The sequence below is a fragment of the Myotis daubentonii genome, chromosome X (genome assembly GCF_963259705.1).
Source record: "Myotis daubentonii chromosome X, mMyoDau2.1, whole genome shotgun sequence".
Lineage (NCBI taxonomy): Eukaryota > Metazoa > Chordata > Mammalia > Chiroptera > Vespertilionidae > Myotis > Myotis daubentonii.
The window spans coordinates 14766319-14829204 of record NC_081861.1 but is presented as its reverse complement, the minus strand read 5'-3'; the positions used below and the strand labels follow the sequence as shown (position 1 = coordinate 14829204).

The 62886-nt window shown below is 48.3% G+C and overlaps 2 protein-coding genes and 2 pseudogenes across 6 annotated transcripts; 2 read left to right on the top strand and 2 right to left on the bottom strand.

Moving 5' to 3' along the window:
• Positions 1–14321: 14321 nt before the first annotated feature.
• On the top strand, positions 14322–59128 carry LOC132223283 (melanoma-associated antigen 10-like). Of its 5 annotated transcripts, none has more exons than XM_059678499.1 (3): positions 14322–14841; positions 56594–56700; positions 57862–59128. In XM_059678499.1, exon 3 carries the CDS (start codon positions 57936–57938, stop codon positions 58674–58676), a length of 741 nt encoding a protein of 246 aa, XP_059534482.1. In that variant the 5' UTR covers positions 14322–14841; positions 56594–56700; positions 57862–57935; the 3' UTR covers positions 58677–59128. The 5 variants fall into 5 exon arrangements, with proteins under 5 accessions (XP_059534482.1, XP_059534486.1, XP_059534483.1 ...); XM_059678500.1 differs by lacking the exon at positions 14322–14841 and adding an exon at positions 14848–14999; XM_059678501.1 differs by lacking the exon at positions 14322–14841 and adding an exon at positions 17514–17632.
• LOC132223285 (protein EOLA1-like) lies at positions 18598–19835 on the top strand (annotated as a pseudogene).
• LOC132223401 (heat shock transcription factor, X-linked member 3-like) lies at positions 20936–26910 on the bottom strand (annotated as a pseudogene).
• On the bottom strand, positions 41417–42229 carry LOC132223399 (melanoma-associated antigen 9-like). Its single transcript, XM_059678622.1, has one exon. The coding sequence runs from the start codon at positions 42227–42229 to the stop codon at positions 41480–41482; it is 750 nt and encodes a 249-aa protein (XP_059534605.1). The 3' UTR covers positions 41417–41479.
• Positions 59129–62886: the final 3758 nt, after the last annotated feature.

Here is a 62886-nt window from a genome sequence, read left to right as displayed (position 1 = left end):
TTGGACACATAATCCAATTTAAGGAACACACATAGCCATGGTTGCTATAGACACCCTAAATTTGAGGATCTGAGTAATTCCCACTACTGAAATTTCAAAGATGACATTTTTCAAAGTACTTCAATACCCCCAAATGACCAGAAGGTGAAACACCTTCCTAAACATCAGGTGCATTTACACAGTACTTTCAATTTATTGAACAGTTTTTAAGGGAGTAACTTAATTTCACTAAAAACTAAAATATATGGCTGAGAGCATCATAAAATCAGGCCTCTGATGTCTCAAGATTAGCACTGCTCTGTAGCTTAGAGCCTACATGAGATTTAAGAGGAGCATAAAAAATACACAGTCCCAATCTTGCTATATGAACAAGAACAAATATTAAATACATTTCTGGAAAATTAAATAAATAATGATTAGTTCCACTTCCAGTTCAAGTCAATGAACCAGATATATGCATTTACTGTCTCTTTATAAATTAGGTTCATCAAAAAGATGACACTAAAACAGAGTTAAATGTGCAGGAGGATGTTTATTAGGAAGTGCCTTTGGGAGAAATATCCATAGAAAGCTTGAGAAGGGAGCAAGACTGGACAAACTGGTCACACGAGCTATGATACAGGATTTGGTGAACCACACAGGACAGTCTAGAGATACAATAGCCCTTCAGAGTTGTCTTAAGTTACTCTCAATATCTTGAGATGGCAAGGTATTTATATATCACCTTAATAAGTCATTAAATGTGACTATACTAGGAGGGGTTTAATCTTGGGAAAATTGACTGTCTGCAGCCGAGGCAAGCCCTAAAGAGGCAGACAGCCCTAAAGGGGAGTCCTCTCAGCAAGAAGGCCTTCATTAACAGAGGTTGAAGGTGGCAAGTCTCTGTGTTCACCACTTTTCCTCCCTTTAAAATAATCATGCAAAAAACAAATATAATATGACAGCAAGAAAGAATGGGAGAAGATGCTCAAATGCATTAGTTATTTGGAAAATGCAAATCAAAACCACAGTGAAGTAGAACTTCACACCCACTAAGATGACTAATATCAAACAACATTAAAAATAATAAGTGTTGGTGAGAATGTGGAGACATTGGAGCCCTCGTGCATTGCTGGTTGAAATGTAAAATGATCAAGCTGCTGTGGAAAACAGTTATACAGTTCATCAAAAAGTTAAACATAGAGTAATCATGTGACTCAGCAGTTCTGCTCTTATATATCCAAAATAACTAAAAACAGGTGTCCAAAATATATATGTACATGCATGTATATAGCAGTGATACGAAATATTTGGATTAGAACCTGGATTCTTTGTCCTCCAGAGTCAAAGAATGAATTCACAGACAGAGAGCAGTATAGCAAATGTGGAAATTTATTGAAGAACAAGTACAGATTCCCACGTGGGGAAAGGGAAAGTGTCCCACAGAATGGACTCCCACGTGGGGAAGGGGAAAGGGTCCCCCAGACTTCCTGTTTCCACAGTTTATAAAGGCTGCAGTTCCTGTGTCCTGATATCCCCTCTAATTGGTCACTATTCCTTTTTGAATTGGTTACTATAGTGATTCCTAAGGCCCTCTCAGCAAGAAGGCCTTCATTAACAGGGGGTGTAGGTGGCAAGTCTCTTTATTTTGTAACTATAGACCTTTTTTGACTACTTCCAGTTCCCTTGTCTTATGGAAATGTAACTGCACCTGGCTTCCTTGTGTTATGGAATTGTACCTTGTCCCAGTCTGTAGCCCTGTTGTGTGTTGTTGTTTTTTTCATGGACCCCAATTCTAAAAATTCCCTAAGCCTGCCTATATCCCCCTAAAATTCCTGTTTCAGCACCAGTATTCTCAATAGCCAAAAGTGGAACTAGCCAAAATGTCCAACTTTAAATGAATTAATAAACAAAGTGTGACATTCATATGTGGAATCTAATGAGCAAAATAAATGATGAACAAAATATCCAGAAACATATAAGCATGGAACAGATTGATGAATTTCAGAAGGAAGGTGGGCGTGGAGGGATGAAGGAGAGATTAACCGGGGAACTTATATGCATACTAGAGGCCCGGTGCATGAAATTCATGCGGGGGGGGGGGGAGAGTCCCCTCAGCCCAGCCTGCACCCTATCCAATCCAGGACCCCTCGGAGGATGTCCGACTGCCAGTTTAGGCCTGATCCTCAGGACATCCCTCTCACAATCCAGGACCGCTGGCTCCTAACTGCTCACCTGCCTGCCAGCCTGGTCGCCCTGAACTGCCCCCCCACCAACCTGGTTGCCCCCAAATGCCCCCCCCAGCATGGCTGCCCCTTACTGCCTGCCCTGCTGGCCTGGTCACCCCTAACTGCCCTCCTGCCAGTCTGGTCACCCCTCACTGCCCCCCTCTGCCAGCCTGGCACCCCTCACTGTTCCCCCCTGCTGGCCTGGTCACCCCACACACCCTGATGTTCAGTCGTTTCGTCGCTCCTCACTAACCCCCCTGCCAGCCTGGTCGCCCCAGGCAGCCTAGAGCTCGGTCATTTGGTTGCCCCACACAGCCTGCTGCTCAGTCATTTGGTCATCCGTCACTAACCCCCTGCTGGCCTGGTTGCCCCACTCAACCTGTTCAGTCATCTGTTTGGTCGTCCGTTTGATTGTGATGGCCCCTAGCTCGCTCTCTCTCTCTCTCTCTCTCTCTCTCTCTCTCTCTCTCTCCATATATATATATATATATATATATATATATATATATATATATATAGACTAGGGGCCTGGTGCATGAAATTCATGCGCTGGGCGGGGTGTCCTTCAGCCCAGCCTGCCCCCTCTCACATGCTGGGAGCCCTCAGGGGATGTCCTAGTGACGGCTTAGGGATAGGGCCTAAGCCGCAGTCTGGCCTCCCTTTGTGGGAGGTGACCGGGCTGATCAGGCGAAGGCACCAGCCCCATCACCCCACTGCTGTATCCACTGCCAGTCACCGCAGCCACCAAGGTTTTTTCATCAACACGGACTCCAGTCCCTTTACCATGAAAAAATGACAACTTTCTTTAGGCATTTTCAAGATGTGTCTTTCATATAATAATGATTTCTTTATTATTTTTTTATCCTCACCTGAGGATATGTTTCCATTGATTAGAGAATGTGGAAGAGAAAGGGAAAGACAGAGAGAAACATCAAAGTGAGAGGAACACTTTGATTGGTTGCTTCCTGCATGAGCCCTGACCTGGGCCCTGGCCAAGGAGGAGCCTGCAACCTAGGTACATGCCCTTGGTCAGAATTGAACTCAGACCCTGGCATCAGCAGGCCAAGGCATTATCCACTGACCAACACCAGCTAGGGCAGGATATGACATTTCTTAGCCCTCCAGCAGTGGACCTTCGTTTTTTTCGCCAGGAGTGTGGTGAAAAACCCTAGATCACCTTTTTGTATTCTTATTACCCAAGCTACTAAGAATATTACCAGTGGTATACAGGGAAATTAGCCAATGAGTGGTCAGAAAAGGTGTTCCCTCTGTAGTTCACACCAATCGCCAGCTTGCCCCCCCCCGCCCCGGGCCCAGACCTGATGCCTCTGGCCCAGGCTTCAGGCTTGGGCAGGGGACCTCCAGACCCCTCTGATTGCCGGCTCCGCCCCCTGCCAGGCCTGATGCCTCAGACAGAGGTGTTGACTTCCATCACCCTCCAATTGCTGGATCGGCCCCTTGCCCAGGCCTGACGCCTCCGCCAGAGGTGTCAGGCCTGGGCAGGGGACTCCCATCTCCCCCCATCACCGACTTCTGGGCAGCTTCTGGGGCTTCTGGGGCCGGGGGCGGCAGGCAGATGGCTTCTGTGGTGGCACACGGGGGCCTGGATGGCGGCTGGCAGCTGCACTGTCCCACCCTGCCTGCACTATGCAAATTAGCCACCATCTTTGTTTGTGGTTAATTTGCATATTGTGCTGATTAGCCAATGGGAGGCTTAGCGAAGGCATGGTCAATTACTATGTTTGTCTATTATTAGATAGGATATGCATAGCTCATGGACACAGACAATAGTGTGGTGAAGGCTTGGAAGGGGCAGGTGGGGGGTGGAGAAGGCCAATGGGGAAGTAAACAACAAAGGGGACATCTGAATACTTTCAAAAATAAAGATAAATTTTTAAAAAGTGGTTTATAGTTTTAATAATAATATTAAAGATAATATTTTTTAAAAAGAAAGAAGCCAGACACAAAAAGTCATATATTGTATGATTCCATTTATATAAAATATTAAGACTAGGTAAATCTCTAGAGACAGAATATAAATTAGTGGTTGCCAGGGGTTTAGGGAGAGGGGCTAGGGAGCAACTGCTTAAAGATTATGGGGTTTTGTAACCAAACAATGGATCTGAGCTGCCTGTCATTACTTGAGCCAATTTAACAGAGACAGGGTTGAATCATATATGAGCATTTATTCCAATAATGCCAGCAGTATGGGAGAGCAGCAGGTAATCCACGAAAATCTGCTCTGCAGCCCCCCATAAGCCAGCTGCTTATATTGAGTAGAAGGACAAAGATTGCATGAGGAAGTAGACAAAAGGGATAAGAATAGGTATGCAAAATGGGCAGCTTACAGGTAATGTAAGCTAGGGTTTTGCAAAGGCCTTGAGGGTATGCAAAGGGCTGGGGGCTTTCAAAGGGCTGGCACCTCTGGTTTCTGCAACAAGGTTGTTAATCTTTCCATGATAATAGGCAGCTCTGGGATGGGGAGGATGGGCAGCATTTCCAGGTGAGTTCCCAGGTCCCAAGTGCAACTCCCAGCAAGGTTAGAATGTGCTTTCCTTAATCAGAACAAAACAATCACATTTAACAGAGTATGATTAATATTTCTTATATTTATAGATGGTCTCCAATATTCTATTTCTTCCCCAAACAGTTTCATTTGGGGGTGATGAATATGCTCTGCAACTAGACAAAGGTGATGGTTGCACAATATTGTAAGTTCACTAAATGCCAATGAATTGTTCCCTTTAAAATGATTACTTTTATGTTATGTAAATTTTATCCCAATAAAAAAAGGTTTTTTTAAATGGGAGGGGATCTGCAATGACTTGAAAATTCCACCAAACTTCTGGAAGCTGCTACATCAAGATTAATGAAGCTGATGGACACAAACAATAGTGTGGTGAAGGCCTGGGAGGGGAGGGTGTGCGGTAAATGGGGAAAAAATGGGGGGACATCTGTAATACTTCCTTTTTTTACTATAGCCTTATTGATTTCAGAGAGGAAGGGAGAGGGAGAGAGAGATAGAAACATCAATGATGAGAAAGAATCATTGATTGGCTGCCTCCTGCATGCCCGCTACTGGGGATGGAGACCACAGCCCTGGCATGTGCCCTTGACTGGAATCGAACCCCGGACCCTTCAGTCCGCAGGCTGACACTCTATCCACTGAGCCAAACCAGCTAGGGCTAATACATTCAACAATAAAATAAATTAAAAAGAAAATAATAAAAATAAATTTTAAAAATGTTAAAAGACTGATGAAGCTGACAGTCTAGAATAGCTCCAAAGGGGATTTCAACTAAGGAAGGAACAAAATTAGCTTAGACAGTCTCCCAACTCAGAGACAGCAGGTCTGACAGAGGGCAGGAGTAAGAAGTGTTTAAAGCATAGAGATTAACTGAAGATTTCTATATGAACAGTACTCTTCCCCAGAAAGCTCAAAGCCAGTATTTAATGCAAGAACAACAACAAAAAAATAATAAGAGTTCTTCTGTAAAGAAATTAAATAAATTGTCTAGGGAGACTAGCAAAGCTGAAGTGGATATTGAAACCACACAAAAAATCTCCCAATTATGACATTTGGAGAGCCCCCCAAAAAGCTATCATCACACTTCCTCTTCATCTTAAAACAAAGTCTGCTAATCAATGTCTTGCCCATGTACACAGAGCAACAAGTCAGCCTCAGTCTTAAGTGCAATCAGACAACAAAGAAAGGCCAAACATTTGAGGATGGTATACAGGATGACAGAGAAATATCAAGAAAAACAGCCAGCAAAGTTGGCTCTGAAGGAAAAAGATGATTAAGGTACAGAATAACTAAAAGAGGACAAGCAAAAATATATTTTATTAATATCCTCACAAAGATTTGAGAAGATTTTGAATGTATAAAACAAAAACAAATTATTATGAAAAATGACAATAGAACATGAAAGATCACTTGGAAATTAAAACTACAGTTGCAAAATTAAAAATCCAATAAAATAGTTTAAAAATCAAATTGAGAGAAACGTAAAAAATGTAGAACTGAAATACAAAAAAGGATAACACCAAGTGCTGGCAAGAATGTGTATTGGTTCAAACTTTCACACATTGCATGTAGGCCTTGTTCATTGATACAACCACTTTAGAAAACCTTGTGGCAGTATTTACTAACGCTAAAGTTCAACACATGCCTATCCTATGAACCAGCAATTCTATTCCAATGCATATACCAAACAGATATGAGCACTTATAGTCACCAAAAGACATGTACCAGAATATTCATAGTAACATTATTCATAGTAATCTCAAACTGGAAGCCATCCAAATGCCCTCAACAGTATCCAAAAATTTGGTCAGCAGACTGATATAGTCAACAAATACAATGCAATGCAGCGATAAGAAAGAATTATTGGAGGAGAACCAAGATGGCAGCATAGGTAAACACCTGTACTTGATGCCTCCCACAACCACATCAAAATTACAACTAAAATACATATCAACTATCATCCAGAACCACTGGAAAGCTGGCTGAGTGGAAGCACTACAACTAGAGAGGTAAAGAAAACAGCGCATTGAGACTGGTAGGAGGTGCGGAGGCATGGAATGGGCTGGCACCCGGGTGTGCCACTTTTTTAATCGGGAGGGAGATACTAGCTCCCTCTTGTTCTGAGCTCCAGGGCCGGGTGAGTCATGGGGGGACCCAGACACGTACAGGGAGAAACTGGACTGTCTGGCATCGGGGCAGGAACTGGGGGGGCAGCTTTCTTCCAGAAGGAGGTGCTTCCAACGGTCATTGTTCCTTTGCTGGGACCTACCCGGTGCAGGGCTGACTGGCAGCCATTGCTGTTTGCTCTGCCCTGGAGATTCTCTTAGACCCCGCCCCACCCAATTTACAACCCTACCCAAGCTGTGCACAGCAGCTTTTCCATACAGAACATGAAAGATCACTTGGAAATTAAAAATAAAGTTGCAAAATTAAAAATCCAATAAAAGAATTTAAAAATCAAATTGAGAGAAACATAAAAAATGTAGTACTGAAATACAAAAAAGGATAACACCAAGTGCTGGCAAGAATGTGGATTGGTTCAAACTTGGCCTGTCCTTTCTCAGTCTAAAACCTGTCAAACAAGGTACAGCTGGGTCTGGGAGCCCCAAAGCTATTAAAATAAGGCCCAAGGCCACACCAGCACCGGCCTGCCTTGCTTCACAGCTAGTCCTCATCTGGTATCAGATTGGGGGCACTCCACAAAAGTGCCTGCTCCAGCCATGAACCTTCTCAGTTCCCTGAACATATCTAGTTCCTTCAGGGGGACCTTCTGCTATTTCCCACCTAAGGAGACCCTTTTTACCTTTACGACCCTGTTCAAAGGCCCTCTTCTCTGAAGCTTTCTTCAGCCTCTCCCAGCAGTTCCTTCCTCTTCATGTTCATCAAACCTCCTTCTGCCTGGTTTCACACTCTGCAGTTCACAGGTCGACATGGAAGGTGCACCCTCCCAGTCCTGAGTACTGTAGAGGGGAGTGTGCACTTGTGTACCTGTACCATCAAGGAGACTCACAGAGCAGGTATCTTATGATTTTAATCTGCTTTGTTGTCTATTGATCTCTGCCCTCTCCCTTTGGGTGCACTCCAACAAGTGCCCTGGAAAAATACCCACTTCCTGGTTCAGCAGTGGCCTGATGCACAAGACGCCGACCACAAGATGGAACAGGTTCTGCCCATACAGAGGCAGCTCCGGCCCTATGTGTACTACTTAGCATACACCCACTCCTGGGGCACCAATCCCAGGTGTTGGTTCACCCATTCCATCAATATTGGGTGCAAGGACTCAGACACAATGACGGTCTGACCCCTGGGCCCACTGCGGGCCTCTGACTGTGACCCTGGCTCTCAGGTACTTGGGGGGCTGGTAGAGACTGTCAGGTCAACTTTGAAGCATGAATTGACAGCCTGCCCAACCTTGCCTTCTCCCTGCTACCTTAGTGGGTGTTAGTGCCCAATCAGCCTTTGGACTCCTCCCTCTCAGCATCAGTTTCCTGAAAGACCCAACCTAAAATGATGGGTTCTAGAATGGTCCCAAAAGATGGTGGTAAGAAGGAGGTCTTGGTGCATAATTACTCCTTACCCACCCAGTTGGAAATGAGGAACCCATCCTGGGGGCAGGTGGTGTGCAGACAGCCCTGACACAAGGCGACAGCCCAGTCACTGGACCTGCAGGTGGGAGAGGAATGTCTTGGCAGGTGAGAAGATACAGGCAATGTATGTGAATGGATGGAGGTGACTTCTGTGCTTTCATGACCCACAGGGGATGACCAGCTTAGGGAGACTAAAAAAGTGAAAACTAAGGGAGAAGCCCAGAGTCTCCTCCATAGCTTATAGAGTAGTCCCCATCTCAGGCAGTGGACAAAGGTCAAAGCCAGGATTTGACTGGAGTGGCTGAACTTCAAGGATGTTCAAAGACCATTGAATATTCAACTAAGGCAGGTCTGTCATCTCAACATCAGAAACCCACTTGGGAAAACCTGTATCCCTGACACAAGGAACAGGGGCATCTGGGCAAAGGCCTGAGAAGATCTGGACTCCTCAGATTTCTCTGGAAGGTCTGAGTCTGTGGCAGCAGAGCCTACTCATTCCCACCCCATGCCTGGGGGAGAAAAAAAGGCACACGGCGTTCCCCACAGGGGCCCTCCATCCATGCAGGTAGGGTCACTAACTGTCCCAATTTGCTGAGGGACTGGCAGTGCTACAACCCAGTAAGTCCCAGGAAAACCAGGGAGAGGTGGCAGCCTACTGGCAGGCAGGACCCAACCCCACAACACAGGCACAGCATGCAGGGCCTGGAAAGGGAAGAAAGGGACTACACCTCCCCTCCCCAGAAACTGCAAGAGAGATCCCGGGGAGACACTGAAGGAAAGGAGCCAGGTGCTCATGACAAGGAATACCACTCACAAGGAGTTCAACATAGACAGGTGGTGGTGGACAATACAACATGGCCTCCCTGGGGGCACAATGGATGGCCAACTGACCAAGGTAGAGTCTAAAATGGAAACTCAAAAGAGTAAATATGGACAACAGGGGGCTGAGGCAGCTACTCCAATAGACATGCATGATGCCTTGTCAAGGTTCTGCCCCTGAGCCAGTTTTCAGACCTGGAACCATCGACCAGGGAGGTGCCTGGGCCCCCAGGGAAAAGGACATTGCAGAACCATGGCTGGAAGACACTGGAATAATCCCCCAGCCCTTCCCAAAGGGACCACCAGCTATGTGCTGGGTGACTGAACATTGGAAAGTGGGGAACCCAGACAGTTGGAAGATAGGGGAAATTCAGTGCCCAATCTGACACTGAGTTGGGAGACTCAGTAAACTCTGTGTCTGTGTATGCTTAAGGAAGACATCCTGTGCTGAAGTTTCTGAGCAGAGGATGTCACTGGGTCCAAGGTATACTGGGCCATTCCTGAGGATTTCAGTGGTTTTGTGTAGGGAGAGTCCTGCATCCAATATACTCCAGAATGAGTTGTTGAGCCTAGTGAGATTTCTTCTGAGGAATCTTTCAGAAATAAGACAAAGTGGTATTATAGCATGAACTCAGCTGGGTAAAGAGAAAATGCATAGCAAAAGAACTGGGAGAATATGGCCAAATTGTGAATGTTCTTGCCTCCTGGTAATGCCTCACGAGCATCCTTTGTCCTGACTCTTCATGTACTTTCTGTCCTTTCCATAGTGGCCACAGTGAGCAGGCAGATACTCAAGAGTCAGTGGAATAAGTCTTCTGCACATGGCCCATTAGTCCACCCATTAGTGCCCTGTAACCATGGTCCTAGGATGGCAACACGTGCTCCAGGTCCCCCATACCCAAATCTCCTAAACACAGGAGCTGGACTGCACAGCATGATGTAAGCCCACCCAGGAGATAGGGAAGGCCTGGAGCATGGGTCATGGCTTATTTGCTCAGAGACTGAGGAGAGTAAAGAACACATAGAGGAAGAGACCAGGAATGATGGAAACATGAAAATAAGTGGCTCCCAGCCCCCACCCCCAATTACAGTTAATATAACCATTTGTAATGTGAATGTGGATGAAGGGCCACCAGAAGTTCACAGAAACTGCCAAGGTGCCAACTCTGCTGTGCCATGGTCTGTGAGCAGGCCCCACACCTAACCAGGGAGTCCAAGTCACCTGTCCATGTCTGCAGGATCCCTGTAGTACAGTTTCTTTCCACAGCCTTGGAGTACTAGGAAGACAAAACCAGAATTAAGTACTGCTCTCAGGTTGGACCAATCGATCTGGACTGTGTTGAGAGGGGCACAGGCAAACAGAGCTGTCTAGGGGGCAGAGAAGAAGGGAGGCAAGGAGTGTGCATATTGGAAACAGGCCTGAGGCTCAGGAGTCCAAATGGGAGAGTTGGGGAAGAAGTAACAAGGCTTGCTGTCTTCCCACACAGCCAAGGCTGCCCCGCATCTTCTGCATCAGTCCCGGGCACGGAACTGAGGCCAAGGGGTGACCAAGCAAATTAGAGACAAGGAGCCCTTTGTCACAGGCAGACTGCTGGACCCAACGGCATCTCCTCTCAGAGGACCTCTCATCCCAGGTGGCAGGCAGCCTCCAGCGGGAGGGGCAGGGGTACAGTACCTGACCTGTGGAGTCACTTACAATTTGGGAAGTCTAGGTGAACAGTGAGTCCAGAGCAGGCCTGCAGGAAGAAGGAAATCATCCCTCAGAAGCACAAGGAGAGATCTGAAACAGAAACCACCAACGTGGGATTAACTTCCTAATTTCACAATACGTGCCCACAACTTGACACAAAAAAGACAAGCAGCTCAGGAGAAGGATGGGCCACAGGTAGTTCTTGGAGGAGGAAACAAGAGATGCTGAGAAGTAGAGGAGGGAAACCAGGAATTTGGGACAAGCAGCTCTGAGCAGGGTGGTGCCAACAAACCTGTGGCAGAAGCAAACTGGAACCTCACAGGGCCGCAGAGCCAAAGAATGATGCACACTGGGGTGGAGAGGGGCAGAAAACTGCAAAGGCAAATGCTCAGAAGGCCATGGGGAACAGTGTTCTCTCTGGTGTCAGCAGGGGGACAAGAAAGGGAGGCTGACTTTTGGCAAGTGCCCTGGGCTCTAAAGAGGTGGCTGTGTTCATGAGCAGAGCCCCCTCAAAGAGCAGTGACAGAAATGGCACGGACTTCCTAAAAGAAAGACTGGGTGAGTTATGGGATGGAAATGAAGGCTGGGGAAGAAGTGGAGCTTGAGGAGGAGCCTCCCTTCTGCCCTGGAAGGCAGTGACTATTGTCATAGTGTCTGTGGGGGGGGGGGGTGCAGAGGTACGGCAGGTGGCTGGGAGGGAGCAGGAGGAGTCCCAAGAAGGACCCAATATCCCTTGGGAGCTGCCAGGTCTCCAGGGCACCTGTGCAAGGCCAAGCAGTGGAAGGCAGGAGGGGGCCTGGTCTGGCAGGTGAGGGGAACCTACCTTCCTTCACTGGGCTCTTACCTGCCAGGACTTTGTTCCTGAGAGGGGATGGGTAGCAGTTGGTGAGAGAATGTCACCTGGCAGTCAGAAATCAGACCGTTTTAGGTTTCTGTGCCCACGTTTTATTTGTACTAAAAATCAGGATTGAGTTGCAACTGGGTCCCTAAAACAGTGGCAGCCAAGACCATCCCACCCTCACCTGCAACGTGGCCAGGCCACGCTTCTTGAGTCCACGTACTCGGCATGGAATTGACCTTGCAGCCACCACCCTTGGAGCTCCCCATCATTAGACCACCCTCCTCACCTTTACTGTTCTGCTCCCCAAAGGAGAGATCATACACCATGTTCTCAGCAAACAAGAGTGACAGAAAAATGAGTCCTTCTGTAGTGCCATCATTGTTTCCCACCAGTAGCCATAGAGTGTCTCTAGCTCACTGGGCAAGTTCCATTTCTTCAAACAAGAGGATTCAGGAGGAACAGCACAAGCTGGCCAATAGGGAGACCCTCCTTCATGTCTTGAAACTCCTACACGAAGTTCTGAGATCCTCAGTGTCAGCAGCTAGAAATGATTTTGGGGGTGAGGAGCGGAGGAGGGGAAGCCAGCATGGATGGAGTTGGACCTGGTGATCATTAAAGCCCCCTGCAGCCCTGAGGCCTAAGTCCTATGAAGGTACCCTCTGTCCCTCACCTCATGGCCAGCATTCCTGTTACCGCCAGCTTCTGCAAGAAGAGAGTAGGTGCAGCTCACTGGAAAAGAAAAGCCTCTGTTGAGTCAACATTTCTATGCAACTACTGTGGCCTGGGCACTCAGTTTACAGAAACCAGGAAGACACAAGCCTTGCCTTCAAAGAACTCGGAGCCCCTGAGGGGATCTCAGTGACAAGAGTTACAGCCCTGGGAGGTAAGAGCCCAGTGAAGGAGGGTATGTGGGAAGGTACAAGGTGCTACCAGAACGGGGACACAAGAGTACCGGATGCTTGTTTGTGGGGTAAAGAAGGGATGTTAAAGTTGCACCTGGAAGGACAGGAGTTTGCCAGGACAGGATGAGGCAGGCACTCCAGGCCTCAGAAAGTACAGGCGCCAGAGGCAGAGTCCTGGTAGAAGGCGTTCAGATGCCCAGGGTGCAGGGACTCTGCAGCACTGTGACCCAGAGGGTGATGAGGGAGGGCTGGGACCACTGAAATGCTCTCCTAGACCCCCAGGAGTTTGCCCTTAAACAAGAGAGGACTCCACAGGGTTTCCTGTCTTGGGTTGATGAGAACACATGTGTAGTTTGATGGCAACTTGTAGGACCCACTGGAGGAGAAAAGACAGGGTTGTCCAGGCCAGTGGGGGAGACTTAGGTAATAGCACTGGCCCCAGACCATGAAGCCTGAACTCAGGGAGTAGCAGCGGGGACAGGAAAGAGTAGCACTTGTTCTGATCAGGCATTTCAGAGGCAGGGACACGGGCCTTGGTCATCAAATAAAAGTGAGGAAGAGCATGGGTCAGTGGGCAGGAGGAGTCAAGTGTGGTGGCACCAAGAGGTTGAGCCCATAACTGAGAGCTAGAAGAGTAGAAACAGCTGATAGGGAAGGTGGATTTGTTTGAGACATGTCATCTCTGAGGGTCAGCAGGAAACACAGTGGGGACTTTTCTTCTCACCTGCAACAAAAAATGCCAATGTGAAGACCTTAGCTCAAGGCACTACCAGGGGCTAGGGTGGGGTGTGTAGGGGTATGGAGGATCTTGCAGAAAGCAGAGCTGGCCTGGGCATTCAGACCTCAGGTGCAGGACTCAGTCTAGTTGTCCTGTCTGGGGCCTCCATATCCCCTGGGGTCCATTCTCAGGGTCCCCTTAGGTCATTCAGGCCCCGGGCTGCCACATTGCCACATGCTTACTGGTGCAGGGCAGACTGAGGGCAGGTGTCATGGTAATCAAAAGGGCACTGCCTGGCCTTGGCCATTGAGTGGGAAGCCACCTGCCACGTGGTTCCCAGTGCCCAAAGGTACATCCTTCCAGCTCTGCCCCACTCTCCTGGTGACTCCCCCCTCCTCACAAGCTAATCCTCTTCAGCTCCCTCCTAGTTTAGTTCTGCTCCATCCCCAGCTATTTGCAGCTGAGATATATCTCCACAGCAACCCACCCCCTCTGCCCTCCTCCAAACCCAGATCCACCTCCACCCTGCAGCTCCACCCTCTGCTTTCTCACAGTTCTGCCCCCAGCTACTCCCAAAGCTTTCCCACATTTCACCACCCCCCAGTTCTGCCTCAGCCACAGCTCCTTCCCATCTACTCCCAGAGCTATTTCCCACCAGTCTGCCTTCAGACACTGTCCCCCAGCTCCTCCACTACCCGCCTCCGCCTTCACCCCCTCTGAGCTCAGCCTCCCCAGCTTCCCTGCATCCCCTCCCGCAGATCCTCCTCCACCAGCTTTTCCACAGCTCTGCCAACCCCATCCCACAGCTCCTCCCAGCTTTCTCACAGTTCAGACCCCAGCTCTGCCATCTCCTCCCCCTTCTGCAGATCCTCTACCAGCTTTTCCACAGCTCCCCCACTGCAATCCCACAGCTCCTCCCAGCTTTCTATAGGTTCAGCCCTCAGCTCCGCCTCCTCCACCCCCTCATGCAGATTCTCCTCCACCAGCTTTTCCACTGCTCTGCCAACCCCATCCCATAGCTCCTCCCAGCTTTCTCACAGTTCAGCCCTCAGCTCTGCCTCTTCCACCCTTTCCCGCAGATCCTCCTCCACCAGCTTTTCCGCAGCTCCCCCACCCCCATCCCACAGCTCCTCCCAGGTTTCTCACAGTTCAGACCCCAGCTCCACCGCCTCCTCCACCTCACGTAGATCCTCCTCAACCAGCTTTTCCACAGCTCCAACAACCCCATCTCACAGCTCATCCCAGCTTTCTCACATTTCAGCCCTCAGCTCTGCCTCCTCCACCCTTTCCCGCAGATCCACCTCCACCAGGTTTTCCACAGCTCCACCAACCCCTTTCCACAGCTCCTCCCCAGCTTTCTCACAATTCAGGCCCCAGCTACTCCCCCCTGGCTTTCTCCATTGGTCTCACCCAGATACTCTCTCCCGCCTCCCACCCCCCAGTACCGCCTTCTCCCCAAGCCCCGCCCCACTTTTTGCCTAGCCCTTCCCACTGGCCACTGGTCAGGAGATCCCAACCTGCCCTGGTCATCTTGTGAGCCTCAGTGTCCGGTGAGTCCAACAATGTCTCCTAGCAACCGTGGTCTGCATGCGTGTCTAAGTCTCTACCCAGCTGCTTACCTGCGCGCCAGCTAAGTGCCTGCAGAATCCTGGCACATGTGCTGCTACGTCATGGAGTGCTGCTGTGTCCTGGCGTGCTACTTCCGGATGTATGTGTCTATGTGCCTTTGTAAGCCAGCAAGAAACGGGGTTTTTATCTCTGCCAGCGCGGGGTAGCTTACCAACTCCAGTGGGTGTCAACGGTCAGCTGTCAGCGGTCCTGGAGCAGCTGAGGGGCAGCCAGGATGCTGGCCTGCTGCTCTGTGCTCTCAGCGTCCCAGAATCCTCTCCTCCTCAGGTCCTGGGAGGCGCTCTTCTCCACACTGGCTGTCTCCCTGGGCCGCAGGGAGTAGGAGGCCTGTCCTGTCCTGTGTGGTGGTCTCAGCTGGGTCAACCTAGCATAGCGACCTGCATGGCCAGTGGGGCCAGGAGATCTGAGTCTCCAGAAGGGAGTGGGGATGCTCAGTTCGGCTGCAGGCCTGCTGGGCCCTCGGAAAGATAGTACTCCAGGGTTATGGTTTGCTGTGGGGCTGCAAGCATTCCTGCCCCAGCTCAGGCCACACTTTTCTGTCTCCTCCTCTGGCTATCTTCACTTGCCCACCATCCTTGTAAGTGTGTGTGTGCCTGGGACAGGCCTCTGCTGCCTCTGCTCACAGAAACGACTGTAGTGGTCCACATGGACAGGTCTGTCCTCCCTGCTTCCTGCTTGGCCTTTAGGCTGTCACCACCTCATCCAGACCCCAGACTGTGTGGTGCTCAGCTGGTTGCCCATGACAACCCTTCCAGTGGGACCTACCCAGGATTACATTGAGGGGAATGAGATTGTAGGGTCCCCAAATCCTTCCCATTTGATGATGTGAGGGCAGGGGGAGCTTTCTCCTACTGGTGACGGGGCTCTGCTGGGCTGTAAAAACATGACCTCCTTACATGACATGGTTTTCTGTGCAGCTGGATGGGCCATCATGGTTTTCTGTGCAGCTGGATGGGCCTACCTGAACAGGTAGGGCAGGAGAGAGCTACTGCTATGATTAGCAGAACCAAACCCTGTGTAAGGTGCTACATGTGTTTCCCACCAGCTGGAACCTCCTTGGTCCTGGTGGTTTCCAATCTCTGCTGAGTAGACTGTTCTGGTATGTTAGCCAACATTGCTGTCTTGTCCCTAATGACCTTGGCTCATTATCCCTCTTGTCCTCGTGCAGGTGAACAAGCAAAGGCAAGTGGAAGAGTGTGTCTTCCGCAGGCCACAAAGCAGGTACTAGGTAGGAGGGCACTCAGCCCCCTTCGTGCCTTTAGAGTGACCTCAGCTCTCCCTAGGGATGCCACCCATGCAGACCCGGTCTCCTTATTGTGATTTTGTGGCTTTGATGAGAATAGGTCCCAAAACTCCATGGTGGAAACTAGGCATATACCCCAGTAGAACAAATACAAATGGCCAGGCCACAGGGGAACAGCCAGCCTCTTCCATAAATAATTTAAACCCAATGACAGGGTGACCCTTTGTTATTCAGCAGGTGGGTAAAGGTTAAGCACAGTGGCGATGCTCAGAACCCCCAAGCATATGATATAATTGCACCCTGCCCCATGGTTGGCAGGGCATACACGGGTGAGCTTCTGTGGAAGGCCATTTGCTGGCGTCTATGAGCATCTCAGATGTGCATGCATGTGACCCAGGCCTCTGCCTAACAAGTCGACAGTCAATGAGTGTTTGTGGTAGTGTCCCTTATAGTAGCACAAAATGCAAAGCAGTCTGTGACTCTTCATCAGCACGGGAAAGTCAGTCAATCATGGGGCCCACAATGGGATACTATGCAGGCAGCAAAATGTGGGCTAGAAGAAAATGTAGACATGAAAGAATGTATTTGCTGGGCTGTGGATGGCGAAACCATTCTCCACCCTGTGGAGATGTAGGGGAAGATCTTTGCCTCTGTGGCCATTTGCCTGGGTGGTCACATCAAAGCACCACAACCCTAGTGGCTTAACCAACAGACATGTTTTGTCTCACTGTTGCAGAGGCTGGAGGTCAGAGATGGAAATGTGGGCCCAGTTTGCCTATATTGAGGACTGAGAGAGAAATTGTCCATCCCTGTCCCCAGGCTTCTGGTGGTTTTCAGGCAAGCTTTGGCACCCCTTGGCTTATAGGCCTTAACCTTCATCTTTACCAGGTGTTCTCATGTGTACATGTCTGTCTGTAAATTCCCTCTTTAGGTGAGGTCATGGGTCATTGGAAGAGGGTCTCATTTTAACTTGATTACCTTTGTAAAGTCCTTTTCTTTATGGATATGGTTCTGAGTTGAGCAAGAAGTGGGGTCCAGAGCCCAGGGGTAGGAGACCCAGCCATAGAGAAAGGGAGGGAATGCAGAGGAGCTGGGCACAGGGACTGTCAGGACACTGGGTTGGGAAGAGAGTGAACAGGTGGCAGCTTTTGTCCTTGGAGCCTGGTCTTTGAGAGTGGGTGTGTTTTCATAAGCACAAGGACATAATAGCTGATATCAGGTTTATGTCCTTTAAAGACAGGAGCGGAAAGACAAGCAGAGTGGGGGTGCTCATGTGGAGTGTGGTAATGAGGCTCAGGCCCTATGATGATGATGTGTAGCCACTGGTTCTGACTATCCTCTTAAGGGCAGGTACTCACAGCCCTATGGAGACTGAGCTCTGCCAGGTACTAGGACCCGGCTGAGTCTGCAGGCTGTGTTTCTGCTCCTGCGACTGCACAGCTCTGAGGAGGAACGACCCCCTTCCCCAGGTACTAGGAAAAGAGGCAAGAACAGGGGGTGAGGCAGTCAGGGCCCAAGATCATGGGCCATATTTTTATCCCTAGGTGCCACCTTCTCAACTGTAGAATGTGGTGACAATGGCACTGCCCACTCACTTACTTGAGGATTGAATTCTAGGATCCGTGGATCATGCCCACCCCAGGGCCTGATAGGGGCATGGTGTGTGGGTACTGGTGCCAATTGTTCCTGGTCCTGTTATTCCTTTCTCTAGGCTGCAGTAAGGGCCAGGAGTGTCTGCTGACAGCAGATAAGTAGTGGTGCAGCCATTGGATTGAGAAATGTCGCTCCCAAAGTGGTCGAATGTAGGCACCTGGCAGAATGATCTAAGCTCACACAGTGGTGTCCAAGGGCCCAGCTGAGGTTTGATTATAAGGATTTGCAACCAGAAGCCTTGGAAGAGGGATCGGGATGCATAGGGACTGCAACGCCTTGGGGTGAAAAGAGGAGGCAGCTTACAGTATTGGGCCGGTAGGCATGGGGAGAAGAAGCAAAGCCCAGGAGGGTCTGTGCTGGGAGAGGACTAGAACCCACTCACCTGGTGTGAAGCCAAAGTGCCCTTTCTCCCTTCTCTGTGCTCCCCTGGTCTCAGTGACCTCCTTTGTGGAACTGACCACACCCGGTCCTGAGTGCATCTCCTTACATGTCTCCACCTTCTTCCTTGAGCTCCCCAAAGACTCCATCTGATTGGCAAGACATCTGCATCACCAGCCCTTTCCATGGGGCCTGGCAGCTGAGTGTATGGGGATAGAGAGAAGGAGCTGTCACTCTCTGCTCTCCCACCATCCCAGTCAGTGGGGTTCCAGGGCCCCAGGGGACGTTGGGGGGAGAGGTCAGCCCACAGACCATGAACACGGAGGGCTGATGCATGATGCTTATTGACATTCACACTTTTGGGTTTCCTCGGGCCACGAGAGGCCCACGGATCTCTGGGGAGATGGAGTTCTCCTGCCTCTCCTTCTGGCAGCCTTATGCAGGCTTGGTCTTAAATGGGTCAAGACTCTGGAGACTGGTTGGCGACCCTAGTGAGCAGCCACAGGAACTGCACCATCGCCATCCACATTGTTCATAGGGACTGGGAAGAGCCCACTGGCGGGAGAGGCTGGGGTGTAAGCCCATGCAGATTCAGGCCCTGCTCAGTGAAGGGAGAACTATGGGCAAGGAGTGATTGCTGGCAAGGCCTGACACCCCGAGAGCTGCTCACAGCCCTCCAAGAATACACACAGGACCTAGCTCAGGAGTTTGGGGCTTGTTTTCTTTTGAAACTGTGGCCGTTCTGACCTGTAGGTGCTGCCCACAGCAGTCGTGCTGGGACCTGCCCATTAGTGGACCAGGCTCTGTCCTCTTCATTGCTCTCTCTCCTCGGCCTCACCCAGAATTCCCTGAGTAGAGTTTGACACATCAGAAGTGCTCAGTCAGAGGGACCCAGCTCACTCTGTGTCCCTTTGGTGAAATCAGCTTAGCCTCTAGTGGGTTTAACTTTGAATAACCATTTCCTCTCACAGGAAGTCTTTGGTTTATGGAAGGGCAAACATCTCAGTGCTTCTCTTGTGGTGCCCAGGGCTCCTTGACATGGGGGAATCTTTGCAGGCCCAGTAAACGTGGCTCCTGAGGAGGTTGTGGAACTGGAAAAGCAGGCTGTACTGACCAACCTGAAGCAGAAGTACCCGAGGGCACTTTCAAACCCCAGGTGGTTACTGGAGCCCATACCCAGGAAAGGGGGAAAGGATATCTTCCAGGTAGGCATCCCACAGCACCTGATCCCCTAGGGCAGGAAGACTCCACAGGAAGGTCACCAAGAACCCAGCTGAATCATGACCATCAACAGGCCATCATGTCCTGGTTGTAGAAGTCAGGTTCAACTGAATTGGCACCACCATGGAGAGCACTACCCACCATCTGCTGTTCAGATAAACAGATTTCTGTGCCCAGATGTAGGCGACTGTCCTTGTGAGATGCCTCTCTGGGCTCACTGACTGTGTCAAGGACTCTGACCTTTAGGGAAAAGGGAAAGCTGTCAAGAAATATCTTGGTGCTATCACTCTTTTTGGTCCTGCTCATTCCTGGGTTTTACAGAGAAAAATGTTTTCGGAGAACTGGTTATTGTTTGGGACTCCTGTCTCTTTGTTCTGGTCAAACTCAGAGAACACTTCAGCAGCACCCAGGGGTCCTTGTGGGCGGCCTGGGAGCGGGCACTGAATGATTGCCAGAGGGTGACCAGCCAGGCATGGTCTCATTCACTGTGAAAGGGACATCAGACTTTGAAACAAAGTGCTGTCTCTCCTGGCAAGTGTGACTGGTCTGTTGTAAAAGTGTCCCTGGGCTCAAGAGGGCTTGTGTTACACATGTCACATAGCTACCTTGTGACCCAAGAATGGATCTGAAATACAGCTCTGATGGAAAAGTGATGGGTAGAGGTTTTTTTTGTTTTTCTGTGTGAGCAATCTTTAATTTATTTGGGTCCCTTCTAGCAGGGTTACTAATGGTTGTTAGCTGTGAGGATGATGGGCTTTCTCCCAGGCATTGACTGGAATGGTCAGTCTTCTGAGACAGACTGGCTCTGTTATACACTGCTTAGCACAGTGGTCAGCAAACTGTGGCTCGTGAGCCACATGTGGCTCTTTGGCCCTTTGAGTGTGGCTCTTCTACAAAATACCACGTGCGGGCGCACACGTACAGTGCGATTGAAACTTCGTGGCCCATGTGCAGAAGTCGGTATTTTGTGGAAGAGCCATACTCAAGGGGCCAAAGAGCCGCATGTGGCTCATCAGTCACAGTTTGCCGACCACTGGCTTAGCAGATGGGGTGGCCTGAATTCTAGGTGGGCCTCTCTGCAAGGCCCCTGGAACTTGAGCTAGAGATATTCAGAAACTGATCAGAAACTTCCTGGCATCATAGGGGGACCTGTGAGTAAAGATCCTCCTGTTTCAGGATGCATGACTAATATAAAGTGATTCCGCCAAGGTCAGGAGCCAGGCAGTTCTGTCTCCTATCCAGTAGGCAAGGCTCAGGGGACCAGATCTTCCTGGGCTTGCCTCAGGACTCGCTAGCCAGATCTTTGGCTGAGAATGTGAAAATGGAAGGGAACAATGGGGACAAAAGCCTGTCTGGGGCCAGGATTTCTAGCCTCCTCAGGCTCATCTGATGAGGTATGTGGCACGGAAACAGAAGAACATGGACTCACAATTCTTGTTGGATTGTGTATTTTGTACCATGTAGTTTTTGCCTTTCTTTATTAAAGCGGAAATAGATTCGTGGTTACAAAGCTTGTGATATTATGGGTATGCATTGTCCTTGAACTGCTCACAGACTAAACACTTGTTATCTGAGGAGCCCTCCTACTCCTCCTCAGCCTGGTCAGGGTCCTCTGATGGAGCCATGACTAAAAGGCCAGCAATCAGAGTAGAATAGAAGATGTTGTACAAAGACATCACTGAACCTTGTAGTAATTCATTTGCGGGGGTAGGGAGCAGATCCCCTGTGTCATTGGTTCTGGCAGTAGCCATGGGCACAAACATGACACTACCAGAAGTGCCGTCCCCACTTGAACTACCTGCTGCACTTGGACACTAGACCTCCTTGGCACTGCCCATGGGCTGAGGAACCGAGAACTCGAATGCCTGGGTGGCATTGGGTCCCCAATCATTCTTGCCTGTCTCCTAGCCTTTGCTCAGCTTCTTTGCTGCCGTCCTCGTGGTGTGTTCTTGGGGAGTGTCTTGTGGGGGCCATCTTCTTCTTTCTCTTTGGGGGGGGGGGTGACACTGGTCGCTGGAAAAATGCGCATCACCTGGTTGCCTTGTGTCTTAATGTTCTCGAGGAGCCAAGGCTTGCCTCTCTGGAAATTGCAATTTCTGTAGATTTGAAACAACATTAATTAATTTAGTCACTTGTGGAGAAAATATACATTAACTGGCCTCTCAGAGTCTTTACTCATTTCTGCAGGTTATCTCTAAGGGGGCTATAGTTTCAATTGAAAATCTATACTTTCTCATCTTTTGATAAATACTGTATCATGTGCAAAAGGGTTAGACCCTAAAATGAAGTCCTTTCAGTATATCCTTCTCCTGGGTCCACTAGGAAAATGTTTGAGTAACAGGGAACATAGGACATGGGAGGACTTTCTACTTTACCATTATCTTGTTCCCTTGAGAGCAAACTGAAGAGTTGCCTGGGCGTATTTTGTTTAAACCATGGCGATGCAACAAGCGGATGAAACTCTTCAGGCTTTTAGATTCAAAGGTTTGTTCCTCGCCCCTTTGGCAAAGAATCTCCCTCTGGAAAAGATTTTCCTCAATGATCACGGTGTCTCCGTTGTCATTCGAGCACAGAGACGTGAAAGCGTCATCCTCCACTATCCTCCAAAACGTTCTTGGGAAGGACAGCCCAAGAAGAATGTTGTTTCCTTCCACATTGGCGGTGCCTTCATTTGGGTAATGTGGTTGCAGGCTCAGTCCATGGCCTTTGTGCTTCTAAACCGGTTTACAAAGTATTCATTCAAGAATCAGTTTATTCTTGGAGGATATGCCCTAGAGCAGCAGTTCTCAACCTGTGGGTCGCGACCCCTTTGGCGGTCCAATGGCCCTTTCACAGGGGTCGCCTAAGACCATTCTGCATATCAGATATTTACATTACAATTCATAACAGTAGCAACATTACAGTTATGAAGTAGCAACGAAAATAATTTTAGGGTTGGGTCACAACATGAGGAACTGTATTTAAAGGGCCAGAAGGTTGAGAATCACTGCTAGAGGCTAAGAATGGGTGGCTTTTCAAAAGTAGGTCCCTAGTGTTTCTGGTTAAACAGCCAGCTCCCTTCAGTTACCTACCAAAGTATTGTTCCTTAAGCGAGTTCTTTTTTTTTTCAATAAGGCTTTATTGTTGAAGTATTACATGTCCCCATTTTTCCCATTGACCCCTCCCCCAGTCTGCCCCTGCTCCCCCCACCACCATAGGCCTTTAGCACTCTATTGTCTGTGTTCATGGGTTATATGCATATATGCATATAAGGTCTTTGGTTGATTACCTCCCACCCATCCACTCTCCCCTGCCTTCCCTCTGAGATTCTGTACTCTGTTCCATGTTTCAAGTCTCTGGATCCATTCCATTCATCAGTTTATTTTATTATTTAGATTCCACATATGAGTGCAATCATGTGATACTTGTCTTTCTCTGACTGACTTATTTCACTTATCATGATAGTCTCCAGGACCCTCCATTCTGTCTCAGGGAGTAAGAGATTATTCTTTTTTTTTTTTTACTGCTGCATAGTATTCCATGGTATAAATGTACCAGTTTTTTTATCCACTCATCTACTGATGGGCACTTGGTCTATTTCCAGATATTAACTATTGTACATTGTGCTGCTATGAACACAGGAGTGCATACATTCTTTCTCATTGGTGTTTCAGGGTTTCTTAGGTTATAGTCCTAGAAGTGGGATCACTAGGTCAAATGGCAGATCCATATTTAATTTTTTGAGGCAACTCCATACTGTTTTCCACTCACCCCCACTGCATTCCCACTAGCAGTGCATGAGGGTTTCGTTTTCTCCATATCCTCGCCAGCTCTTGTCATTTGTTGATTTGTTGATGATAGCCATTCTGATAGGTGTGAGATGGTACCTCATTGTTGATTTGATTTGCATCTTTCTGATGATTAGTGACTTTGAGCATGTTTTCATGTCTCTTGGCCATCTGTATGTCTTCTTGGGAGAAGTGTCTATTTAGGTCCTATGACCATTTTTTAATTGGATTGTTTGTCTTCCTTTTGTAACTTATATGAATTCCTTATATATTTTGGATATTAACCATTTATCAGATGTATCATTGCAAAATATGTTCTCTCATAGAGTGGGCTCTCTTTTCATTTTGTTGATGGTTTGGGGTTTTTTTGTTTTTTGTTTTTGTTTTGTTTGTTTGTTTTTGCTGTGCAGAAGCTTTTTATTTTGATGTAGTCCAATTTGTTTATTTTGTCCTTAGTTTCCTTTGCCTTAGGAGATGTATCTGTGAACATATTGCTATGAGAGATGTCAGATTTTTCTGCCTATGATTTCTTCTAGGATTTTTATGATTTCATGACTTACATTTAAGTTTTTTATCTTATTTTGAATTTATTCATGTCTATGTTGTAAGTTGGTGGTCTAGTTTCATTTTTTTAATCTATCTGTCCAATTTTCCCAACACCATTTATTGAAGTGACTCTCTTGACTCCATTAAATGCTCTTGCCTCCTTTGTCAAATATTAATTGAGTGTAATGGCTTGGGTTGATTTCTGGGTTCTCTCTTCTGTTCCATTGATCTATATGCCTCTTTTGGCAGTACCAACCTGTTTTACTTATGGTGGCTTTGTAGTATAATTTGAAATCTGGTATTGTGATTGCTCCAACTTTGCTTTTCTTTCTCAAAATTGCTGCAGCTACTCAGGGTCTTTTTTGACTCCATATAAATTTTTGGAGTATTTGTTCCAGTTCTGTGAACTATGCCATTGGTATTTTAATAGGGATTGCATTGAATCTGCACATTGCCTTGGATAGTAGGGGCATTTTAATGATGTTGATTTTACCAATCCATGAACATGGGATATTCTTCCACTTGTTTATATCTTCTTCTATCTCTTTTTTTCAATGTCTGTAGTTTTCTGAGTACAGGTCTTTTACAACTTCTTAGTTAAGTTTATTCCTATGTATCTTCATTTTTTTGTTGCAAGGGAAATGGGATTGTTTTTTTTTTTACAATTTGAATTTATTTTATTTTTTTAAATAAAACTTTATTGTTCAGATTATTACAGTTGTTCCTCTTTTTCCCTCCATAGCTCCCCTCCACCTGGGTCCCACACGACCCCCTGCCCTTACCCCCCCCCCCCACTGTCCTCAGCCATAGGTGTATGATTTTTGTCCACTCTCTTCCCGCACCCCCACACCCCTTTCCCCCCTGAGAATACTGAGTCTACTCCCTTTCTATGCCCCTAATTCTATTATAGTCACCAGTTTATTCTGTTCATCAGATTATTTATTCAGTTGATTTTTAGACTCACTTGTTGATAGATATGTATTTGTTGTTCATAATTTTTATCTTTACCTTTTTCTTCTTCTTCCTCTTCTTAAAGGATACCTTTCAGCATTTCATATAATACTGGTTTTGTGGTGATGAACTCCTTTAGCTTTTTCTTATCTGTGAAGCTCTTTATCTGACCTTCAATTCTGAATGATAGCTTTGCTGGGTAAAGTAATCTTGGTTATAGGTTCTTGGTATTCATCACTTTGAATATTTCTTGCCAATCCCTTCTGGCCTGCATAGTTTCTGTTGAGAAATCAGCTGACAGTCATATGGGTACTCCCTTGTAGGTAACTGACTGTTCTTCTCTTGCTGTTTTTAAGACTTGCTTCAGTGGCGCTTTGGTGCGCACTGAGTCTGCCCCCTGAGTGTGAACCTCATGGATCTGAGGAGCTGTAATCTGGATGGTCACATTCTGACCCCTGGGTACACTGGCTCTTGGATCTCTAAGGAGCTGCTAATTTAGCCTCTGCCTAAGGCTACCCAGCAGGAGCTATGGAGAGATATGCAGATTCCTCTTCTTTGTTTGGGGTTTGGAGGTGCCCAGATGAGGCCAGGCTGTGAAGCAATGCAAGTGCTGTGGGGCCTTAGGCCTTCTTTTTGAAGTTTTGGGTCTCTCTGACCCAGCTGCAGTCTGTTAGGTAATTTTCAGATTGCAAAGGGCCAGGCCTTTCATATGCAAAAGCCCCTGTGCACAGCTTGGGTGGGGTCTCAGGGGATCAACAGGGTGGAGCAAGCATCTATGACTGCTCCTCAGTCCTACCCTAAGAGGCCCCAAGTCTCAGTGTCCCAGTAATCGCTGCAAGCACCTCTGAAAGAAAGCCGACCAATGCCAGACAGTCCAGTTTCTCCCCGTATGAGTTTGTGTCCCCAGAGACTCGCCCGAAACTGGAGTCAGGGCCCTCAGGAGCTTGTGCCTCCCTCCCGATTGCAAAAGACACCGGTGTCCTCCGTTGCCAGCCACTTTTCACACACAGTCAAACCTCCGTACCTCTGCACTTTCCTTCCACACTTCCTCTGAGTCGCAGTGTGCTTTTCTCTTTCCTTCTCATTGTAGAATTTCCATTCAGCCAGTCTTCCTGTGGTTCTGGATGATGTCTGTTTTGTCTTTTAGTTGTATTTTTGAAGTTGTTGTGCGAGGCAGCCATTTCCAGTATTTACCTCTGGGATTATTTTTTAGTTTCTTTTTCTGAGAATTCATTGTTAGTGTATAAAAAAGCCATCAGTTTTTGGGTTCTTGACTTTGTATCCTGTTACATAGCCAAATTAATTTATTAAATCTAGTATTTTTTTTTTTTGGTAGAGTCTTTAGGGTTTTCTATATACAATATCATGTCATCTGCGAATAATGAGAATTTTACTTCCTCCTTTCCAATTTGGATGCCTTTTATTTCTTCTTCTTGTCTGATCGCTGTGGCTAGGACGTACTGTACTATGCTGAATAAGAGTGGTGAAAGCAGACATCCCCGTGTTTTTCCTGTTCTTAGAGGAAATGCTTATAGTTTTTGACCATTGAGTATGATGTTGGCTGTAGGTTTGTCATATATGGCCCTTATCATGTTGAGATATGCTCCCTGTATTCCCACTTTGCTGAGAATTTTTATCAAAAACTAGGGGTGCAGTGCATGAATTTGTGCACCTTGAAGGGAACTGTGGGCCATGAGGCTACCGTGGGCACAGGGACAGGACTTGGCCCATACTCTGCACCCCCTGGCCCCTCCCGCTGTGGCCCAGGGTTCCCTATATACCAGCAGCCCCACTTCTGCCACCACTGCTTCCACGTGTTGATGGCTCCAGCCCCACCCCCACCCTCTGATGGCATGGAGCGATTGGGGCTGGCACCAGTAGTGGGTGCAACTGGGGCCAGAACTGGCAGAGGGTGTGAGTGGTGGCTCTGGTGCCAACAGCAGGTGCGAGCAGGGCCAGCACTGGCAGCAGGTGCAAGCGCTGGGCAAGACCAAGGTGCATGGGAACAAAGTATTTTCAGTAATCACTAGAGGTTCACCCTGATGACAGTGACCAGCGCCCCACCTTGGTCTGGCACCCCTGGTCACCTGCACCACCATCCCGATGTGGCTGACACCCGCCATGTTCTGTTCTCTGTTGCCTGCTGCCACCACCCACCACTGACACCTACCATGTTCCATGTGCGCCGCCTCGTGGTCAGCGGACTTCGTAGCGACCAGTTGTTCTGCCATTTGGTCTATTTTCATATTAGGGTTTTATATATATATACAAGAGGCCCAGTGTACAAAAACTTGTGCAGTCGGGGGGAGGGGAGTCCCTCAGCCCGGCCTGTGCCCTCTCGCAGTCTGGTACCCCTCAGGGGATGACCACCTGCTGCCTTAGGCCCACTCCCCGGGGCATTGGGCCTAAGATGGCAATCAAACATCCCTCTGGCAGCCCGGCAGCCCTTGGGGGCTGTCCACTTGCCAGCGGGGAGCAGGCCTAAACTGCAGTCGGACATCCTTAGCGCTGCTGAGGAGGCAGGAGAGGCTCCCACCACCACCACTGTACTGGCAGCCATCAGCCTGGCTTGTGGCTGAGCAGAGCTCCTCCCATGTGAGAGCGCCCTGACCACCAGAGGGCAGCTCCCACATTGAGTGTCTGCCCCCTGGTGGTCAGTGTGTGTCATAGTGATCAGTCATTCCCAGTCTTTCTGCTGTTAGGGTCAGTTTGCATATTACCCTTTTACTATATAGGATAGAGGCCTGGTGCACGGGTGGGGGCCAGCTGGTTTTCCCTGAAGGGTGTCCCGGATCAGGGTGGGTGTCCCACTTGGGTGCCTGGCCAGCCTGGATGAGGGGCTGATGGCTGTTTGCAGCTGGTCGCACCCCCGTCAGGGTGGGGGTCCCCACTGGGGTGCCTGGCCAGCCTGGATGATGGGCTGATGGCTGTTTGCAGCTGGTCACACCCGCTTCAGAGTGGGGGTCCCCACTGGGGTGCCTGGCCAGTCTGGGTGAGCGACTGAGGGCCATTTTCAGGCTGGCAGGTGACTGAAGCTCTCAGGCTCTTTTTTTAATTTATTTTTTATTCTGGGATTTATTTACCTTCTATGGCTGTACGAGGAGCTGGGAGCCGGCTCCAGCTCTGAGGCCGTTGCCAGCTCTGAGGCCGTCGTTGGCTGAAAGCAGGTATCTCGGTTTGTTTAGATTCTATAATTGAAATTCCGTTGCCATCACTGGCGCTCTAAGCTCTGAGCCCGCTGGCGGCTAAAAGCAGGTACCTGGGGTTTGTTTAGCTTCTATAATTGCAACATTGTTGCATCAGGAGCTCAGAGCTGGGCTGCAGCAGGCGGGGAACTTTGGCTTCCTCCATCGCCGGGGCCACCAAGCCTCATGTTCGCTTCAGCTGCATGGCTGCTGGCCGCCATCTTGTTTGGCAGTTAATTTGCATATCTAGCTGATTAGCCATTGGGAAGGGTAGCAAAGTTACGGTTAATTACCATGTTTGTCTATAATTAGATAGGATATAGATGGGTGTTGAATTTTGTTGAATGCTTTTTCTGCATCTATTTTTTTAAAAATATATTTTATTGGTTTTTGTACAGAGAGTAAGGGAGAGAGAGAGTTAGAAATATTGATGAGAGGGAAACATCAATCAGCTGTCCCCTGCACACCCCTCACCGGGGACGCACCCGCAACCAAGGCACATGCCCTTGACCAGAATCAAACCCAGGACCTTCCAGTCCGCAGGCTGACGCTCTATCCACTGAGCCAAACCGGTCAGGGCTTTTTCTGCATCTATTGATGTGAGCCTGTGATTTTTGTCTTTCAATTTGTTTTTGTGATGTATCACATTTATTGATTTACGAATATTATACAGGCCTTGCATCCCCAGAATAAATCCCACTTGGTTATGGTGTATGATCTTTTTAATATATTGCTGCATGTGGTTTGCTAATATTTTGTTGAGGATTTTAGCATCTATGTTCATCAGAGATATTGGCCTGAAATTCTCTTTCTTTGTAGTGCCTTTATCTGGTTTTGGAATTAAGATAATGCGGGCCTAATAAAAAAAGTTTGGAACTGTCCCTTCCCTTTGGATTTTCTAAAGTAGTTTGAGGAGTATAGGTGTTAGTTCTTTGAATATTTGGTAAAACTCCCCTGTGAATCCATCTGGTCCTGGGCTTTTGTGACCTGGGAGGATTTTTATTATTATTATTACTGCTTCAACTTCATCAGTTGTTATTGGTCTATTCAGGTTTTCTGATTCCTGCTGATTTAGTTTTGGGAGATTGTATTTTTCTAGGAATTTGTCCATTTCATCCACATTGTCCAACTTGTTGGCATATAGTTGTTCATAGTATTTTTTTACAATCCTTTGTATATCTGTGGTGTCAGTGGTTACTCCTCTACTTTTGTTTCTATTTTTATTTATTTGGGTCCTCTCTCTTTATTTCTTGATGAGTCTGGCTAATGGTTTATCAATTTTGTTTATCCTTTCAAAGAACCAGCTCATGGTTTCATTGAGATATATATTTTATTTCGGATCTAATTTTTATTATTTCCTTCCTTCTACTTACCCTGGACTTTTCTTGTTGTTCTCTTTCTAGTCCTTTAAGTTGTAGGGTTCAATAATTTATTGCTGATTTTTCTTGTTTTTTGAGGTATGCCTGTAGTGCTATGAATTTCCCTCTCAGTACTGCTTTTCTGTGTCCCAGAGATTTTGGGTTGTTGTGTGTTCATTTTCATTTGTTTCCAGGAATTGGTCTTTCTTTCTTTTATTTCTTTCTTGGTCTCTTTGGTAACCCATTCATTGCTTGACACATTGCATGGGGGAAACGTATTTATACGTGTTACGTTGACTGGTAGTAGAGCGCGGGACACATATTAATACGTTTTTTATAGACTAGCGGTAGGATGTGGGTAACGTATAAATACGTAAACTAAAGTTATCGTAATTTTACTGAACGTTGCCATTTGCACAAAAAATTAGCAAAAATGGCCTGCGCCACCTGTTAGCGCGCGATAACAACTACCCGCAAACATGTGTTAATAACATGATATTCAGCCTCCATATGCTTGAATGTTTTGGGGTATTTTTACTGTAGTTGATTTCTAATTTCATTCCACTGTGATCTGAGACGATGCTTGATATGATTTCAATCTTCTTTAACTTGTAAAGAATTGCTTTATGTCTATCAAGGGGTCTGTCTTTGTGAATGATCCATGTGCACTTGACAAGAATATATAGTTTGCTGCGTTGGGGTGAAATGTTCTATAAATGTCAATTAAATCCATCTGATCCAGTGTGTCTTTTAGAGTCATTGATTTCTTGTTATGTTTTTTTCTGGAACATCTAACCAGTGAAATCAGTGAGGTGTTAAAGTCCCTTACTATGACTGTATTGTTGTCGATCTCTCAGTTAAAGTCCTCTAGAAGTATTTTTTGTTTGTTTGTTTTTTTGTTTTGTTTTTTGGGGTTTTTTTTTGTTTTTTTTTTTTTGGTGCTCCTATATTGGGTGCATGTATGTTTACCAAGGTTATATCCTCTTATTGGCTCAATCTCTTTATTATTATATAGTGACCTTTGTTGTCTCTTGTGATGGCCTTCATTTTAAAGTCTATTTTGTTGGATATGAGCATTGGTACTCCAACTTTTTTGTTTCTTTTCCATTTGCATGGAAAAAAATTTTCCATCCCTTCACTCTCATCCTGTGTATGTATTTTGTTCTGAGGTGGGTCTCTTGTAGACAGAATATAATTGGGTCAGGTTTTAAATCCATTCAGCTACCCTATGACTTTTGACTGGAGCATTTAATCCATTTACATTAAGGGTTATTATTGACTAGAGGCCCAGTGCACAAAAACTTGTGCACTCGAGGTGGAGGATCCCTCAGCCCAGCCTGTGCCCATTTGCAGTCCAGGACCCCTTGGGGGATGTCCACCTGTCGACTTAGGCCCACTCCCCGGGGGATCAGGCCTAAGCTTGCAGTCAGACATCCTTCTGGCATCCAGAAAGCCCTCGGGGGATGTCCGAATAAAGGCTTAGGCCCCCAAGGGATCGGGTCTAAACTGTTAGTTGGACATTCTTAGTGCTGCCACGGAGGTGGGAGAGGCTCCTGCTACTACCTCTGCACTGTCTAGCCATGAGCCAGCTTCTGGCTGAGTGGCACTCCCCATATGGAAGTGCACTGACCACCAGGGGGCAGCTCCTGCATTAAGCATCTGCCCCCTGATGGCCAGTGCGCATCATGGCAACCAATTGTTCTGCCATTCAGTTAATTTGCATATTAGCCTTTTATTATTATTATATAGGATGTCCCTATTTCCCCCCTTTTGCCCCTTCTGCCCAGCGCTTGCCCCCCACTTCTCTCTGGCCATCATCATACTGTTGTCTGTGTCCATGGGTTGTGCATATATTTTCTTTGGCTAATCCCTTCTTTAAATTCACTTCTTTAAATTTTTATTTTCAGATAAGTGCTTATAACTGCACTATTATATATTTTCTATTATATCATTTAGAATTAAGATATTTTTAATTGAACACTTGTAAATTTTAGCACAATTTAATAAATTTGCTAGAAGCAATTAGGAGATTTTTCATGTAATGCAGATATATTTCAATGAATATTTTATTAATTTTTTTAATTTTTTAATATTTTAATTTGAAATAACCTCATGTTAAAAAAACTATAAAATACTACAGCATATTATATGTACCCTTCACCCAATTTCTTAAGTGTTAATAATTTAAACATAACCATTATACAACTAATAAAATTTGGAATATATTTTTCTTATAATCTCTTTAATGTTACTTAATCCATTTACTTTGTTTTTGTTAATCTTCACCCAAGGATATTTTTCTATTGAATTTTAGAAAGAGTGAAGGGAAAGGGAGAGACACATTGATTGGTTGCCTCCTGCACATGCTCTGATAGGGACTGGGGATCAAGACAGCAACTGAGGTACATGCCCTTGACTGGAATCAAACCTGGGACCCTTCAGTCTATGGGATAATGCTCTATCCACTGAGCAAAAACAGGCTGCAGCTTAATTCATTTACTTTTAATCTATATGTGTCTTTATATTTAAAGTGGGTTTTGTTTTTGATTCACCCTCATAATCTGTCCTTTAATTGGTGCATGTATGCCACTGACTCTCAGAGTGCTTACTGATAGAGTTACTGCCATATCAGGCGGCTTCTGGGGCTGCTGGGGCCAGCCTGCGGCCCGGGATCAGATCCGATCACGGATGGCAGGCAGGCAGCTTCTGGGGCTTCTGGGGCAAGACTGCAGCCTGGGATCAGATCTGATCACAGGCGGCAGGCAGGCGGCTTCCAGGGCCGGCCTCCGGCCTGGGATCAGATCTGATCCGAGGTAGCAGGCAGGTGGCTTCTGGGTTTCTGGGGCCGGCCGGCGGCCCGGGATCAGATCCGATCACAGATGGCAGGCAGGCGGCTTCTGGGGTCACACACAGGGGCCTGGATGGTGGCTCGCGCTGGCAGCTCACGCTGTCCCGCCCTGCCTCCAGTATGCAAATTAGCCGCCATCTTTGTTGGCGGTTAATTTGCATATCGCCCTGATTATCCAATGGGAGGCATAGTGAAGGTATGGTCAATTACCATGTTTGTCTATTATTATATAGGATAAGTACTTATTTATTGCCATTTTAATTCTGTATGCCTAGGTTTCTCTCTCTGTTTCTTCTTCTCATGACAGCAATCCCTTTAGCATTTCTTATAATGCTGGCTTGGTGGTGATGTACTATTTTAGCCCTTGTTTTTTTCTGGAAAATTCTTTATTTGACCATCTGTTTTTAATGATAGCCTTGCTGACTATAGTAATCTTTTTCTCAGATCTTTGCTTTCCATTTCCTTGAGTACTTCATTGCCATTCCCTTCTGGCCTGTAGAATTTCTGATGAGAAATCAGGTGTCAGCTTTATGGAAACTCCTTTGTAGGTAACACTTTTCCTTTCTCTCATGCCTCCGTACTTCCTACCGGTCTCTATGCAGTCTCCACTTTCAGTCCTCAGGTATCAGGGTTCTCTCCTGTGAGTCTTCCATTGATCATTCAGGATATTTTTCTGTATTTTAATTGTAATTCCACTTTGTTCCTGAGAGCATGTCCATGTAACATCCATGTACTCTGCCACCATTTTTAATCTGTCTTCAGTGAGTTCTTTAAAGTCTTTGTGGCCTTTGCTAGCTCATGACTCTGCTGATTACTTATTTAAATGGATTTTCCCATTTTATGGGATGGAAATTGGAGAGAAGGCTCTGGAAACCAGAGTCTGGCATTTTTTGGAGAAAAGGTGTTCATTTTGATATATTTTTGGCACTCTAGAGTCGCAAGGTTTCTGGAGGGACATTAGCTCATGCTGTCTGATTCAAGAGCCACTGGATTTCTACTGTGGTGAAGAATCTAGAGAACCCGGCTCATCTTGTCCTCTGATATGAAATATTCACACTACTGACTTCAGTGGAGTTGAAAGAAGGTATTATGGAACTGACGTCCCTTGGCTGAGACTGCTCAGTTCCAGAATTTCAATCCTGGGTCCCATGCCCGCCAATCACACAGTGTTTATTAGGCCCCATGCTCAGTACCTTTTGAGAAAGTAGAGCAAAGTTGGAGGAATCACAGTAACTGATATCAAACTATAGTATAAAGCTATTATAATCAAAATAGCCAGGTGCTGGTATAAGAGCAGACATATGGATCAATGGAACAAAATAGAGCCCAGGGATCAATCCATGCCTATATTGTGAATTTATATTTGACAAAGGAGGCAAGAGTCTGCAATGGGGTAAAGACAGTCTCTTCAATAAGTGGTCTTGGGAGAGGGAGAATACAGCATCTGAATAGGCAGACCTCTCCTGCACCTCCATCCAGGGCAAGAATGGAAATACAACTAAATTGGTGAGCATTCACCAGAATTACCAACTGAGGTCCAGCTGAGGATGTGACATATTTCGAGGAAGGACAAAAAACACCTGGAGACTGGTAGGAAGGTCCAGAGACCACCTTACCAACTCTCATGGGTGACAGATCAAGAGTCAAGAGGAATCTCTTGGCTACAGGAGGGTTAGTTCCCTGAGGAGATCAAGGCCCAGAATCCAGGCTATGCTCATCGTAAAGCACCAGAACTGAGACCAGTGGCCCAGGTAAGATCCAGCTGAGAAAGGCAGCAGGACTTCTTGTTGCCAGGGAGTCTGAAAGCCAAGGAAGTTAAAGCTACAATTTTTCTTTGTCTGTTTTCTTTTAAAAATCCAGAGGACTTGATTTTTGTTTTCAGCTAATCACCTGAGGCTTCAGTGGAGGTAGGGTGTTGTGGACTGAAGGTGCCTGAGGAAAGGCTGGGGGAAACACAGAAAAGAGGTGGCCATTTTTCCTGAGAAAAGCTGGTCCCTTCCAGTAGCCACAGCTCAGAAAAAAATTAAAAAAACACCACCCAAAGGATGCATCCCACCCCACCCTCAGGAGCCCTGCCTGCCACACCCTCCATCTTGAACTATGCAGAGGAGACAGCAGCAGAGGCCAAGCCTTCAGGTTTGTGCAGTCTCAGAAGCATCAGTCAGTGTCATGTGGGTGGAGCCAACCACCCTGCTAATCCAGGAAACTGACTGGTGCTTCCCCTTCATGGGAGAAACTCTAGGTTTCCAGCTAATCCCACTGGACTGCACATGATGATCTCTGCCCAGCCGAGGGCAGGGAAATATTCTGGATCACTTTCAGAGTAGTAGCTTTGGGACAAGGAAACACAATCATCACTTTCCCTGAAATCTGAATGGTGCCTCCCCATCACAGGAGACCCAGATGTCTAGACTCCTGACTCACCCTAACAGCCTTTCAGAAACAGACTTTTGAGTGATGTAGATTGATAGCTGGCTGGCATTTGAAGGCAGTCAGAGGAGGAGCCTGTGGATCCTGGGGAAGTTTCCTGACCTATTACTGGGCCCTGTGCTGCTAACAAGCCTGCCTTAGAGAGCAGCTTTGCCCCTTCCTCATGCAGCCAAGTCCTGTGGGGAAAGACACAAACTGTGGATTACTTGAAGTTTCAAACAGGTTGATGAGAGGCAAAGGAGGACAGTTTCTAACAGTGGTTAGCAGCTAAATACCTCCTGGCAAGTCCAGAAGTACAGACAAAACAGTCAGCTTCAGTCATCAGAAGAGCAGGATCCAAAGGGAGCTCCCAAGAGGCACTAAACTCTACTTAGAGACAAATGCTGCCTTACTACCCCCTGTATTTCCTTATCTTTCTTCTTTATTGAGTTATTATTTAAGTCTCTCTTTTTTCTCTCATAGACCTACTTTTGCCCTTCCCTTTTCTTATCCATTTTTTTTCTTTCTCCTGTGTTCTCTTCATTTTCCTTTTATTATTTTTGACTACGTGCTTTCTCCTCTACTTTCCTTTTTGTAATTGTTTTCTTCCTCTTTTATTTTATAAAATTTCCTTCCCCTTTTCTTCTTATATTCTTACTTTCATCTCTTCCCTTTCATATTCCCTTTTCTTCCCTTTTTTATCCTCATGTTTTCTTTTCTTCTATTATTGTATTTTTTCATACCTAATACTCTTTTTTCTTTTGTGGTTGCTCTTGTTGTTGCAGGGGTCTTGTGTTTGTTTTTGTTTTCTTTCCTGTTTTGTTTTGTTGCATTTTGTTTTATTCTGCCAGCACCTACACAACAGCTTGCATGATGAGGTCGGGGTTGAGCCTCACAGTCTGCCAGCCTGAGAGGAGATTCCTCTCATGAATAGGACTATGACATACAAGATCCAATTATAATAGAGAGCCCATGGAACACACACAAGGATCATTCATAGAGCACCTAGCTCAAGAGATCTAAAAGACTGCCCCACTGGGTCCCACAAAGCGCTTACTACATAAGGCAAACACAGCAATACTGAGAGGCATAACAAAATGCTCTAATACATAGAAACAAATACAAAGGGATGCCCAAAACCAGGAGACAAAGAAATAACCCCCAAATGAAAGAAAAGGAGGAAACTCCAGAAAGACAGCTAGCTGAAATGGAGGCAAGCAAGTTATCAGACATAGAATTCAAAGTAATAGTTATAAAAGTGCTCAAGGATCTTCATGGAAATTTCAAGAAACTTAGTGGGAACCACAGCAACATGAAATAAGAAATATAAATCATAAATAATAATCAGTTGGAAATGAAGAATAACATATATGACATTAAGAATACACTGAGCTTGACCATCATGGCTCAGTGGTTGAGTGTCAACCTATGTACCAGGAGGTCACTGTTTGATTTCTGGTCATGGCACATGCCAAGGTTGTGGGCTCAATCCCCAGTAGAGGGCATGCAAGAGGAAGCGATCAATGATTCTTGTCACCATTGATGTTTCTATCTCTTTCCCTCTCTCCATTCTTCTCTGAAATCAATAAAAATATATTTCAAAAAATGAATACACTGGAAGTAATCAAAATTAGATTAAATGAGGTAGAAGATTGAATCAGTGACTTGGAAGACAAGGTAGAAAAAACATCCAATTAAAGCAGCATAAAGAAAAAACAATTTAATATATTTTATTGATTTTTTTATAGAAACATCGATGAGAGAGAAACATCGATCAGCTGCCTCCTGCATACACCCTACTGGGGATGTGCCCGCAACCAAGGTACATGCCCTTGACCAGAATCGAACCGGGGACCCTTGAGTCCGCAGGCAGATACTCTATCCACTGAGCCAAACCGGTTAGGGCAAGAAAAAACAATTTAAAAACAGGACAGTTTAACGGAAATTTGGGACATGAAACATAATGATTTCCACATCATGGCAGTACTAGAAGGAGAAGAAACTGAGCAAGGAGTAAGGAACCTGTTTAAAGAAATAATGATAGAAAACCCCCCTAACCTTGCGAAGAAAAAAGTCACACAAATTCAGGAAGCGCAGAGAGTTCCAATCAAGTTAAACCCAAAGAGACCCATTCCAAGGCACATCACAATCAAAATGATAAACATTAAAGACAAAGAAGGAATCTTAAAGGCAGCAAGAGAGAGACAGAAAGTTACCTACAAGGGAATACCCATTAGAATGTCAGCTGATTTCTCAATAGAAACACTTTAGGGTGGAAGGGATTGGCATGAAGGATTCAAAGTAATGAAAAACAAGGACCTGAGCCCAAGTCTACTCTATCTAGCAAGGCTATGATTTAAAATTGAAGGGGGAAATAGTTTCCTACCCAAAAAAAGGCTAAAGGAATACATTATCACCAAAACTTTATATGGAAGCAAAAAAGAGCCTGAATAGCTACAACAATCTTGAGATAAAAGAACCAAGTTCAAGGGATCACAATAACAGATATCAAGTTATACTACAAAGCCACTGAATCAAAACAGCCTTATAAAGGCATAAAAACGGGTATATAGATCAATGGAACAGAACAGAGAACCCAGAAATCAACCCAAACGATTATGCTCAATGAGTATTTGACATTGGGGCAAGAGCATACAATGAACTAAAGACAATCTCTTCAATAAATGGTGTTGGGAATATTGGGCAGGTACAGGCAAAACAAAAACAAAAAAAATGGAGGTAGGCCACCAACTTAACCATACACAACAATAAACTCAAAATGGATAAAAGATATAAATGTAAGTCGTGAAGCCGTAAAAATTCTAGAAGAAAAAGCAGGTAGCAAAATATCAGACATGTCATGTAGCAGAATTTTCCCAAATACATAACCAAGGGCAAGATACATAAAGGAAAGATTAAACAAATAAACAAATGGGGATCCAACAAACTAAAATATTCTACACAGCAAAGGACACTTCTCCAAAGAGGACATACGAATGGCCAAAGACATATGAAAAAAATGCTCAATGTCACTAATCATTGGAGAGATGCAAATTAAAATAACAATGAGGTAACACCTCACATCCTGTCAGAATGACCACCTTGAATAAATTAAACAACAAGTGCTGGTGAGGATGTGTAGAAAAAGGAACCCTTATACAATGTTGGTAGGAATACAGACTGATACAACTACTATGGAAAACAGTGTGGACATTCCTCAAAAAATTAAAAATGGAACAGCCATTTGACCCAGTGACCCCACTTCTAGAAATATATCCTAAGAAGCCTGAACCACCAATCAGAAAGATTTTATGCACTCCTGTGTTCATAGCCGTGTTATTTTTTAAAATTTTGTTTTATTTCTTAAAGTATTACAAAGAATATTACATATGTCTCCTTTTTTCCCCCCTTGACCTTCGCCCAGCCTCCCCTACCCCCCAGTGTCTTCTGTCCATTGGTTATGCATATATGCATGCATACAAGTCCTTCGGTTGATTTATTACCACCACCACCACCATCCCCTCTCAACCCTCTCCAGCCTTCCCAATGTAGTTTGACAGTCTGTTTGATGCTGTTCTGCCTCTGTATCTATTTTTGTTCATCAGTTTATAATGGTCTTTATTATCCATAAATGAGTGCGATCATGTGGTATTTTTCTTTCATTGACTGGCTTATTTCACTTAGCATAATGCTCTCCAGGTCCATCCATGCTGTTACAAATGGTAAGAATTCCTTCTTTTTTACAGCAGTATAGTATTTCATTGTGTAGATGTTCCACAGTTTTCTAATCCATTCACCTGCTTAGGCATAGCAGCATTATTTACAATAGCTAAGTTCTGGGAAAAGCCAAAGTGTCCATCAGTAGAAAAGTGGATAAAAAAAAATAGTGGTAAATTTACACAACAGAATACAAGGTAGTGGTCAAAAAGAAGGAAATCTTACCTTTTCAGACAGCATAGATGGATCTGGAGTCTATTATGCTCAGTGAAATGAGGCAGTCAGCGAAAGGCAATTACAATATGATTTCACTTATATGTGGAAACTAATGAACAACATAAAGTGATGAACAAAATAGAAACATAGGCATGAAGACATGGAACAATATGAGAGCTGTCATAGGTGAGGGAAGAAGTGAAGGGATTAGCCAACAGAATCCATGGACAAAGAGAACAATATGTTGATGGCCAGATGGAAGGGGGGGCATGGATGCTGGGTGGAAAGGAGCAAAGGAAGGGAAATAAGGGATCTCTGTATTAGTGTCAACAATAAAACTAAGAAATTTAAGAAGTAAATTGCTATTCACAGTTATATCTTCATAGAAATTAAATAAAGGGCTGTTACTCTCAGACAGGGTGGAGGATGAGCAAGGGACTTCAGCAGGGAGTAAGTAGCTTCTATGTCAGGATGAGGCCAGGAGATTCTGTGAGCCTTCAGAGGAGGCAGCAGTGATGAGCAGGTCAGCAGACCATAATCCAGGGATGGACAGGAGAGCACCCAAGGGAAGGCTGTCGTCATGGGGGAAAATGCTGGGACTACACAGAAATGCTGGCACCAGGAAGAGTCAGATCTCAACAAACCTCAGACAGCTCCCAAATTATGCTTGATTCTCAATGTCACCTTCCTTCCTTAGGCCTGCTCTTACTGCCTGGGCCTCAGAGTCCTACTACTTGTCATCTGAAAGAGTTCATTCATTGTACTGAGAAATGAATTATGGGGTAGAAGGTGGGCCATGGACTGGGGAGGGTGGAAATATTATGGACTCTAGATGAATTTGGCAAGGGATGGAGTCTCTATCCTGCCACTTACTAGTCATGTGATCCTGGGAAAATATCAGGCCCAATGAGCATCAGGTTCTTCATGTGTGAAGTGATTTTATTATTTCCTGTCTTGCAAGACTGCAGGAATGTGTGGATTGTTTGTAAAGCATCTCATACAGGGCCTGGTGTCAATTGGAATGTGATGAATGGCAATTATTTCAAACTAGAGGCCGGCTGCACAAAATTCATACATGGCAGAGGGGGAGTTCCTTCAGCCCAGTCTGCACCCTCTCTCAATCCGGGACCCCTCCAGTAGGGTCCCTAGGCCTGGCCTGTGACCAGGGCCTATCGGGCTTTCCTTCCCCAGGCTGCTGGCAGCTGGCCCAGCCCCTGCCTCTGCCACTGCTTGCAATCTGTGCGGCGCTGCCCCCCCACCACCACCCATCACCTCTCTCTGCTGGCGACAGGCATGGGGTGCAATCACTTGGCTGGCCTGGGCCTCCGTCTGCAGGATGATCCTGGGGCGATGGCAGGGACCCCCCAACCAATTGCATCACACCCACCTTGGCTGGCTGGTGCCAGTGCATGTCATAGTATGATCATCTGGAAGGTCATCAGGATGGTCGTTCTGCTGTTCAGTTGTTCGGTCGATTTGCATATTATGCTTTTATTATTATAGATATCATTTTTATCCCAGATACTTCCACTCTCTCTGTTGGCACTGGGATTACTTGTTATCAAGGTCATGTTAGAGAATATGCAGCCCAGTAGGGCATAGAACACACAATCGGCCAAACAGGATGTTCCACGAATAAAACTCAGCAAATTTTCCCAATTCATGGGTGTATGCTCAAATTCATGTGTGTGGAGCCTTCCCAGCTGGACACAACACAAAGCTTCTAGAAAGAGAGTCTAGGAACAACTCTTTCCCTCCGTCCAAGCTGCTCTTTTATCCAAACAAATGTTTTCATTCATTTCACCCCCACCCAAAATCTATCCCTTGATAATGATTGGCCAGATCACACTCAAGATTATTATCATTCAAACCTAATTATGCTGTGGATTGTGGCTCTCCCAAGCCATCATGTTACTCATGGTCCCGTATCTGTAATTCTGTAGAAATCTGTGCAGATGATGTGTATAACACACCTAGTGCTCTTACTGTCCAATGACACTGAGACTGTGTGCAGGAACCACCCTTCCTAACCAGGTGGAGATTTCCCTCTGGTTTATTCATGATTCAATAGGAACTTGTTAGGACAATTTTCCATTTCAGACTTTTCTCTCACATCCAAGACACACAATGTGCCACTGCCACCCCCAGTTTCCTTACAATCAACCTCCCCAGAAGGAATCACAGATTCCTAAAGCTCCAAATACCCTGGCTTAGGCCATGCACATTTGACTGCTGTCTCCTGGAGGCTAACAGAAGGGGTTCTGTTACTTGTTCTGTAGGATTTAGGGGACACCTCACCACCTTCCTTATGTGACTTGGGCTACTACACTATCATCCTGTGGGTGGGTGTGCCCTGCTTATGTTGGTGTCCCCACTACTAACACAGGGCCTTCCAGAAGACATAGGCTCTGTGACTGTCTGGGGATTAAATGAACCATGGAGGAGAGGTTGTCTTTATTCAGATGAAATCCATCCACTTCCTTGACTGAAGCAAGCAAATACAAGGATCCTTATATAGTTTACTTCCGAGAAAGACAGAGGAGAAGGGATAAGAAGCAAGAATTAACAACCTTTTGCTTTTATTTTTCTATTTCTTGACTCCATCAATTGTACTGCTGTTTTCTTTCACGTTTCCAAGAAAATACTGCTCTAAAGACATGTTATGTAGTTTGGGATCTAAAACTAGGATGGGAAATATCCCAGTTTGTGTAACACAGTAACAAATCTCTTACGCTTGAATTAGACAAGTACAAATACATATGTGCCCGATGTCATTCACAAACTTAAATGCTAAAGCCTATGAAACATTCTATGAAAAGAAACATTGGAAAGTTCCCTTAAACAATTCCCAAAGCAATCAAGGATAAATTTCTCAATCATTATAGGAACTCAAAGATGCTACAGCCCTTGTTCCCCCAACTCGCCCTGGGCCTCACTATGTAGAATATTGTCTGCTCTTTCCTCAAACACAGAGTGGAAAATGGGCCTCATTTGATGCCCAGAAAAAAGGATGAAAAAAAAAAACTGATGCATATGGGCCTGAAATTTGCCTGGATGCAACTCTGGCTCAGGCATAGTGGTCCTCATTGCACTCAGGCCCTTCAGGCAGGGATGGGAGGGAACGGGGATCCCTGTCATTACCACTGAACATAAACTCGAGGGCTTTCGATATGGTGGTCTCAGCGTGGGCCCTGAGACCCCACAGGAACTCATAGCGTGCAGGATAACTATTGGGCACCTGGTGGTACACCAGGTACTGTTTCTGCACCCAAACTTTGGTGAGGAGCTCCCTGGGCTCCCCATAGAGCCAATGCTCCTTCCCATCATGCACCCCTAAAATATTCAGTGCATCCCAGACTTTCTCCTCAGGGGCACAATCATCGTGCACAGCAATCACTCTCAGAACTGTGACCAGGAGACCAGTGTTGGGATATCTGTGCCCATCGCTAACCATCCCATCATAGGTGAGCCCCAAGGTAGTGACCAGGAGATAGATGTGGGTACTGTGGTCCACTTCCTTCACATCAATGCCAAAGACCACCTGCATGAACTCAGCGGCATTGCTGAAGATCTCAGGGAAGTGATCCTGGAGCTCTTTGATGACACTACTCAGCATTTCTGCCTTTGTGACTGGCTCCTTTTCACGATACTTCAGAAGCAGGAACTCCACCATTTCCATCGTCTTCAAATGCAGTGCTTTGTGGAGCAAGGAATCGGCATCATCTTCAGGGCTCCCCCTCAGTGTTTGGACCCTCCTCATCTTGGCTGCTGGACCTCCCATCTTCAGATTGGCTCCCTGAAAAGGCTGCCATGGCATGGCGGAGGGGAAGGCACCCTGAGGACTCTGGGGAGGATTGATGTCTCAGCAGCAGACACCTCCTCTAGGCTGTCTAAAAGCAGGACTGAGTGGGAGGAAGATAGAGAGGAGCAGAGAGAGAGGGCCGACTCCTCCTCCTCCCTCCCCCTCCCCTACCCCTTCTCCTCCTGCATAGCCCAGAACAGCTGCACCTCCACCATGTTCTGATTCTCCCTTCAGTCCTGATGGTCTTCCTCAGGCTTGCAGGGCTCACTCATATGATGACCAGGCATGATGACTCATGCTGGGAAAGTGACCGAGTGTGGATAGAAGGTGGACAATGAGGACCCATGTGGCTGGGGGAGAGGGAGAGTGTGAGGGGCCTCAGCAGAGAAAAGCACCCTAGGCAGTTCTGACAAAAGTGACTTATGGGTCTCCGCTTTAGGTGTGCTCACAGGCCTCACAGAGATCACTCCTGATTAGCCTGTCCAGTAACAACCTGAAGTCAGAAGTGACATGAATGCTCAGGGTACAGAAGGCACAGGCCAAGATTATGTAGTTAATGGTGGGGTGTGGTGATATCTGACCTGGGTTGGGGAGCCCCTGAGGACATACTGGTGAGCACCTCACTTTAACTCCTGGCACTGATGGCCTTCTGCTACTCTGAGACCTGAGAATATGTAGTGTACACCAAGGCCTTCACATCCTGAAACCCAGAGGCCCTGGCAGAGGGTATGAAGGGGCACTTCAGCATGCACATGACAAGCACAGCCCTGGAACTGTAGAGCTGAGAGGAAGGGCAATGGGACTCTGTGAGGTCCCCTCTGTTGTGGGTGGGAGGTTCCTCCTTGCAAATGTAGGATCCTCACCTTTCCCTTGCCAGGGCCTGGCCCCTCACTGCCTTCTACTGGCCTGAGGTCAAACTCTCAGAACAAGACAACACACACCTGACACTTCAGTGAAGAAACTGAGGGGGCCCCACATGTGGTCCCTCTCCCAGACGATCAAGAAGGGGCGCCTGAAGATTTGGGTCCATCTATCCTGGGTTAAGGCTCTGATCACTTCTCACCATGACGCACTGCAGGGTTTCAGACCACTCTCTCTGCTGACTGAGCGCAATCTACTTAGGCTTAGGCTTCACCTCCCTGAGGTACAGGAGTAGGAAGTGAGCTGAGGTAATCCAGGTACCATTCTGAGTTTCCCCATTGCTGACAGAGGAGGCAGGGTAGGTCTGGCTTCCCATGTGCTCTGCTTCCCCTCAGTGCTCACCTTGATTCCTGGCAGGATCTGGGACTCGTCTCTCTGTTGACAAAATGTGGTTCCGGTGGATGATAGGACGTGTGGTCTCACACCAAGGTCCTCACCTTGCTGATAGCTCTGAGACAAAAGTGAACAGGAGCTCCATCTGCCTCCACCCCTACCCAGATTCCCACACAACTGACACCAGGGCCTGGCCCATCTAGTCCTGGTGCAGAGTTCCCTTAGTCTGGCCTGGGGATACTTGCCTTTCTTCCTGGCCTGGCCTGGATCTGAATCCAGCTGACCCAATTTCACCCTGAACAACTGTCCTCAGTGAGAAAAGCTCAGGAGGAGCAGGCATGGGAAAGGGAGAGCATGTCACACCCAGGTACCCCTGCCTGGGGAATCTGGATACTGAGGACAGGACACTCTCTGATGCTGAGGGCTCTCTTCATTTCTCAGGGAGCACATAGCTGCAGTTTCCCACAAGAAAGCATTCACACCTTTATGACCCTTCCACAACCTCAGCTCCTCTTTGCATGAACTGAAGCCATTCCCTCTGACCAAGGCCCTGTCCTTCCCGAGTGCCCTCAGACAAACATGAGGAAGAACCACCTCTGCAGACCCATGCCAGGCCTTTCCCAGGGCTGACAGCAGCACAGACTGGGTTCAGGGCACCCATTGTCTGGAGTGTGGTATCCTCCTTACCCTGAGCTACCCAGGTTTACTCAGATAGTGCCTGGGACCTTTCCCTTCTGCTGAACTGAGAATGAGTACTGTAGGCCATGTCCACCATCTCTCAGAGACCTCCAAGGTGGACTTCAAGACACACCACATTGCCCTAGCTCAGTGGTCGGCAAACTGCGGCTCGCAAGCCACATGCGGCTCTTTGGCCCCTTGAATGTGGCTCTTCCTAAGCCTTAGGAGTCCCTAATTAAGTTAATAACAATGTACCTACCTATATAGTTTAAGTTTAAAAAAATTGGCTATCAAAAGAAATTTCAATCGTTGTACTGTTGATATTTGGCTCTTTTGAATAATGAGTTTGCCGACCACTTCCCTAGCTGGTTTTTCTCAGTGGACAGACCATCAGCCTGCTGACTAAAGGGTTCTGGGTTTGATTCCATTCAAGTGCTCATGCCTGGGTTGCGGGCTTGATCCCCAGTAGGGAGTGAACAAAAGGCAGCTGATACAATGATTCTCTCATCATTGATGTTTCTATCCCTCTCTCACTCTCCCTTCTTCTCTAAAATAATTTTTTTTTAAAAGACACACCACATTGCATATCATGACCCAGTGACCCAGTTGCACAAGCAGGGCCTAAGCCAGTTGGTCCCTGTTTTTGTTGGGGTGGGAGGAAGCCTTATCCTGCCTCAAGACCCACACTTTGATTACCAGCAGTACCTGGGACACCTCCCCTTGTTGCCCTGAACACAGCTCCTTCAGGACAATCCCCTCAACTCCTCAGGAAATAGTCTAGATGCAACCCAAATCGACAGCCCTACCATGAGGTTTCTAGGTGCTGATGACAGGAACAGGGCACACTGGGGACACTTATGTCACTGGCAAAACCTTGGGGACACTTCAAGGTGTGGTAGGAAGCTTCCTGAGTCCTAACTCAGGTCCTTACCTGGTATCCTGGCAGAGCCCTGCAGCCCTTCTTTGCCTACCTGGAGCCTGAGCCTTCAGAGGTCAGGGGGTGGAGTCTGCTTGTCTTCCTGCAGGATCCTCACCGTGACTCCTGGCTGGAGCTGGAACCTCCTGTCAACCTGAGAGGCCCAAGTCAGGAAAAGAGCATGTGGTCATGGACCGGGGACCTCCCAGGGTTCACAGTTGGGGTAACGTGGGGCATCTCTGTTGTGGGGTCCTGGGTCCCTCAGTCTTCCCTTTGCATGTTCACCTTGACTCCGGGCAAGACCCGGTCCTCCCCTCTGCCACATGTCATTCCCCTGAATTCCAAGGGCTGACATCAGGTCTGGGCTTCTGCGGTTCCTCTCTGCATGGTCATCCACCCTAGGGCCTCCCAACACTTTGAGCAGGGCAGACTTCTGTGGACTCCCCTCCGGTTAGTGTTCCTGGATTCCCCCAGTCCTCCCTGGGGGTCCTCACCTTGACTCTTCCCTCTGCCCACCTGAGACCCTGCTCCTTACACTGAACCCCAGAGCCTGTCAGACCCGGATGCAAAAGTCAGGAAAAGCACCTTGACTCGGGGCAGTGCTTCTGGATCCCTTCTGTGGACCTGAGGGAGGCCCTACAGTTCTTATCAAGTTTCCAATCTCCCTCAGACCTGAATGCTGAAGTCAGGAGATCCCCCATGCGGTCACCAGCACTGTGGCCTTCCAAGGTCGAGAGCAAGGTGCGGTCTTGTGCAGCCTCTACACTGGGAGTCCTGGGTCCTCTCAGTCCTCACCCAGGGTCCCCATCATGACCCTGGCAGGTCCTGGGTTCTTCCTCTGCCTCCCTGGGGCTGGTTTGTGGTACTAAACTCCACAGTGTCACAGACCCTGATTTGAAGGCATTAAATGCCACTTGAGTCGGGCAGTACTTCTGCTCCACCCCACCTGCCCCCCCGTAGACTTGATTCACTATGTGGCTTTATTTTTATTTTTTACATTTTATAATAATTCTTTATTATTGAAAGAACTAGAGGCTCGATGCACAAAATTTATGCAAGAGTAGGCCTTCCTTCCTCTGGCTGCCGGCACCAGCTTCCCTCTGGCTCCTGACACCTGGGCTTCCCTCACAGCCCTGGCTGCCTATGGAAGGACGTCCAGAAGGGTGTCCAGTCTTAATTAGCATATAATGCTTTTATTATTATAGATTACATATGACCCCCTCCACCCCACCCCTGTCCCCTTCCCCTGCCCTCACCACCCAATTGTCTGTGTCCATGGGCCATGCATATATGCACACAAGGTTCTTGGTTGATTACTTCCCACCCTCCCCACCTTCCCTCTGAGATTCCCCAATCTGTCCCATGCTTGCATGTGTCTGTATCTATGTGGTTCATCAGTTTACTTTGTATCTTCAATTCCACATATGAGTGTGACCATGTGATATTTATCTTGCTCTGACTGGCTTATTTCACTTAGCACAGTACTCTCTAGGTCCCTCCATGCTGTCTCAAAGGGTAAGAGACCCTTCCCTTTATACAGCTGCATAGTATTCCATGGCATACATGTACCACGGCTTTTTCATCAGGTCATTGATGGGCACCTGGGCTGTTTCCACATCTTAGCTATCCTAAATTGTGCTGCTATGAACATAGGGGCGCATACATTCTTTCTCATTGGTATTTCCGGTTTCTTAGGGAAATATTCCTAGGAGTGTGATTCCCTACACTTTTCACCAAGTCCTGAGTCTCGCTCAGTCCTGGATACAGAAGTCAGGAAACTCGGCACTTGGTCTTTCACCAGGGAACATCCCAAGGCTGATAGCAGGGTAGGGTTTATGGGGTCCCCTGGTTGTGGGGTTCAGGGTGCCCTCCTTCATCCTGTGGCTGTGCTCCTTACAGTGAGCGCCAGCATATCTCAGACCTGCATGTAGAAGTCAGGACACACCTCACAGGGTCATCTGACATGGGGTCTCCCATGGCTTGTAGCAGGGGAGACCCTTTATGGGGTTCCCTATATTGCGGGGTCCTGGGTCCCGTCTGTTCTCCCTCAGCGGACTTGTGGCTCTGCTCCTTACACCAAACTCCAGAGTCTCTCACACCTGATGCAGGAGTATCCCAACCCCGCCCTGTAGTACCCCGCCCACTGGTCTTCCCAGGACTGAGGATTCTGGGGTCCAAGGCCCCCAATCTCCCTCAGGGTCCTCAAATTGACAGCAGCAGGACCTGGGGTCCCCCCCCCCGCGTGCTGCCTGAAGCCCTGCTCCTTCTAGCAACCCCCCCCCCCGTCTCTCAGACCCAATGCAGAAATCACAAAGCACAATGCATGAGCTCACCCCTCCCCCACCCCAGGAGGCCTGCCAGATGGACACTCTTCTGGGGTCCAGGCCCCCAGTCTCCCCCACACTGACTCCTGGCAGGTCCCGTACCCCCCATGCCGACCTGAGACTCTGCCGTGACACGGAGCCGACCAAGGGTCTCAGACCACAAGGACCCGGAAGTCAGGCCTCGCCGCTCGTGGTCACCCCGCACCTTGGGGCTCCCGGGAGTGACTCTCTGGCCCAGAGTCACCTTGTCCCCCCACGGCCTGGGACCCTCCCTCTGTGAACCGCGTGGCTGGACCCCCACACGGAGGCCTTCCCCGCCCCCCATACCCCAGGGGAGGCCTGTGGGCCTCACTCCCCAGGGTACCCGGCAGGGGCTGAACTAGCTCCCGGGTACCTCCGTCTGGTCCTCACCCTGATCCCAGGCAGAGCCTGGGCCCGCTGGTGCCGACCTGAGGTGGCTCCCCTCAGCGCCTGTCTGGTCTACTGACCCGAAGCCGGCCTCCCCAAGATGGCGCTCAGCTCCCCCAGGCTTCTCAGGCGGAAGTCAGTGAGTCAGTGACATCACTTCAGGAAACCAATTGTGGGGTCATCCAGGCCTGCTGACCAAGGCAGAGTTCCGCTCCTTTGTCCCCAGCCCCCCCTTCTGGTCCCTACCTGGGCTGGATGGCCTGGGCCCCCACCCTGTGCTGACCTGGGTCTGTGCCCCTCAGGCCAAGTGCAGGCCTCCCCAGGTGCCTCTGGGTCCTAGAGTCCGGGAGGTGGGCGGGAGTGCGGAGCCGGACAGCCCTGCCTGAGGTACTGGGATCTGACAGGAGCACCAGCCTGGGTCCCGGGGTGGGCCCTCTGTGTGGGCGGCTGGAGCCCTCAGTCCCTATTGGAGGGTCCTCACAGCCCTGGCTTGGACACCGTGGTCACATAACAGTTCCCAGAGGGGGCGCTGCAGAGCCATGTTTCCTGGGGGAGTATCAGACCCTAACTGCCTCCCCTGCCCCCACTTCCCATGGTGCCTCTTCCCCAGACCACCAGGCACTATGGAAACATTGTGTTCTACATGTTTCCTTTCAGTAAATTCGCTGAGTCCCAGCAGGACTTTGGAGAGGGCCTCCCAATCTCCCCCAGGATCCTCAACTTCATAGCAGCACGGCCTGCCCCACCCCCACTCCGCCTGAAGCCCAGCTCCTTCTACCAACGCCCCCCCACGTCTCTCACACCCGATGCAGAAGTCACCCCAACCCGCCCTGTAGAACCCTGCCCACTGGTCCTTCCCAGGACTGAGGATTCTGGGGTCCAGGCCCCGATCTCCCTCAGGGTCCCCACACTGACTTCTGGCGGGTCCCGGACCCCCTCTGCGGACCTGAGACGCTGCAGTGACACGGAGCTGCCCGAGGGTCTCAGACCACAAGGACCCGGAAGTCAGTCCTGACCACTCGTGGTCCCCCCGCGCCTTGGGGCTCCCGGGAGTGACTGCTCTGGGCCCAGAGTCACCTCGTCCCCCCCCCCTCCGGCCTCACCATGAGGCCTGCAGGTCCTGGGACCCTCCCTCTGTGAACCGGGTGGCTGGACCCCCACACGGAGGCCTTCCCCGCCCCCCATACCCCAGGGGAGGCCTGTGGGCCTCACTCCCCAGGGCTCCCGGCAGGGGCTGAACTAGCTCCCGGGTACCTCCATCTGGTCCTCACCCTGATCCCAGGCAGAGCCTGGGCCCGCCGGTGCCGACCTGAGGTGGCTCCCCTCAGCGCCTGTCTGGTCTACTGACCCGAAGCCGGCCTCCCCAAGATGGCGCTCAGCTCCCCCAGGCATCTCAGGCGGAAGTCAGTGAGTCAGTGACATCACATCCGGAAACCAATTGTGGGGTCATCCAGGCCTGCTGACCAAGGCAGAGTTCCCCTCCTTTGTGCCCAGCCTCCCCTTCTGGTCCCTACCTGGGCTGGATGGCCTGGGCCCCCACCCTGTGCTGACCTGGGTCTGTGCCCCTCAGGCCAAGTTCAGGCCTCCCCAGGTGCCTCTGGGTCCTAGAGTCCGGGAGGTGGGCGGGAGTGCGGAGCCGGACAGCCCTGCCTGAGGTACCCGGATGTCACAGGAGCACCAGCCTGGGTCCCGGGGTGGGCCCTCTGTGTGGGCGGCTGGAGCCCTCAGTCCTTATTGGAGGGTCCTCACAGCCCTGGCTTGGACACCGTGGTCACATCACGGTTCCCAGAGGCGGCGCTGCAGAGCCAGGGTCCCTGGGGAGCATCAGACCCTAACTGCCTCCCCTGCCCCCACTTCCCATGGTGCCTCTTCCCCAGACCGCCTGGCACTATGGAAACATTGTGTTGTACATGTTTCCTTTCAGTAAAATCGCTGAGCTACAGCAGGACTTTGGAGAGGGCCTCCCAATCTCGCTCAGGGTCCTCAACTTCACAGCAGCAAGGCCTGCCCCACCCCCACTCCGGCTGAAGCCCAGCTCCTTCTACCACCCCCCCACCCCCCCCCCCCCCGTCTCTCACACCCGATGCAGAAGTCACCCCAACCCGCCCTGTAGAACCCTGCCCACTGGTCCTTCCCAGGACTGAGGATTCTGGGGTCCAGGCCCCGATCTCCCTCAGGGTCCCCACACTGACTTCTGGCGGGTCCCGGACCCCCTCTGCGGACCTGAGACGCTGCAGTGACACGGAGCTGCCCGAGGGTCTCAGACCACAAGGACCCGGAAGTCAGTCCTGACCACTCGTGGTCCCCCCGCGCCTTGGGGCTCCCGGGAGTGACTGCTCTGGGCCCAGAGTCACCTCGTCCCCCCACGGCCTCACCGTGAGGCCTGCAGGTCCTGGGACCCTCCCTCTGTGAACCGGGAGGCCGCACCCCCACACGGAGGCCCTTAGCCCCCAGACCCCAGGGCAGGCCTGTGGGCCTCACTCCCCAGGGCTCCCGGCAGGGGCTGAACTAGCTCCCGGGGACCTCCGTCTGGTCCTCACCCTGATCCCAGGCAGAGCCTGGGCCCGCCTTTGCCAACCTCAGGTGCTCCCCCCAGCGCCTGTCCTGCCGCCCCTCCCCCCGTTCTCTGAGGAGGTGGGCGAGGGGGGCAGGAAGTAGTTCCCAATAAGACGCCCCACCGAGGACTCTCAGTGCTGACAGGAGGGCCTCCCTGGTCCTGGGGCCTCCGTGGTCCCTCAGGGTCATACCTGGACTCTGCAGCCCTGGGCTCCTGCCCTCTACTGACCGAAGCCGGCCTCCCAATGATGGCGCTCTCCTCTCTCAGAATTCCTGGGTTTAAGTCAGTGGGCGGAACTTCCGGTCTGGCTCTCTGGGTCCTCGGGGCTGAGAGCAGGGGCAGAGAGGGGATCTAGGTGCCTGGAAGTCCTGTCTCTGTTCCCTCCTCCATCTGACAACACCAGCCCCCCCCCCCCTTCTGTGGACTTCAGTCTGTGTCCCTCAGGCCTAGGCTCTAACTCCCTGTATTGCCCAGGCAGGTGGAGGCATATGCTCAGCCCAGAGCCCCACCCAGGGTCCCTAGAGCTGACAGGAGCACCAGGAGATGGATGCTGTGGTGCCCTCTGTTCTGAAGCCAGTGGACCCCAAAGTCCGCACTCAGGAGGGCCTCACAACCCTTGCAGAGATCGCTGCAGTACCAAGACCGATGCTGGAGGGGCGCTGTTCCCAGGACATGGAGGGGAGTAGAGAAACCCCCCTTACTATGGGGTGTCTTCACCAGCTCAGATGATCCTGTGGAAACTGTGGGTTCTAAAAGTTAGCTGTTACTAAAGATGCTGAGCAGCAGCAGGGATTTGGGGAGGTGTGGGTTTGTGGTTGACTGTCTACAGTTCCCTTGTCCACTGCAGGTGTTTTCACTTTCATTCCTCATTCTCAGTAATACATTCTACATCGCTATCTAGTTTGTGTATATTATTTACATGCATATAACATAAATGTAGATTACATGTGCTTATATACCCACACATGTATGTACCTGTACCTAAATTCGTATATATATATGCATGCTTATGTCATATGTATTTATATGTGTATCTATATATATAAAAACCTAAGTGACTGAATGACTGGAGTAACTAAGGACCAGTCGACCGGTTACTATGATGTGCACTGACCACCAGGGTGCAGATGCTCAATGCAGGAGCTGCCCCCTGGTGGTCAGTGTGCTCCCACAATGGGAGCGCTGCTCAGCTGACCAGTGGGCACCAGATGCAGGGCTCATAGCTGGCAAGCACCACTGTGAGCCTTTCCGGATGGGGACTGACTGAGTGCAAGCCCACGGCAGGCACAGCAGGACCGGGATGAGCAGGAGCGGCAGGCAGCATTGGACTGCCAGTTTCAGCCGGATCCCCACAGGTCATGCTGGGGGACCCCACTGGTGCAAGAATCCGTGCACTGGGCCTATAGTTTCTATATAATAGTAGAGACCTGGTGCACAAATACATGCATGAGGAGAGGAGGAAGGATTGCAGGAGGTTGGCTGGCTTGGGGAGGGACTGCAGGAGGTTGGCCGCCAGCCCCAAGGAGGGAGCTGGCCCTTAACCCTCCTGGGAAAGGGGCCACATTCATCACCACCCACCCCCAGTTCCCCATCCCAGCCAGGGCCTGAAGGCCGCAGCGAGGTCAGGAGAGGGGGTGATGGTCACCAGGCCAGGCATGGAAGGAACAGATACCTGAAGCCAATGCCGCCCTCAGTGCCCCACCACCTCATGGCTCCCCCTGCCCTCCTCCTTCCCTCATTGCCACACTGCCACCACAGCAGGTGGGTGGCCCCCGGGGACGGGAGAGGACAGGAGCAAGACAAACCCTTGTGTTCAGAGCTTGCTTTCAATAGATCACAGTGAGGGAGCTGCTCTGCTACGTCTGAAACCCTGACACAGAAGCAGGTCTCTAGGAATGGTTTAGCACCAGGGGCCAATGGGGGCTAGCCAGCCAGGGGGAGGGGCCACGGGAGGTTGATTGTGGAGTGCACTGACCACCAGGGGGCAGCTCCTGCATTGAGCGTCTGTCCCTTGGTGGTCAGTGCATGTCATAGCAACTGGTCCACTGGTTGTTCCAGTCATTCAGTAGTAATGGTCGCTTAGGCTTTTATATATATAGATACCATGTAAGGTATTTTATGCAAAGATGCCTACTCTTAATGTACATGATTCATTATGTTACTCACTATTCTAATTCTAGTCTGTTCTTTATAAACTATTAAGACAGTAATTTTTGAAAAGCCAGCACTAACCCACCAAGATGGTTTCAGGTAATTATTAGCATAGTCTCTGGATAATATACCTCAACTGCCCCAGCTTTTCCAAGGCAGTGGTACTCCCCCAAGGTTACTGGCATTTGTGGTCTGAATGTTCCAGATTTGTGCCAAGATATAGAGCATAAGTTTAAAATCTTTCTTCCTACCTTCCCTGTCATCTGTGTCATACAGCCTACAGTCCCTCCCAACTTCCCTACTCCCCCATACTCCCACCCTAGACATAAGTGCCAACTCATCACAATTTTCAATCTCCCTTAGGGCCTGCTCAAATTTTATTGTTCAGATACTGTGGTTCATATTGTATTTCTTTTAAGACTTAATTTTTTTACACTTTTATGACAGAATTGGCCCTGTGTCTTCACGGAGCAGCAAGGTAATTTCAAACAAGGGCTTCGCCATGCATTCTAGGCTGTGCATGCAGGATGCCACAGCTCATACTGGGTGGAAGAGAGGGATAGCAGAGCTCAGACAAGGTGGTGTCTACTCCAAAGGGTTTTGCGTCCTGGATGTCAATGGGAAAACATTCCAGAAATCTGGTATCTAGGTGCTTTTCATTGTAGCTATATCACTTTTGATTTCTTCCTGGTTTTTGCATAGGTTGTTGTTTTTCTTGTCCATCTGGTTTATGAACTGTACAATTACGCTGAATTATTTTTCTGTCATGTTGCATGCTTTTGTTTCACTTATTTCTTTTCTTGTCAATTCCTCTTTTTCTTTCTTCTGGGGATTGTTTTGTTGTCTCCCCATTCTAACTATCACTAGAAGGTTCAAATGCTGAGTTGTAGAGGCCTGGGCCATGTGCAGTGGGAGCTTCGCAACACCTGAGTGTCACTGAAGAGCTCCAACACCAAGACGTGTGGCTGCCTTGGGCTGGTGGGAGCCACACTCGACCAGGATCAGAGTCACTGGCGCTCAGTGTGGTCTCGTGCACACACCTAGAATCAGGGACCCTGCCTGCACCATGCTGAAAAAGAGACCATGCTGGCGTGTGCCCCAAATCAGAGTTCCATAGCATGTGCCAAGAGTCTCCCTGTGCCCATGCTGAGAATCAAGTATCAGAATCTCTGTTTCTTGGTGCACCCTCACACCGAGAATTAGGGTCCCTGTGTGCGCATGCACTGAGAATTGGAGTCACTAGATCTTAGTGTGTGTTCACTGGGAATCAGGGATCCCACGTGTGTGCAATGAGAAACAGAGTCAAGTCACTGGTGTTCAGTGCTGCCTCTCTCGTGGGGAATCAGGGTCCCCGATCTGCTTCGGGGACCGGGTTGCACAGCCACCCTGTGTCAGCGGGACATCCACTCCTGCACTCCGGGAAACAGACTTCCATATGAGCTTGCCCAAAATCAGTCAGGTGGAAAAGCCACCCTGTGTGGCTGTGGGGTCTGGTCGCGCGATTCCACGCTGCGGGAGACAACCTCCCAGGTCTGTGTGCCCAAGCTCAAACTCAGGGAGCGCAGCTGCCCTGTGTGGGCAGGAGGCCTGCTTGCATGGAGCAGATCTAGCAGTTCCTATGCCACTGCAGCAGGCCTGCGCAGAGGGGGATGGGCTCTGTGGCTCAGAAATCTGAGGCTGGGATGTCTGGATTCTTGGTGTCTGTGGGTCTTCAGCTGTGGTCACAGGTCTTTGTCCCTAGTGGCTGTAGGGTCCCGATTTGTGGTGGTGAGGCTAGAATCCTAATCTCAAACAGTTTTGTTTTTCAAGATGGTGTGGTCTCTGTGCCCACATTGGCCACCCCCAGAATGTCCTGTCATTATTTCTTCAAATAGATTTTCTAATCCTTGCTTCTCTTCTTGTCTTTCTGGCACCCCTTTTATACATATGTTACTTCATTTCATGTTGTCCCAAAACCCCCTTAGACTCTCCTCATGCTTTCTAATTTTTTTCTCCAATTGCTGTTCAGATTGGATGTGTTTTTCTGCCCTGTCTTCTAACTTGCTAATTCAGTCCTCACCTTCTTCTATTCTACTATTGAAACCTTCCATTGTGTTTTTTATTGTAGCTATATCATTCTTCATTTTCTCTTGATTCTTACATAGGTTGTTGATTTTCTCATGCAGCTGGTTTACAAACTGTATGGTCCTTCCTCTGAATTCTTTTTCTGACATTGCATGCCGCTATTTCATTTAATTCCTTTTCTGGCAATTCCTCCCTTTCTTTCCTTTGGGGGTTGTTTCTTTTTCTCCCCATTTTTGCTTTCACCAAGGGGTCCATGTGCCGAGTCGTGTGGGGCCTGTGTCTGAATCGGTGGGCTTGGCAGGAGGGTCGCTCACTCCAAGACTCACCAGAGGGCCCAGGTGTTGGGTAGCTGGGTAGGGCCTGTGGCTGAAGTGGCAGGATTGGCAGGAGGGGGGCAAACTCTGTGGCTCACAAGATCCTGTGGCCAGGGAGTCTGGAGTGCCAGTGTCTGTGGGTCTGCAGATGAGGTAACAGGTCTTTGGCTGGAGTGGCTGTAGGGTCCTGTATGGTGTCTGAGGCCAGTCTGGGTGGTGGTAAGGCTGGGCTCCTAGTCACAAAAGCTCTCCCCTTCAAGATGTGTCATTTCTGTGCCAGAGCCATCCGCTCGAGTAGTGCTTGCAGGGGTAGCAGTGTCCCCCGCCCCCCCCCCTCTATTATAGCCTGGTCTGCCAGCCCCCGAGACTCCGGCAGGATCTAACTGTCCCTCACACACACACACCACGTCCACACACTCCCCTTTTGCTCACTCATTCACTCAGTCACACTTTCTTCCCTCCCTACCATCCTGCCAGCTGCCATCTTGACTCTCCCATCTATACTACTTTGAACAATAAAGATAGAAACTTTTAAAAAGTGTAGGGCCTCTGGTCCACAGAACAGAGTGTAGAGATGCTTCCCCGAGCCAAGTGGTATTTCAGGGCTTCACATCTGGGCCCATGAAACTCTGGGTTTTATTATAATGAACAGGACCTTGGTTATGCAGAGAGAGGACCCAGGGCCTGCCAGAGTCAAGATGAGGACCTGGAGGGAGGACTGAGTGGATCCAGGAACCCCCAACTAGAGGCCCCACAAAAGCTCACTCTTGGTTTTAGCCCTGGTAGGCACCATGAATGCTTTCATAAATAATGGTCACTGACTTTCACCCCGGAAGTCTGAGAGAGGTGAGGGCCACATCAGAGAGGCTGGCAACAGGCCCATAGAGGGAAGAGGCCCAGTCTTGCATAGAATCAAGTTATTGACCTAAAAGAGGACTGGGGGCTCCCACAGAATCCAGATTTGCCTCTGCTGTCAGCACCCTGAGTCCTGGAGGCTGAGTTGTCTGGCTGAGTACCATTTCCCAGAAACCATCAGCCCCCACCACTTCAGAGAACTCTGGAGCCAAGGACAAGGTCAGAAAGGAGCAAGTTGAGGTTTGTAGTCATGGCCCAGTCTTTACCTGGAAACAAGGTGAGGATGAGAGGAAGGGTTAAACACTCCAAGGAATTTTTCAGTCCCCTGCTGGTAGCCTGGCTATCCCCTGGCTTGGTTGCCTGATGTAATAGCCACAGACTTCACTTGAGGTCTATGAGAGGCCTTGATCTGTGAGGACCTGGGTCTGAGAAAAATGTGAGGTCAAGGGAGGGAAGTGTCTCACGATCTTCCAGGTGACAATGTGCTGACCTTTTGTGAAACCTGAATGTGCACCGACTTCTCAGAAATGGAAGGATGAAACAAAGTCCAGATGTCCCCTGTTCTCAGACCTGAAAGAAGAATGTTGGCTTTAAGTGGCATTCTCTTTTCTATCATGGACAGGAAAGTGGGGAGTCATCAAAGAGGAGAGGTTTTGGTGGGAGAGGTCAAGAGTTCCAAGAGGAGGGCCTGGAAAAAGGGCAGGTCCTGGCAAGAGTAAAAGTGAATAATCTACAGGGGTACTTGGCCAATCCAACCAGGATAGAGAGCCCTGTCTCTGCTGCTAGACTTTTGTGATGTTGACAGGGGTAGGGATGATTTGGGGCATGGATATGAAACTGTCTCACTTTGTTCTGTAGTCTCTTAGGGAGGTGAGGACCTTGGTCTGAGAGGACAACATCAGGTCATTTGAGGAAGTACACCTGTTCAACTGAGAGCAGAGTCCTACGTCCTGCCAAGAGTCAAGGTGAGGTCCCTAAAGGTGGAAAGAGTATAGCCCAATCTCCAGAACAAAGTGGGTGCCCCCCCCCAAAAAAAAATCTTGTCTTTTCCTATTGTGAGCCCTGGAAACCATGTGCAGGGCTTTCAGGCTGGGCCTCTTTCCATTTTCACCTCCATGGACCCAGGAATGGCAGGGCCTTGATCTACTGATCTGGACTCAAGCTAGGTGAGGCAGGAAGCCAGGCCCCATAGATTATGGCCACACATTGCTGTCCCTTGACGGCAATGATAAGCCCCTATACAGGTGCTTCGAAATATGGGGACCTCTCACTTCTCTTAAGTTTCAGGGATGTGTGTTCTTGTTGTAAGAGTGTGATCTCAGGAAAGCAGGGGGTGGGGTGGGAGAAGCAGGCCTTCAGTGGGTACAGAAGGATCATTCCCCCATAAAGAGACTTTATACCCTCCCACCCTACAGGACCACTGTCAGACCCAGTATCTCCAAATGTGCTAGCTGCACCCTGAGGAGTCTTCTTACTTTCACCTTCAGGATCTTAGGGGGAAAGTTGCCCAGGCGGAGAGACCCCTGTGAGACCTAAGAACACCCTTATAGAGTAGCCCTAAAATTCTCCATTTTCAGAGCCACTGAGGGTGTGTTTCTCAGCTGAGGATACTCACATTCCCCCTCTTCTTTTTTCATCCTCATAGGAGGTGTGAGGATACTTTCCCCAATTGCTTTTTAGAGAGTGGAAGGGAGGGGGTAGAGAGAGAGAGAACGAGAGAGAAACATTGATGTGTTAATGACACATTCATTGGTTGCCTACCACAAGCGTCCAGGCCTGGAGCAGAGATTGTAACTGCAACTGAGATATGTGCTCTTGACCAGGAATTAAATGCTCTGGTGGGCAGGCTAATCCTCTAACCACTGAACCATGCCAGCAAGGGCCTCAGGTTCCCTCTCTTTATCCAACTGGTTGTTCCCCATGGCCCATCTCCTACCCACAGTCTGGTTGACGGCCAACACGAGTCATCATGCCTCTGGGTTAGAAAGGGATCTCTGTAATCTCAAGGAAGACCATCAGGACTCAAGGGAGAATCAAAGCCTGTTTGAAGTGCAGCTGTTTAGGAATGAGGACTTGGTTGTGTCTGTCTCCTTATCTTTGTCCCTCTCTGCCTTGTTCCCACGCAGCCTAGAGAAGGTGTGTGCTGCTGAGACACCAAGTCCTCCCCAGAGCCCTCTGGGTTCCTGACTCTGCCTCTGCCATGGCGGCCCCTGTGTGTAGCCAGTCTGAAGATGAGGGCTTCAGCAGCCAAGATGAACAGGAGACAAGCAGCAGAGAGGACTCTGGAGATGCTGAGTCGTCACTCCATGATGCCCTATATTTGAAGATGACTGAACTGGTGGAGTTTCTACTCCTGAAGTATCGTGCAAAGCAGCCAACTACTAAGGCAGAAATGCTGAGTAGAGTCATAAGAAAGTATCAGGACCACTTCCCTGAGATCTTCAGCCTAGCCTCTGAATGCATGCAGCTCCTCTTTGGCATTGATGTGAAGGAAGTGGACCCCAGCAACCTCACCTATGTCCTGGTCACCACTTTGGGGCTCACATATGATGGGATGGTGTCCAATGGGCAATCCATGCCCAACACTGGCCTCCTGGTCATGCTCCTGAGATTGATCCTTGCAGAGGGTGACTGTGCCCCTGAGGAGAATGTCTGGGAAGCACTGAATGTCATGGGTGTGTGTGATGGGAAGGAGCATTGGATCTATGGGGAGCCCAGGGAGCTCCTCACCAAAGTTTGGGTGCAGGAAAAGTACCTGGAGTACCGACAGGTGCCCAACAGTGATCCTGCACGCTATGAGTTCCTGTGGGGCCCTAGGGCCCACGCTGAGACCACCAAGTTGAAAGTCCTCAAGTTTTTTCTCAGAGATTATAGAAAGGATCCCAGGTCTATCCCATCCCTGTTTCAAGAGGCTCTGAGTGATGAGGAAGAGGGAGCCTGAACCAAGTTTCCCCCAGGCATGTTTCAGGCCCACATCTGACATGATGTGAGGCCAATTCTTCTCTGTGTTTGAGAAGGGGGTAGTCAACATTCTAGGTAGTGAGGCCCAGGGAAAGTTGGAGGAATAAAGGCTGTAGTATCTTTGGGTTTAGAAATTTATCCTTGATTTGTGTCGAAATTTTCAAATGTTGTTCCTTTCCATAGACGTTTCAGAAGCTTCAGTATCTAAGTTTGTGAATGACATTGACCATACATTTATTTGTACTATCTAGTTCAAAAGAAAGAGTTTTGCTGTTGTGTAACACAAATTGGGACACTTCCCATCCTACTCTGTGATCCCAAACTAGATAATATGGCATTGGAAAAAGATTTCCTTGGAAATGTGAAAGACCTCATCGGTACAAACAATGGGTTCACGAAACAAAAATAAAAGCAAAAGGTTGTTAATTCTTATTTCTGATCCTTTTTTTGTCTGTCTTTCTATGAAACAAACTGTATAAGGATCCTTGGATTTGCTTGGTTCGTTCAAGAAAGTGGAGGGATTTAATCTGAATAAAGATGGTTCAGTGGTTCATTTAATCCCTAGACTGAGCCTATGTCCTCTGGAAGGCCCTGTGTTAGTAGTGGGGACACCAACATAAGCAGGGCACACCCACACACAGGATGATAGTTTAGGAGCCACAGTCATGTGAGGAAAGTGGTGAGGTGTCCCCTAAGTTCCATAGAACAAGTAATAGAAGGGGAGAGGCAGTGGGGCTCCAGGGGACAGCACTCAAGTGTAAATGGCTTGAGCCAGGACAGCTTGGGGCTTTGGGAAGCTGTGTTTCCCTTGTGGGGGTTGATTGTAAAGAGGCTGGGTGGTGGCAGTGGCTAGACTGTGCAGATGGTGTATCTTGGACGTAAACGTCTGAAATGGAGAATTGCTCTGAATTTCCTTCTGGATCATGTATAAATCAGAGAGAAAAATCCACCCCAGTCAGGAAGGGAAGGTTGTCTGTCCTGTGCTTCTGTCTCATTTCAGAAGAACACAGTGAAGAGATAGGTGTTTTATCCCCATTAACTACAAGGATTTCCTGAGCAATAAGGGTCTTGCTCCTTAAAACAATGCCCCTAAGTTACTGGACATGCACTCTTTTTTTCTGGCCTGGGAAAGCCAGGGCTGACTCCATTGAATTGACAATTTATTACAGTTACCTTCAGTTTACCTCGGTCAACTATAAGCAAGTGCTGGATATTAGTGAGATGACAGGAAGGAAAATAGGTGGTTTTAATGGAAGGGTAGCTGCAAAGAGGAAAGAAGTTGGTATTGGACTGGAATTCTGGGGGCTTTGTGTTGGTTGCACCCTGTTTTTGAGAGTCCACACCCACAAAGAATAGTCTATCTTTTAGGAGGAAATTTCAGCAAGCAGCCATTTTGGCTCATTTACTATTTAGTTTCTAATTGGGCTCTGAGATCTTTGATTGACCAGAGAAACACATTTTCAAAGGAGAGATTGGTAGTGTCTGGGGTCAAAACTATATAAGAAATAGCTACTAACTACTGTAAATCCAATATACACCAGTTACCTTGTTCATGTACACTCAGAAATGTGGAAGGCAGCAGAGACCCACAGGTAGATATTGTGATATTGAACAGGAAGAAAGGAGAAAATCCACAGCCTCATGAGATTTCAGGGGGTATTGCTATGGAAAGTGCAGAAAGGTCCTCTGGAATTAAGAGGGTGAGCTTTCTCTGCTGAGATGTGTAGAATGATTTGAAAATTACATGTGATGGGGGATTTGAAGCATCTTTCACATAGTAGTGGGGGGCACTGGAAAAAGATGGAGAATTTCAAGGGAAATGTGACTTTCTGAGAAAGTCCTCCCAGAAATGGAGGGGATTTTGTCACCACAGATTACAGCAACTATATTTTGGAGCTTCTACCATGCAACTGTTGACTGGGAGATGTCAAGTGCTCATCCTCACCTTGTTTTCCTCTTCCCTGAATGAATGGGGACCCTGCATTGCCAGTAATCTTGTACTTAGCAAGGGCTGTGTGATGACCCTTTGCCACTGAATGTTGAGCAGCAGCATTGTTTATCACAGCAATTTCTACAGAAGGCTGCACAGGGTCTGCGGATTCATTCTTAGGCCATGAGAATGCAGACACAGAGCAGTGTGCTAGTTCACCCAGAGACTTAAGCCACGCACATTTTCCCTTGAGAAGTGAGATGCCAGATTGTGTGCCTTTAAGGCCCTGGGCAGGGATGGGGATGTTTAAAAGAGGAGCCGGCCCACTGGTAGCTGGCTGCGGGAATTCCTTCATGCCTACTGCATCCCTAGGCTCCTGAGCTTCTCCAATCTACCCCTCAGTGCTGTGATGAGTGGTGATAAGGAGGCAGGCAGCCAACTGGCTCTGTTGGCATGGTGGTGTCCTCATTCTGGGTCCCTGCCCATTGCCCCCATCACCACTGCTCTCCACTCTCTCTTCACCCTGGCCCCAGTCTGCACATCTTAGGGCTTTGCTCTTCCTGTGTCCCCAGTAATGATGTTCATGTGCAGTTATCTTCATATGACAGCCCCAGAAGAGTATCCCCTTTCAGCCAGTATGATTCAGGCAAAGCTGGCAGGATGTGAGATATCTTCCTGGGGAGTTTCCTAGTGATGGATAAATAATAATCATTGTCATGTGACTAATCACTGTGACTGCAAGTTATTTTCTATATATATAAAAGGCTAATATGCTAATTGTCCATCTAACCAGTGGCTATGACGCACACTGACCACCAGGCGACAGACACTCAGTGCAGGAGCTTCTGTGATGCTCACTGGCCATTTACAGAGAAATGGCACTGCAGACCTGCCGCCCACAAAGCAACACTTGGCTTCCCCCAAGTGGACACAGTCCCTGCCACCACCCCAGAGCAACACCCCACCAAATTGCAGCCAACGCTGCTGAGACCCCCTGGTGAAAAATGTGGCCCACAGCTCAGCCCTGCCCAGAAACGGTGGCTGTGGGCACTGAGTAATGATGTCACGTAGCAATAACTAACCTTCTTGCAGTTTCTTCAGCCCAGGGACACAACTTGCTTTATAGCCAGGTGCAAACATTTCACACTTTAACCAACTGTCCGTGAAGCATTTTCCTGTTCCTCATCTCATTTGATCCTCACAGAAGTCCTGGAATAGGTAGATCAGAGACTCGGTGGAATCCTACTTTCTTTTCATTAGCCAGAAAAGGGAGATTTAGAAAGCTTAGAAATTGACCCAACTGAAAAGAAGTAAGAAATGGCAGACCTTGAAAATGACTTCAGGTTTTTGTCACTGTGCAGACTATAGTTAAATACTGCTGCAGTTAAATATTTTACGCACTGTTCTCCCTGCGTGATCTACAATAATAATCTGCTTCATGTTGATATTTACTGCTGTGTTGCTGGCAGTTACCTGAAAGAGAATTTGGGGTGCTTCACTGGGCTGGGAAAAGTTTAGCTAAATTAGAAAACAGGTCTAATTAAGCAAGTTTATACATATATATATATATATATATATATATATATATATATATATATAAAGCTCTCACTGGGGCCAATTGCACACATGGATTTCCATCTGTCATTGTCAATTGTGAATTTGGTTGACACTTCTATTATAGAGAAAGGGTGAATAGCAATATTAAAATATTTATTCTAATTAATTTCCTTTCAATGTGCATGAATTTGTGCACCAGGCCACCAGTTTTCAAATAATTCCCATGGTTATGCTCAAATGCTTGATTAAACTGATGGTCTTATTCAGGTGATTATTAGGGGTTGGTGTCTGAGGATGAGGCTGAGGGTAGAGAGGGTGGCAAGGGTGCCTTGTCAGTCACCCACAAAACCAGCTTGGATCTTGTGTTCCAAACAGGCAATTTGAGCAGAGGAAGGTAGAAGATGGCAGGGGTGGTCAACAGGATGTCCCCTCCCAGGCCCCAGATACCTGAGAGCCAAGTGAGAATTTGGAAAGGACCTGAACAGAGGAGGGCTTTAGGGTCCAGGGATGCAGGCTTGGAAGATGCTCAGCAATCCCAGGAGAGTTGGAACGAGGAACACCCACCAGATTCCATCTGAGTTGCCCTGGACTGGCCTGTGGAAGAACTCAGGGCAGATGCAGCAGGAGATGAGCTGGAACCCTCGGGACATCATGAAATGAGTGTCCTTGGGACAAGTGCCAGGACCAGAACCCTGTGGGGCAC

Coding starts and splice junctions, on each gene's coding strand:
- LOC132223283 (XM_059678503.1), top strand. CDS start 57,936: ATGGCGGCCCCTGTGTGTAGCCAGTCTGAAGATGAGGGCTTCAGCAGC.
- LOC132223399 (XM_059678622.1), bottom strand. CDS start 42,229: ATGCCATGGCAGCCTTTTCAGGGAGCCAATCTGAAGATGGGAGGTCCA.